The sequence below is a fragment of the Nerophis ophidion genome, linkage group LG17 (genome assembly GCF_033978795.1).
Source record: "Nerophis ophidion isolate RoL-2023_Sa linkage group LG17, RoL_Noph_v1.0, whole genome shotgun sequence".
Taxonomy (NCBI): Eukaryota; Metazoa; Chordata; class Actinopteri; order Syngnathiformes; family Syngnathidae; genus Nerophis; species Nerophis ophidion.
This window is the reverse complement of record NC_084627.1, coordinates 10,931,493-11,003,581: the sequence shown is the minus strand read 5'-3', so window position 1 is coordinate 11,003,581 and position 72,089 is coordinate 10,931,493. Positions and strand designations below refer to the sequence as shown.

The 72,089-nt window shown below is 36.7% G+C and overlaps 3 protein-coding genes and 3 non-coding genes across 6 annotated transcripts; all 6 read right to left on the bottom strand.

Moving 5' to 3' along the window:
* Window positions 1–40,159: 40,159 nt before the first annotated feature.
* nkx6.1 (NK6 homeobox 1) lies at window positions 40,160–42,265 on the bottom strand. Its single transcript, XM_061877214.1, has 3 exons — window positions 41,692–42,265; window positions 41,447–41,616; window positions 40,160–40,460 (listed from the first exon to the last, which is right to left on the bottom strand). Exons 1-3 carry the CDS (start codon window positions 42,191–42,193, stop codon window positions 40,233–40,235), a joined length of 900 nt encoding a protein of 299 aa, XP_061733198.1. The 5' UTR covers window positions 42,194–42,265; the 3' UTR covers window positions 40,160–40,232.
* Window positions 42,266–52,566: 10,301 nt separating this feature from the next.
* Window positions 52,567–58,501, bottom strand: rpl17 (ribosomal protein L17). Its single transcript, XM_061876238.1, has 7 exons — window positions 58,436–58,501; window positions 57,972–58,021; window positions 57,750–57,790; window positions 55,244–55,378; window positions 54,981–55,079; window positions 52,819–53,010; window positions 52,567–52,643 (listed from the first exon to the last, which is right to left on the bottom strand). The coding sequence occupies exons 2-7, from the start codon at window positions 58,009–58,011 to the stop codon at window positions 52,596–52,598; spliced, it is 555 nt and encodes a 184-aa protein (XP_061732222.1). The 5' UTR covers window positions 58,012–58,021; window positions 58,436–58,501; the 3' UTR covers window positions 52,567–52,595.
* LOC133536678 (small nucleolar RNA SNORD58) lies at window positions 52,708–52,776 on the bottom strand. Its single transcript, XR_009802529.1, has one exon. It is a non-coding gene; the product is annotated as a small nucleolar RNA SNORD58 (small nucleolar RNA).
* On the bottom strand, window positions 55,139–55,206 carry LOC133536676 (small nucleolar RNA SNORD58). Its single transcript, XR_009802527.1, has one exon. It is a non-coding gene; the product is annotated as a small nucleolar RNA SNORD58 (small nucleolar RNA).
* LOC133536680 (small nucleolar RNA SNORD58) lies at window positions 57,867–57,931 on the bottom strand. The gene has a single exon (XR_009802531.1). It is a non-coding gene; the product is annotated as a small nucleolar RNA SNORD58 (small nucleolar RNA).
* A 6,853-nt stretch (window positions 58,502–65,354) lies between the features above and the next one.
* Window positions 65,355–70,814, bottom strand: LOC133536052 (malignant fibrous histiocytoma-amplified sequence 1 homolog). Its single transcript, XM_061876237.1, has 2 exons — window positions 67,767–70,814; window positions 65,355–65,994 (listed from the first exon to the last, which is right to left on the bottom strand). Exons 1-2 carry the CDS (start codon window positions 70,594–70,596, stop codon window positions 65,864–65,866), a joined length of 2,961 nt encoding a protein of 986 aa, XP_061732221.1. The 5' UTR covers window positions 70,597–70,814; the 3' UTR covers window positions 65,355–65,863.
* Window positions 70,815–72,089: the final 1,275 nt, after the last annotated feature.

Sequence of the window (72,089 nt, the reverse complement as noted above, 5' to 3'; positions counted from 1 at the left end):
AGAGGCAATTGCATAATAGCGTATACCATGACACATACAGATAAATAAACATTCACTTTTGGGGGGGGGGCGTGAGAAGCAATTGCATAATAGCTTAAATCATGACACATATACTTGATAGTACTTTGAGTACATGACAGCACTTGATAGTACTTGTTGAGTACTAGACTGTACTTGGTAGTACTTGAGAGTACTGTTGGGTCTTTAGGTCCCAAGGAGAGGACGCTGTCAGGGCGCCATCAGAATAATCAGAACAGGCGCGTGCCGCCATTAAGCGCCTCCCCCGCCTGCGCTAACGGCCCCCCAAGCGCTGCAATGACATCATAAACATGCGACCCCGTGTCAGCAAAATATTCTCTAATTGCTCTTCTTAACGAGTGGTTGGCCTTAACGAGGAAGGCCGCCGTCCTTCAGTCCATTACCCGATGTGGCACATCCATCTCAGTTGTGCGTCCCCATGGGGACGACTTAAGAGGACGGACACACATTGACCTGAACACACCAGGTGGGGAGGGACCACCGGCTGTCACTCACGGCGGCTTTTAGCTGAGTCGCTCAGCATTGGACGAGGACGTGTCTTTCAAAATAAAAGTACCGCTGGCTGTTTTGTCTTTGATGTCGGCGGCGCGAGCGCGTGTGTTTGGAAGAATGTGAGCGGCTGTGAAGACACGCCTCATGGCCACTCAGGGCGGCGGGGGGGCGGGGGCGGGACCTCCCGCCGCCACGCTGAGAAAGGTCACATGACGCCGGCTCGCCGGGATGTTTGCAAGCGTCAGACAGGAAGTGACACGCCGTGACATGGGCCGATGTCACGCTCGGCGGGTCAGGAGGAGAGCGGCGAGAGTTCCCGGCGGGAAGCAACAAAGGGCGCCTTCACTGCCGCCGCCGCGTTCCCACGCTGCTGTAGGTCAAAGCGCCGGTGGGCCTCGGTGACCTCATGCCTCATTAACATATCGGTACAATACACGCCCGTCCTGCCAAAATAAGAGCGTGTTGCAGGAAGTAAGGCTGCAAGGGATTGTGGGAGTTCATTTCCTGTTCCCCGCTGTGACTGATGACTTTCCTGATTGGTGAGAAAAGCGGGAATCTCCTGCGCGTTTCCTTGAACCCCAGCGGGACCGCCGCGCACCCCAAAGCTTCCCGCCGGAATTGACCGCCTCTGATTTATGAGCCTGACGACCGCCTCTAATTAATTTTATGCATATGACTTCCTTTACAATTACTCTGCTCTTCTTCTTCTATCTGCTACATTCATCACGCACACACACACACACACACACACACACACACACACTACATATGTTCTACATACGGCGGTACCTCAGGTTACAAGTTAAATTGACAGTATTTTGTAACTCAAAATACTTGTATCTCTAACTACAAACCCCGTTGCCACATGAGTTGGGAAATTGTGTTAGATGTAAATATAAATGTAAATATAAACAGAATACAATGATTTGCAAATCCTTTTCAAGCCATATTCAGTTGAATATGCTACAAAGACAACATATTCTACATGCCCCTAAAGCTGACCAACACGCCGGATTGTAGTCAGCTGGAGGCGTGTCTTAATGAAATTAAACAATGGATGTCCGCTAACTTTTTGCAACTCAACGCCAAAAAAACGGAAATGCTGATTATCGGTCCTGCTAGACACCGAACTCTATTTAATAATACAACTCTAACATTTGACAACCAAACAATTATACAAGGCGACACGGAAAAGAATCTGGGTATTATCTTCGACCCAACTCTCTCCTTTGAGGCACACATTAAAAGAGTTACTAAAACGGCCTTCTTTCCTCCTCTCTAAGGTTCTCGTAGTCATCATTGTCACCGACGTCCCACTGGGTGTGAGTTTTCCTTGCCCTTATGTGGGCCTACCGAGGATGTCGTGGTGGTCTGTGCAGCCCTTTGAGACACTAGTGATTTAGGGCTATATAAGTAAACGATTGATTGATTGATTGATATTTGATGTTCAAACTGATAAACATTTTTTTTTCTGCAAAAAAGTCATTAACTTTAGAATTTGATGCCAGCAACACGTGACAAAGAAGTTGGGAAAGGTGGCAATAAATACGGATAAAGTTGAGGAATGCTCATCAAACACTTATTTGGTACATCCCACAGGTGTGCAGGCTAATTGGGAACAGGTGGGTGCCATGATTGGGTATAAAAACAGCTTCCCATAAATGCTCAATATTTCACAAGAAAGGATCGGGCGAGGGTCACCAATTTGTAAGCAGATTGTCGAACAGTTTTAGAACGACCTTTCTCAACGAGCGATAGCAAGGAATTTAAGGATTTTACCATCTACGGTCCGTAAAATCTTTAAAAGGTTCAGAAAATCTGGAGAAATCACTGCACGTAAGCGATGATATTACGGACCTTAGACCCCTCGGGCGGTACTGCATCAAAACCAGACATGGGTGTGTAAAGGATATCACCACATGGGCTGAGGAAAACTTCAGAAAACCACTGTCAGTAACTACAGTTTGTCGTTACATCTGTAAGTACCAGTTAAAACTCTAATATCCAAAGCGAACGCCGTTTATCAACAACACCCAGAAGCGCCGCCGGCTTCACTAAGATGGACTGATGCAAAGTGGAAAAGTGTTCTTTTGTCCGACGAGTCCACGTTTCAAATGGTTTTTGGAAACGGTGGACGTTTTGTCTTTCGGGCCAAAAAAGAAAAGAACCATCATGTTTTATAAACAAACATTTATTCACATTAATGCGGACCCGTCATTCATTTTGGGTCTTTTGAAGATAAATACATAAGTACACTGTACATTTGTACTTGTACCACACTAATACTACAAAAGTACAAACTGTGACTAATCTCAAACAACGCTGTGATTAATTTGATTGAAAACATTAATTATTTGACAGTTGTATACATGTATATGTATGCACTTTTATCACATACTGTAAATGCATAATAATAATTATACATGTATATTTAGCACTTTTATCATGTACTGTAAATGTATAATAATTATACATGTATATGTATGCACTTTTATCACATACTGTAAATGTATAATAATAATTATATATGTATATGTATGCACTTTTATCACATACTGTAAATGCATAGTAATAAATATACATGTAAATTTAGCACTTTTATGACATACTGTAAATGTATAATAATAAGTTATACATGTATATGTATGCACTTTTATCACATACCGTAAATCTATAATAATAATAATAATAATTATACATGTATATGTATGCACTTTTATCACATACCGTAAATGTATAAGAATAATAATAATATTATACATGTATATGTATGCACTTTTATCACATACCGTAAATGTATAATAATAATAATAATAATAATTATACATGTATATGTATGCACTTTTATCACATATTGTACATGTATAGTTGCAGCTGTGATTGACAGGTGATCAGCCCAAGTTGGCCCCGCCTCTCTCAGCTCCGCCCCTACTCCACGTCATGACCCCCGGACTGTGGAAGGTTCCAGAACAAACAGCTGACTTTTAGTCTTAGTTATTTATTTATTGTCATTATGGGATGGCGGTGCTCTCGCCCGACGCAGGTCAGAGGTCATGGCGTGTCATGAATAATTGAAGTTTCACTCAAGATGGAACACATATTTACACACGGCCACACACTAAATCATTTTGTTATTATAATCATTATTGTATTATTATTATTGTCATCATTATTAGGCCTTTTTATTATCTGAATATTTTATTCATTAGTATGATTAAATACGTTTCTATATAAATATAATCAATAATACACGTTTGATTAATTGTAGTGTGTTTTCATTTAAATGGTATTTATTATTTTGGTATTAGAAATTGAGATAGGCCCCAGCTAAACTGTAGAAAATGAATGATCAAATGGCTGGATAATGGATGAATGAATGAATCAATAAACAAACAAACAAAGTGAATGTATGAAGAAGTAAATAAGTGCATTAATATATTCATAATTAAACACATTTATTAATTAATCAATGATTTAATAAGTAAATGATGGATTAAATAAATAACTGCATGAATGAATGCACAGACAAGTAAATGAATGAACAAATAAATACCTACATTAATAAATGTAGAAGTAAATAATTATATTAATACATGAATGAAATAGTCATTTAATAAGGAATAAATAAATGAATACTTGAATTAATACGTAAAAAAGTCCATTAATGATTTAATAAATAATTGATTGAATGATGACATAAATATGTTTAATACGTATATTAATTGATAATTCAATAGGAAATTGAATAAAGGAATAATTAAATACCGACATTAATGAAAAACATCAGGTCATTAATAAGCTAATATATGAATCATTTAATAAGTATGTAAATAAACAAATAAATAAATAAATAAATTTGCATATATATGTGAAGGAATAAGTAAATATGTGCATCAATAAATGAAATAATGTGTGAATAAGTAAATAGGTACAAACATATAAATTAATAATTAAAATACAATATGAATACATGACTGAATCAATGCTTAAATTAGGGCATTAACAAATGAATTCATTACTAACTTAATAAATATACAAATGATTAAATAAGTATGTCGGGTGACGATTGAATAAGTGGATGAATAATCAAACAAATGAATAAGTCAATAATATATTAATTGATGATTTAATAAGTGAATGAATATAGAAATGAATGAATAAGTACCCACATCAATGAATGAATTTAAAAAATCATGGCAATAATTACTTAATAAACTAATAATTTAATAGTTAATGAAATAAATATCTAAATGAGTACATCAACGAATGAACAAGTGCATTAATAAATTAATTGATGAATCATTTAATGAATAAAAAAATATATGTAAATAAGTAAATTAACAAATAAATGAATTAATAATTTAATAAATAACTCACTAGATAAATGACTTAATAAATAAATACCTACATGAATGAATGAACAAACTAATTATTTGATAAGTAAATGAATGAATAAATACACAAATAAGTACATCAATAAATGAATGAATCAATAATTGAAAAAGTCAATTAATAAATACATGAGTAAATAGGTACATGAATGCATTTATAGATTAAATGATTAACTATTTTAAAAAACAAAAATGAATAATTTAAATAAGTTAAATAATTAATAATTTAATAAGTCAATAATGAATGAATACATGAATACTTACATGAATGAATGAACAAACTAATTATTAAGTAAATCAATGAATAAATAAATAAGTACATCAATAAATGAATGAATCAATAATTGAATAAGTCAATTAAGAAATACTTGAGTAAATAGGTACATGAATGAATGAATTAGCAAATGAGTGTATTAATAAATTGATTAATCATTTAATGAATAAAAATTAATATGTAATTAAGTATATTAATTAACAAACGAATTAATAATTTAATAAATAACTCAATACCTTCATGAATGAATGAATGTAAAAAAACAAATTATTTAATAAGTAAATGAATGAATGAATAAACAAAAAAGTACATCAACAAATGAATTAATCGATAATTGATTAGGTACATTATTGAATACATGAGTAAATAGGTACATGAATGATTTATAAATTAAATGATTAACCTTTTAATGAATCAAAAATGAATATGTAAATAAGATAAATAATTAATAATTTCATAAGTCAATAATTAATCAATAAATAAATACCTACATGAATGAATGAACAAACTAATTATTTAATAAGTAAATGGATGGAAAAAAACAAATAGGTACATCAATAAATGAATGAATCAATAATCTAAAAAGTAAATAAAATACATGAGTAAATGAGTACATGAATGAATGAATAAGTAAATATGTGCATTTATAAATTAAATGATTAATCATTTGATTAATACAAATGAATAGGAAAATAAGTAAATACATGAATTAATAATTTAATTAATAACTCACTAAATCGATGAATGAATTAATAAATACCTTCATGAATGAATGAATGAACAAACTAATTATTTAATAAGTAAAATAATTAATAAAAAAACAAATAAGTACATCAATAAATGAATGAATCAATAATTAAGTACATTAACAAATACATGAGTAAATTGGTACATGAATGAATAAGTAAATAAGTGCATTTATGAATGAAATGATTAATCATTTAATGACTCAAAAGTGAATATGTAAATTAGTTAAATAATTTGATAAATCAATAGATACATGAATGAATGATTAAATACATACATGCGTAAATAGGCACCTGAATGATTGAATGAATAAGTAATTAAGTAGGGAAATGAATAAATCAATGAATAAATACATGAGGAAGTATTTTTGCGATCCACGAATGACTGAATGAATGTTTCATGCAGCCAACAGATGGTTTCTTTGCCCACGTGCACGGCCCGCTGCGCTCATGCATGAGCACGTGAGGCGTGCACGCGGCGGCGTGAGGTCGCGGGCCGCAGGTGCCTCATTTGCATATTGATGAGCAGCTAGGCTAAGCTAGGCTAACTTTCTCCGGCCGCGGCCACGTGACCGGCGAGCTGGCCTCCATTCATCACGGGCCGACAGTGACGGATGGCGAGGCCTGCCTCCGCCGCGCGGTGTGGTCGTCACGGTGACAGGCGAGCGACACGACGACTCGCGGAGGAGTGCGGCCATTAATAACGCGGGTCACGTGACGGCGTGTCGCGACAGTCATGGCGGCTGATCTTTAATCAAGTGAGCGGCGTGCTCGCTAATGAAAAGATGGCTCCCAAATTGGAGGGCGTGCACCGCGGCAGACGTGCGACCATCTGTGGCGCCCTCGCCCCGGGGAGGGGTCGTCTCCTTGGCGACGCCACCGCCCTCAAACGCCCCTACCCATTGCTCTTTTAGTGACGTCTTTACTTTTATTTTTACTAAATGTACTCAGACACAACTTTCATGTATTCTTTTGACTTCATGTACTTTCTCGATGTAGTAGTACACAACATGTACTATCTAACACTTATTTATACTTGTATGTAACTTTAATAATGTAGTAGTACACAACATGTACTATCTAACACTTCTTTATACTTGTATGTGACTTTAATAATGTAGTAGTACACAACATGTACTATCTAACACTTCTTTATACTTGTATGTAACTTTAATAATGTACTAGTACACAACATGTACTATCTAACACTTCTTTATACTTGTATGTAACTTTAATAATGTACTAGTACACAAAATGTACTATCTAACACTTCTTTATACTTGTATGTAACTTTAATAATGTAGTAGTACACAACATGTACTATCTAACACTTCTTTAGACTTGTATGTAACTTTAATAATATACTAGTACACAACATGTACTATCTAACACTTCTTTAGACTTGTATTTAACTTTAATAATGTAGTAGTACACAACATGTACTATCTAACACTTCTTTATACTTGTATGTAACTTTAATAATGTACTAGTACACAACATGTACTATCTAACACTTCTTTAGACTTTATATACTTGTATGTAACTTTAATAATGTAGTAGTACACAACATGTACTATCTAACACTTCTTTAGAATTGTATGTAACTTTAATAATGTAGTAGTACACAACATGTACTATCTAACACTTCTTTAGACTTGTATGTAACTTTAATAATGTATTAGTACACAACATGTACTATCTAACACTTCTTTAGACTTTATATACTTGTATGTAACTTTAATAATGTAGTAGTACACAACATGTACTATCTAACACTTTATACTTGTATGTAACTCTAATAATGTAGTAGTACACAACATGTACTATCTAACACTTCTTTATACTTGTATGTAACTTTAATAATGTACTAGTACACAACATGTACTATCTAACACTTTATACTTATATGTAACTTTAATAATGTAGTAGTACACAACATGTACTATCTAACACTTCTTTATACTTGTATGTAACTTTAATAATGTAGTAGTACACAACATGTACTATCTAACACTTCTTTATACTTGTATGTAACTTTAATAATGTACTAGTACACAACATGTACTATCTAACACTTCTTTAGACTTGTATGTAACTTTAATAATGTAGTAGTACACAACATGTACTATCTAACACTTCTTTAGACTTTATATACTTGTATGTAACTTTAATAATGTACTAGTACACAACATGTACTATCTAACACTTCTTTAGACTTTATATACTTGTATGTAACTTTAATAATGTAGTAGTACACAACATGTACTATCTAACACTTCTTTATACTTGTATGTAACTTTAATAATGTACTAGTACACAACATGTACTATCTAACACTTCTTTATACTTGTATGTAACTTTAATAATGTACTAGTACACAACATGTACTATCTAACACTTCTTTATACTTGTATGTAACTTTAATAATGTAGTAATACACAACATGTACTATCTAACACTTCTTTAGACTTGTATGTAACTTTAATAATGTAGTAGTACACAACATGTACTATCAAACACTTCTTTATACTTGTATGTAACTTTAATAATGTAGTAGTACACAACATGTACTATCTAACACTTCTTTATACTTGTATGTAACTTTAATAATGTAGTAGTACACAACATGTACTATCTAACACTTCTTTATACTTTATATACTTGTATGTAACTTTAATAATGTAGTAGTACACAACATGTACTATCTAACACTTCTTTAGACTTGTATGTAACTTTAATAATGTACTAGTACACAACATGTACTATCCAACACTTCTTTAGACTTGTATGTAACTTTAATAATGTAGTAGTACACAACATGTACTATCTAACACTTCTTTAGACTTGTATGTAACTTTAATAATGTAGTAGTACACAACATGTACTATCTAACACTTCTTTAGACTTGTATGTAACTTTAATAATGTAGTAGTACACAACATGTACTATCTAACACTTCTTTATACTTATATGTAACTTTAATAATGTACTAGTACACAACATGTACTATCTAACACTTCTTTATACTTGTATGTAACTTTAATAATGTAGTAGTACACAACATGTACTATCTAACACTTCTTTATACACTTGTATGTAACTTTAATAATGTAGTAGTACACAACATGTACTATCTAACACTTCTTTATACACTTGTATGTAACTTTAATAATGTAGTAGTACACAACATGTACTATCTAACACTTCTTTATACTTTATATACTTGTATGTAACTTTAATAATGTAGTAGTACACAACATGTACTATCTAACACTTCTTTAGACTTGTATGTAACTTTAATAATGTACTAGTACACAACATGTACTATCCAACACTTCTTTAGACTTGTATGTAACTTTAATAATGTAGTAGTACACAACATGTACTATCTAACACTTCTTTAGACTTGTATGTAACTTTAATAATGTAGTAGTACACAACATGTACTATCTAACACTTCTTTAGACTTGTATGTAACTTTAATAATGTACTAGTACACAACATGTACTATCTAACACTTCTTTAGACTTGTATGTAACTTTAATAATGTAGTAATACACAACATGTACTATCTAACACTTCTTTAGACTTGTATGTAACTTTAATAATGTAGTAGTACACAACATGTACTATCTAACACTTCTTTATACTTGATATACTTGTATGTAACTTTAATAATGTATTAGTACACAACATGTACAAACCCCGTTTCCATATGAGTTGGGAAATTGTGTTAGATGTAAATATAAACAGAATACAATGATTTGCAAATCATTTTCAACCCATATTCAGTTGAATATGCTACAAAGACAACATATTTGATGTTCAAACTCATAAACATTTTTTTTTTACCCCCAAATAATCATTAACTTTAGAATTTGGTGCCAGCTACATGTGTGAAAAGAAGTTGGGAAAGGTGGCAATAAATACTGATAAATTTGAGGAATGCTCATCACACACTTATTTGGAACATCCCACAGGTGTGCAGGCTAATTGGGAACAGGTGGGTGCCATGATTGGGTATAAAAGCAGCTTCCCAAACAATGCTCAGTCTTTCACAAGAAAGGATGGGGCGAGGTACACCCCTTTGTCCACAACTGCGTGAGCAAATAGTCAAACAGTTTAAGAACAACATTTCTCAAAGTGCAATTGCAAGAAATTTAGGGATTTCAACATCTACGCTCCATAATATCATCAAAAGGTTCAGAGAATCTGGAGAAATCACTCCACGTAAGCGGCATGGCCGGAAACCAACATTGAATGACCGTGACCTTCGATCCCTCAGACGGCACTGTATCAAAAACCGACCTCAATCTCGAAAGGATATCACCACATGGGCTCAGGAACACTTCAGAAAACCACTGTCACTAAATACAGTTGGTCGCTACATCTGTAAGTGAAAGTTAAAACTCTACTATGCAAAGCGAAAGCCATTTATCAACAACATCCAGAAACGCCACTGGCTTCTCTGGGCCCGAGATCATCTATGACGGACTGATGCAAAGTGGAAAAGTGGTCTGACGAGTCCACATTTCAAATTATATTTGGAAACTGTGGACGTGGTGTCCTCCAGAACAAAGAGGAAAAGAACCATCCGGATCGTTATCGACGCAAAGTTCAAAAGCCAGCATGTGTGATGGTATGGGGGTGCATTAGTGCCCAAGGCATGGGTAACTTACACATCTGTGAAGGCACCATTAATGCTGAAAGGTACATACAGGTTTTGGAACAACATATGTTGTCATCCAAGCAATGTGATCATGGCCGCCCCTGCTTATTTCAGCAAGACAATGCCAAGCCATGTGTTACAACAGCATGGCTTGATAGTAAAAGAGTGCGGGTACTAGACTGGCCTGCCTGCAGTCCAGACATGTCTCCCATTGAAAATGTGTGGCGCATTAGGAAGCCTGAATAATGCCGTATAATAGACTTTATGTTATTCATGTGTGAATAATGCCGTATAATAGACTGTATATTTATTATTCACATGTGCATAATGCCGGATAATAGACTGTATTTATATTATTCACACGAGAATAATGCCATATAATACTGTATTTATATTATTCACACATTAATAATGCCGTATAATAGACTGTATTTATATTATTCATGTGGGAAAATGCCATATAATACTGTATTTATGTTATTCACATGTGAATAATGCTGTATAATACTGTATTTATGTTATTCACATGTGAATAATGCTGTATAATACTGTTTTTTATTATTCACATGTAAATAATGCTGTATAATACTGTATTTATGTTATTCACATATGAATAATGCTGTATAATAGACTGTATTTATGTTATTCACATGTGAATAATGCTGTATAATAGACTGTATTTATGTTATTCACATATGAATAATGCTGTATAATACTGTTTTTTATTATTCCCATGTAAATAATGCTGTATAATACTGTATTTATGTTATTCACATATGAATAATGCTGTATAATAGACTACTTATGTTATTCACATGTGAATAATGCTGTATAACACTGTTTTTTATTATTCAGATGTAAATAATGCTTTACAATACTGTATTTATGTTATTCAGATATGAATAATGCTGTATAATAGACTGTATTTATGTTATTCACATGTGAATAATGCTGTATAATAGACTATTTACGTTATTCACATATGAATAATGCTGTATAATAGACTGTATTTATGTTATTCACATGTGAATAATGCTGTATAATAGACTGTATTTATGTTATTCACATATGAATAATGCTGTATAATACTGTATTTATGTTATTCACATATGAATAATGCTGTATAATAGACTGTATTTATGTTATTCACATGTGAATAATGCTGTATAATACTGTATGTTATTCACATATGAATAATGCTGTATAATAGACTGTATTCATGTTATTCACATGTGAATAATGCTGTATAATAGACTGTATTTATGTTATTCACATGTGAATAATGCTGTATAATAGACTTTATTTATGTTATTCACATAGGAATAATGCTGTATAATACTGTATTTATGTTATTCACATATGAATAATGCTGTATAATAGACTGTATTTATGTTATTCACATGTGAATAATGCTGTATAATAGACTGTATTTATATTATTCACACGTGAATAATGCCATATAATACTGTATTTATATTATTCACACATTAATAATGCCGTATAATAGACTGTATTTATATTATTCATGTGGGAAAATGCCGTATAATACTGTATTTATGTTATTCACATGTGAATAATGCTGTATAATAGACTGTTATTCACATGTGAATAATGCTGTACAATAGACTATATGTATGTTATTCACATATGAATAATGCTGTATAATAGACTGTATTTATGTTATTCACATGTGAATAATGCTGTATAATAGACTGTATTCATGTTACTCACGTGAATAATGCCGTATAATACTGTTTATTATTCACATGTAAATAATGCTGTATAATAGACTGTATTTATGTTATTCACATGTGAATAATGCTGTATAATAGACTGTATTTATATTAAAGTGCTTTCTATTCTATTATACTATATAACAAATATCGTAAGAATATATAAGAAGAAAGTTTTTAGGCCGAAAACCTTGTTGACTTTCAGACGAGCGTGTCCATGACGTATGCAAATGAGGACGGGCCGGCGCTTATTTCCATTTCTCTAATCCGATTGCGCCGCTAATCAAAGATCCATGTGCGTCGTTAGCGGCGGCACAATCGCATTCCGCCGGGCTAATTGACTTAAAAGGGTTGATCCATTTCAAATGTGATTGGACGCTCGTTAGCGTAAGTGTCCGCCGACGCTAAGGCTAGCCGCCTGACAGGAGAAGGACGCCAAGGAGCTAACAGTGAAAAAGTAGCTAGGCCGCCGTCATGTGACCTGATTGGAGGCTGATTGATGATCAATAAAGCGTGACTAAATGGCAATTAGCCGTAATTAGCCTTAAATTAGCCGCCTCACTTTATCTTCATCGCGGGCCCCGCCCCCTCCAAGGCCACCTGTCAGAAGCCGCGGCGTGCCGCTTAACTTGTTTCCTTTAACTCCGCCGCCATCTGTGCGTTCTCCTTTGTGCGCCCAGCTGGCAGCTCCGCCCCCCTACAGCCTGCCACACCCCCTCCCGCCGCTATTCAAACACGCCATGATTTATTCATTGGCCTCGCACGCGCACACACACGCCGCGACCTCTGACCCCGCCCTTTTTACTCGCTTCACCAGGCCCCCGCCCCTCCGACACCCGCGAGACCTCAGACCGCCTCCGTGCTGGACCTCGCTGTTGTGCTCTTTTTGTTACCGCGGCGACGCCGTCGTCGTTTCCCAGTCACAGAGGCCACGCCCCCAGGTTAGCTGAGGCTGGCGACGGACAGGAAGTTGAGTGAATCGTTACGTGTGCGAGGGAGTGTACCCCCACCCCACTGACTCCTCTTAGCCCCGCCCCCTTGTAATCATCTTGCTAACACGTAGTCGGCGTTGCCAACTTAGCGACTATGTTGTTATATTTAGCAATTATTTGTCATAAAAGTGACTAACGACAACTTTGGTCATTTTTTGGTGATACTTTAGTCATACTATAGTCTACTTAGTCCCACTTTCATCATACTTAGTCCTACTTTGGTCATTTTTAGTCATGTTTAATTCATCCTTTGATCGTAGATTAGTATTTTTTTGGGTGATTCTTTAGTCATACTTAGTCCTACTGTAGTCCTACTTTAGTCTGACTTTCATCATACTTTTGTCGTACTTAATTCATCTTTTTATTGTATCTTAGACATTTTTTGGTGATACTTTAGTTATACTTAGTCCTACTTTAGTCATACTTTCATCATACTTTAGTCATAATTCATCTTTTGATCATACATTTTTGTGGTAATACACTAGTCATACTTAGTCCTACTGTAGTCATTCTTTAGTTATACTTAATTATTTGATCATACTTTAGTCATTTTTGATGATACTTTAGTCATACTTAGTCCTACCGTAGTAATTATTTAGTTATACTTGATTATTTATTTGATCATACTTTAGTCATTTTTTTGTTGATACTTTAGTCATACTTTGTCCTACCGTAGTCTTTAGTCTGACTTTCATCATACTTAGTCCTATTTAATTAATCTTTTGATATATTTTAGTAATTTTTTGGTGATACTTTAGTCATACTTTGTACTACTGTAGTCCTACTTTAGTCAGACTTCAATCATACTTAGTCCTACTTTAGTTATACCTATTTGATCATACTTTAGTCATTTTTTGATGATACTTTAGTCATACTTAGTCCTACTGTAGTCCGACTATAGTCATACTTTCATCATACATTAGTCATATTTAATTAATCTTTTGATATATTTTAGTCATTTTTTGGTGATACTTTAGTCATACTTTGTACTACTGTAGTCCTACTTTAGTCAGACTTCAATCATACTTAGTCCTACTGTAGTCCTACTTTAGTTATACCTATTTGATCATACTTTAGTCAATTTTTGATGATACTTTAGTCATACTTAGTCCTACTGTAGTCTGACTATAGTCATACTTTCATCATACTTTAGTCATATTTAATTCATCTTTTGATTATAATTTAGTCATTTTTTTGGCGATACTTTAGTCATACTTTGTCCTACTGTAGTCTTACTTTAGTCCGGCTTTCATCAAAATTAGTCCTACTTTAGTCATTCTTTAGTCATACATAATTCATTCTTTGATCATACTTTAGTCGTTTTTTGGATGAAACTTTAGTCATACTTAGTCCTACTGTAGTCCGACTATAGTCATACTTTCATCATAATTTAGTCATATTTAATTCATCTTTTGATTATAATTTAGTCATTTTTTGGCGATACTTTAGTCATACTTTGTCCTACTGTAGTCTTACTTTGGTCCGGCTTTCATCATACTTAGTCCTACAATAGTCATTCTTTAGTCATACATAATTAATTCTTTGATCATACATTAATTATTTTTGGGTGATACACTAGTCATACTTAGTCCTGCTGTAGTCATTCTTTAGTTATACTTAATTATTTGATCATACTTTAGTCATTTTTGATGATACTTTAGTCATACTTAGTCCTACTGTAGTCCGACTATAGTCATACTTTCATCATACTTTAGTCATATTTAATTCATCTTTTGATTATAATTTAGTCATTTTTTTGGCGATACTTTAGTCATACTTTGTCCTACTGTAGTCCTACTTTAGTCCGGCTTTCATCAAAATTAGTCCTACTTTAGTCATTCTTTAGTCATACATAATTCATTCTTTGATCATACTTTAGTCGTTTTTGGGATGAAACTTTAGTCATACTTAGTCCTACTGTAGTCCGACTATAGTTATACTTTCATCATACTTTAGTCATATTTAATTCATCTTTTGATTATAATTTAGTCATTTTTTTGGCGATACTTTAGTCATACTTTGTCCTACTGTAGTCCTACTTTAGTCCGGCTTTAATCATACTTAGTCCTACTTTAGTCATTCTTTAGTCATACATAATTCATTCTTTGATCATACATTACTCATTTTTTGGTGATACACTAGTCATACTTAATCCTGCTGTAGTCATTCTTTAGGTATACTTACCTATTTGATCATACTTTAGTCATTTTTGATGATACTTTAGTCATACTTTAATCATTCTTTAGTCATACTTAATACATCCTTTGATCATACTTAAGTATTTTTTGGTGATACTTTGGTTATACTTAGTCCTACTGTAGTCCGACTATAGTCATACTTTCATCATACTTTAGTCATATTTAATTCATCTTTTGATTATAATTTAGTCATTTTTTGGGCGATGCTTTAGTCATACTTTGTCCTACTGTAGTCTTACTTTAGTCCAGCTTTCATCATACTTAGTCCTACTATAGTCATTCTTTTGTCATACATACTTCATTCTTTAGTCATACATAATTAATTCTTTGATCATACATTACTCATTTTTTGGTGATACACTAGTCATACTTAATCCTGCTGTAGTCATTCTTTAGTTATACTTAATTATTTGATCATACTTTAGTCATTTTTGATGATACTTTAGTCATACTTAGTCCTACTTTAATCATTCTTTAGTCATACTTAATACATCCTTTGATCATACTTAAGTATTTTTTGGTGATACTTTAGTCATACTTTGTCCTACTGTAGTCCATTAGTCCGGCTTTCATCATACTTAGTCCTACTTTAGTCATTCTTTAGCCATACATTATTCATTCTTTGATCATACATTAGTCATTTTTTGGTGATACACTAGTCATACTTAGTCCTGCTGTAGTCATTCTTTAGTTATACTTATTTGATCCTACTTAAGTCATTTTTGATGATACTTTAGTCATACTTTGTCCTACTGTAGTCCGGCTTTCATCATACTTAGTCCTACTTTAGTCATTCTTTAGTCATACATAATTCATTCTTTGATCATACTTTAGTCGTTTTTTTGGGTGAAACTTTAGTCATACTTAGTCCTACTGTAGTCCGACTATAGTCATACTTTCATCATACTTTAGTCATATTCAATTCATCTTTTGATTATAATTTAGTCATTTTTTTGGCGATAATTTAGTCATACTTTGTCCTACTTTAGTCCGGCTTTCATCAAAATTAGTCCTACTATAGTCATTCTTTAGCCATACATCATTCATTCTTTGATCATACATTACTCATTTTCTGGTGATATACTAGTCATACTTAATCCTGCTGTAGTCATTCTTTAGTTATATTTAATTATTTGATCATACTTTAGTCATTTTTGATGATACTTTAGTCATGTTAGTCCTACTGTAGTCCTACTTTAGGTATACTTAATTATTTTATCATACTTTTGTCATTTTTGATGATACTTTAGTCATACTTAGTCCTACTTTAATCATTTTTTAGTCATACTTAATACATCCTTTGATCATACCTAAGTCATTTTTTGATGATACTTTAGTCATACTTAGTCCTACTGTAGTCCGACTATAGTCATACCTTCATCATACATTAGTCATATTTAATTCATCTTTTGATATATTTTAGTCATTTTTTGGTGATACTTTAGTCATACTTTGTACTACTGTAGTCCTACTTTAGTCAGACTTCAATCATACTTAGTCCTACTGTAGTCCTACTTTAGTTATACCTATTTGATCATACTTTAGTCATTTTTTGATGATACTTTAGTCATACTTAGTCCTACTGTAGTCCGACTATAGTCATACTTTCATCATACTTTAGTCATATTTAATTCATCTTTTGATTATAATTTAGTCATTTTTTTGGCGATACTTTAGTCATACTTTGTCCTACTGTAGTCTTACTTTAGTCCGGCTTTCATCATACTTAGTCCTACTATAGTCATTCTTTAGTCATACATAATTAATTCTTTGATCATACATTACTCATTTTTTGGTGATACACTAGTCCTACTTAGTCCTGCTGTAGTTATTCTTTAGTTATACTTAATTATTTGATCATACTTTAGTCATTTTTGATGATACTTTAGTCATACTTTGTCCTACTGTAGTCCTTTAGTCCGGCTTTCATCACACTTAGTCCTACTTTAGTCATTCTTTAGCCATACATTATTCATTCTTTGATCATACATTAGTCATTTTTGGTGATACTCTAGTCATACTTAGTCCTGCTGTAGTCATTCTTTAGTTATACTTAATTATTTGATCATACTTTAGTCATTTTTGATGATACTTTAGTCATACTTAGTCCTACTGTAGTCCGACTATAGTCATACTTTCATCATACTTTAGTCATCTTTTGATTATAATTTAGTCATTTTTTTGGCAATACTTTAGTCATACTTTGTCCTACTGTAGTCCGGCTTTCATCATACTTAGTCCTACTTTAGTCATTCTTTAGTCATACATAATTCATTCTTTGATCATACTTTAGTCGTTTTTTTGGGTGAAACTTTAGTCATACTTAGTCCTACTGTAGTCCGACTATAGTCATACTTTCATCATACTTTAGTTATATTTAATTCATCTTTTGATTATAATTTAGTCATTTTTTTGGCGATACTATAGTCATACTTTGTCCTACTGTAGTCCTACTGTAGTCCTACTTTAGTCCGGCTTTCATCATACTTAGTCCTACTTTAGTCATTCTTTAGTCATACATAATTCATTCTTTGATCATATTTTAGTCGTTTTTTGGGTGAAACTTTAGTCATACTTAGTCCTACTGTAGTCCGACTATAGTCATACTTTCACCATACTTTAGTCATATTTAATTCATCTTTTGATTATAATTTAGTCATTTTTTTGGCGATACTTTAGTCATACTTTGTCCTACTGTAGTCCGACTATAGTTATACTTTCATCATACTTATCAATCAATCAATCAATCATCAATCAATGTTTATTTATATAGCCCCAAATCACAAATGTCTCAAAGGACTGCACAAATCATTACGACTACAACATCCTCGGAAGAACCCACAAAAGGGCAAGGAAAACTCACACCCAGTGGGCAGGGAGAATTCACATCCAGTGGGACGCCAGTGACAATGCTGACCATGAGAAACCTTGGAGAGGACCTCAGATGTGGGCAACCCCCCCCCTCTAGGGGACCGAAAGCAATGGATGTCGAGCGGGTCTAACATGATACTGTGAAAGTTCAATCCATAGTGGCTCCAAGACAGCAGCGAGAGTCCCGTCCACAGGAAACCATCACAAGCGGATCAGCAGCGTAGAGATGTCCTACTGTAGTACTTAGTCCTACTTTAGTTATTCTTTAGTCATACGTAAATCATTCTTTGATCATACTTTAGTCGTTTTTTGGGTGAAACTTTAGTCATACTTTGTACTACTGTAGTCCGACTATAGTCATACTTTCATCATACTTTAGTCATATTTAATTCATTTAGTAATTTTTTGGGCGATACTTTAGTCCTACTTTAACCATTTTTTAGTCATACTTAATTCTTTGACCATACTTTAGTATTTTTTGGGTGATACTTTTGTTATACTTAGTCCTTCTGTAGTCCTAATACAGTCAAATTGTTACTAATGATTTTATTCAATGTGGAATAACTGTTGAAGTTCCGACTATATGATTGATACTTTTCAATTGACATGTTTTGCATGCAACATGTTCCCATCTGACCAGGATTATAACTTATATTCTTTAATAATGGCTGCAGTTTGGTATCATTATTATGAATGTGATACATCTCCTATCCATCAAGAACTCTTCATCTGTTTACAGTATCGTCCTTCTCTCGGCACTCTAGTCGTCCTCGATGACATCCACCATTTGTCCCTTCCATCTCCCCCTAGTCACTAATCTCAAGATGACTTATCTACCGCCAAAAGACTGAAGTTGAGTTCAGCCTTGACAGGCGCCGCCAAAACTCAGGCTTCTGATTGGTTGATGTGGCGTGCTTCGTTAGGACTGATTAGGCCCAGTTTATATCCACCCAAAGACTAAGTCCAGATGAGTAAACACCTGTGTCAGGTGTGGCGTGAGGAAGAGAGGGTCACGCTCAGCAGATTGTATAATAGTTAATACAGCGAAAGTTAGAGGATCCAAAGAAGTGCCGTTGTTGTGTCGGGAGGCAGTTGCCATGGAAACGTGGAGTCAGCCACATGTAAATGTGAGCTTTAATAGCCGAGCGCAGCAATTAGCATGCTAATGTTTGATGTGTCTGACATGAAGATGGAGGGATCAATGGCTGCTCATGACTTTCATCCGCTAAATGGAGCGTTTCAAGCTTTTAGCGGCCGCCTTAACCTCGTTAGCCGCCAACACGTCACCTTTGACCCCTGGGACCAGACTACATCTCCGCGGAGCCGCGCAGGACGCTCAGTCCTCCCAGGCGCGTGAGGAGCGATGACATCATCGGTTTGACCACGCCCTCCACTTTCTACACGGGCTTTGTCGATCAAACGTTAAATCGTGGTGATGGAAGAAGATATTTCATGAAAGAAGAGGCGCATGCAGGACTCCAAGTCCTGGTATCATATCACCCATAGCTCTTTTTCATCTCAAATACCGATACTGCAACTATGTATATCTGCTAATGCTGGTATCAATGCACACTAGCAGGCGAATGAGGACTAGATGATACAAAGTACAGAGGTGACATTCACAATATTGTTCATGGATAAATGTCATCTTTTTTTTTTTTACTTCACACTTTTTCATCAGGTCCTTTACTAAAATGTATTTGTTACTTTAGTCCGACTTTGTCAACCTTAAGTCATTCTTTAATTCTACTTTAGTCATAGTTAAGTAATTTTTTGGTCAATATTTAGTCATAGTTTAGTCATACTTTAGTCATATTTAAATCATTCTTTGCTCTCTATTTAGTCATACTTTAGTCATATTTAGTCATACTTTAATCATACTCAAATCATTGTTTGGTCAATATTTAGTCATACTTTAGTCGTATTTAAATCATTGTTTGGTCATTATTTAGTCATACTTAAATAATTTAACTCATTCTTTGTTCATTAGTTAGTCATACTTTAAAAATATTTAAGTCATTCTTTGATCATTATTTAGTCATATTTTAGTCATATATAAGTCATTCTTTAGTCACTATTTAGTCGAACCTTAGTTATACTTTAGTCATATTTAAATAATTCTTTGGTCAGTATTTAGTCATACTTTAGTCATATTTAAGTCATTCTTTGGACATCATTTAGTCATATTTTAGTCATTATTTTGACATCATTTAGTCATATTTTAGTCATTCTTTGGTGATTACTTAGTCATATTAAAGTCACTCTTTGGTCATCATTCAGTCATACTTAAGTCATATTTAAGTCGTTGTTTGGTCATTATTTAGTCATACTTTAGTCATATTTAAGTCATTCTTTGGTCATTACTTAATCATACTTTAGTCATATTTAAAAAATTATTTGGTCAATATTTAGTCATATTTTAATCATACTTTAGTCATATTTAAGTCATTATTTGGCCATTGTTTAGTCATATTTAAATCATTCTTTGGTCATACTATAGTCATACTTTAGTCATATTTATGTCATTCTTTGCTCATTATCTAGTCATACTTTTGTCATATTTAAGTCATTCTTTTAGTCATATTTAAATAATCCTTTGGTTATTATTTAGTCATACTTTTGTCATATTCGAATCATTCTTTGGTCAATATTTAGTCATATTTTAGTCATACTTTAATCATATTTAAATCATTATTTGGTCACTATTTGGTCATTCTTTAGTCATATTTAAATCATTTTTTAGTCTTAATCATATTTAAATCATTCATTTGTCATTACTTAGCCATGCTGAAGTCATATTTAAATCATTCTTTGGTCAATATTTGATCATATTTTAGTCATACTTTAATCATATTGAAATCATTCTTTGGCCATTATTTAGTCATATTTTAGTCATATTTAAGTCATTCTTTGGTCATTATTTAGTCATACTTTAGTCATACTTTAGTCATACTTTAGTCATACTTTAGTCATACTTTAGTCATACTTTAGTCATTACTTAGTCATACTTTAGTCATATTTTAAAAATTATTTGGTCAATATTTAGTCATATCTTAATCATACTTTAGTCATATTTAAGTCATTATTTGGTCATTGTTCAGTCATATTTAAATCATTCTTTGGTCATACTATAGTCATACTTTAGTCATATTTATGTCATTCTTTGCTCAATATTTAGTCATACTTTGTCATATTTAAGTCATTCTTTTAGTCATATCTAAATAATCATTTGGTTATTATTTAGTCATACTTTAGTCATATTCAAATCATTCTTTGGTCAATATTTAGTCATTTTAGTCATACTTTAATCATATTTAAATCATTATTTGGTCACTATTTAGTCATTCTTTAGTCATATTTAAATCACTTTTTAGTCTTAGTCATATTTAAATCATTCATTTGTCATTACTTAGTCATGCTGAAGTCATATTTAAATCATTCTTTGGTCAATATTTTGTCATATTTTAGTCATACTTTAATCATATTTAAATAATTGTTTGGTCAATATTTATTCATACTTTAGTCATATTTAAATCATGGTTTGATCATTATTTAGTCATACTTAAATCATATTTACCTCATTTAAATCATTCTTTGGTCATTAATTAGTCATACTTTAATAATATTTAAGTCATTCTTTGGTCATTAGTCATATTTTAGTCACTTTAATCATATTTAAATCATTCTTTGGTCACTATTTAGTCATTCTATAGTCATATTTAAATCATTTTTTAGTCATACTTTAGTCATATTTAAATCATTCTTTCGTCATTACTTAGTCATGCTGAAGTCATATTTAAATCATTCTTTGGTCAATATTTTGTCATATTTTGGTCATACTTTAATCATATTTAAATCATTTGGTCATTATTTTGTCATTCTTTAGTCATATTTAAATCATTCTTTGGTCACTATTTAGTCATACTTTAGTCATATTTAAATAATTTTTTGGTCATAGTTTAGTCATACTTTAATCATATTTAAATCATTCTTTCGTCATTAGTTAGTCATGCTGAAGTCATATTTAAGTCATTCTTTGGTCATTATTTATAATAATAGCTCGGTTCGTAGAGCGGCCGTGCCAGCAACTTGAGGGTTGCAGGTTCGATTCTCGCTTACGCCATCCTAGTCACTGCCGTTGTGTCCTTGAGCAAGACACTTTACCCACCTGCTCCCAGTGCCACCCACACTGGTTTGACTGTAACTTAGATATTGGGTTTCACTATGTAAAGCGCTTTGAGTCACTAGAGAAAAGCGCTATATAAATATAATTCACTTCACAATTCACATTATTTAGTCATACTTTTCTCATATTTAAATCATTCTTTGGTCAATATTTCTTCATATTTTAGTCATACTTTAATCATATTTAAATCATTCTTCGGTCACTATTTAGTCATACTTTAGACATATTTAAATAACTTTTTGGTCGTTGTTTAGTCATTTTTTAGTCATATTTAAGTCATTCTTTGGTCATTATTTAGTCATATTTTAGTCATTTTTGGGTCATTATTTAGACATAGTTTAGTCACTTTAATCATATTTAAATCATTTGTTCGTCATTAGTTAGTCATGCTGAAGTCATATTTAAGTCATTCTTTGGTCATTATATAGTCATACTTCAGTCATTTTTTGTCATTTAGTCATAGTTTAGTCACTTTAATCATATTCAAATCATTCTTCGGTCACTATTTAGTCATACTTTAGTCATTTTTTGGTCATTTAGTCATAGTTTAGTCACTTTAATCATATTCAAATCATTCTTTGGTCATTATTTAGTCATATTTTAGTCATTTTTTGGTCATTCTTTAGTCATATTTTAGACACTTTAATCATATTTAAATCATTTGTTTGTCATTAGTTAGTCATGCTGAAGTCATATATAAGTCATTCTTTGGTCATTATTTAGTCATACTTTAATCATATTTAAATCATTCTTTGGTCAATATTTAGTCATACTTTAGTCATATTTAAATAACCTTTTGGTCGTTGTTTAGTCATTTTTTAGTCATATTTAAGTCATTCTTTGGTCATTATTTAGTCATATTTTTGATATATTTTGGTCATTATTTAGTCATTATTTAGTCATATTTTAGTCGCTTCAATCCTATTTAAATCATTCTTTGGTCATTATTTAGTCATATGTTTGTCATTTTTGGGTCATTATTTAGTCATATTTTAGTAATTTTTGGGTCATTATCTAGTCATATTGTAGTCACTTTAATCATATTTAAATCATTTTTTCGTCATTAGTTAGTCATGCTGAAGTCATATTTAAGTCATTCTTTGGTCATTATTTACTCATACTTTAATCATATTTAAATCATTCTTTCGTCATTAGTTAGTCATGCTGAAGTCATATTTAAGTCATTTTTGGGTCATTATATAGTCATACTTTAATCATATTTAAATAATTTTTTGGTCATTGTTTAGTCATATTTAAGTCATTCTTTGGTCATTATTTAGTCATATTTGTAATATTTTGGTCATTATTTAGTCATATTTTAGACACTTTAATCATATTTAAATCATTCTTTCGTCATTAGTTAGTCATGCTGAAGTCATATTTAAGTCATTCTTTGGTCATTATTTAGTCATACTTTAGTCATTTTTTGGTCATTCTTTGGTCATATTTTAGACACTTTAATCATATTTAAGTCATTCGTTCGTCATTAGTTAGTCATGCTGTGCTCAGATTTAAGTCATTCTTTGGTCATTATTTAGTCATTTTTTGGTCATTCTTTAGTCATATTTTACACACTTTAATCATATTTAAATCATTCGTTCGTCATTAGTTAGTCATGCTGAAGTCATATATAAGTCATTCTTTGGTCATTATTTAGTCATATTTTAGTCATTTTTGGGTCATTATTTAGTCGGTTTAGACACTTTAATCATATTTAAATAACCATTTGGTCTTTGTTTAGTCATATTTAAGTCATTCTTTGGTCATTATTTAGTCATATTTTAGTCATTTTTTGGTCATTATTTAGTCATAGTTTAGTCACTTTAATCATATTCAAATCATTCTTTGGTCATTATTTAGTCATATTTTAGTAATTTTTTGCTCGTTCTTTAGTCATATTTTAGACACTTTAATCATATTCGAATCATTCGTTCGTCATTAGTTAGTCAAGCTGAAGTCATATTTAAGTCATTCTTTGGTCATTATTTAGTCATACTTTAATCATATTTAAATCATTCTTTGGTCAATATTTCATCATATTTTAGTCATACTTTAATCATATTAAATCATTCTTTGGTCATTATTTAGTGTCAAGTTCTTCAGGTTTTTTCACAGCCGTGCCCAAACTTAAAAGTGCCAGTTGGACTCAGGAAGGAGACAAAGGGACAACTCAATCCTCTTTCCTTGTGATTTATTGATCTTTGATTTGAAGCAATCAAATAAACTGGGTTATCGGTGCAAATGAATGGATGAACAGAATGAATAGTCGAATAGTTGGTAGTTAAATAGTAGAATAGTCGATTAGGTTGATAACCTTAACCAAACAGAAAAAAGAACAGTGTTTTATAAAAATACATCAAAATACATGCTTTGCTTTCCATTAAATCAATCTAACCAAAATTAACTCCCACTGATAGGGACTAAGTTGAAGAATAAACTTCAACATTTCCAATAATATGAATGAAATTAAATGTAAACAATCCATCCTAATTATAAGAATAAACTTAAACATAACTGATATTTTTTTAAATTTACTTTCAGTCAACTTAAACAATTTTGTAAACATCAGTGAAATCATCTCCTTTAACATTTTCTGCAGTGAAATTATTTTCTTGAAACATTCTCCTCAGTCCAAACAAACTTTTCCTTTGCTTTTCTCACCTGTTGCGTCTTCTGAGTCCACACAGGAGTTGTCTTCCTTCCTCCTAGCAGCATGTCAACAAGGTGACTAACTGAAGCTCTAACATTGTCAGCATGTGATCTGAGCAGGTGAGCAGGTGAACAGGTGAACAGGTGAGCAGGTGAGCAGGTGAACTGAATCAAGCCAATCTGGGGGAAGCAGGTGGAGATGTTGAGCCCTCAGCTCTCACTGTTGCCCCTTCAGGCCTGGAGTGTGCTCTACAAGTCAGTGCTGTTTGTGCTGCTCCGTACTTTGACTTGACATTTAGTCATACTTTAGTCATACTTAAGTCTTTTTTATGGTCATTATTTAGTCATACTTTAGTCATATTTAAGTCTTTTTTTGGTCCCTGTAATGTTTGATCCTGTTCTGTCTCCCTGTAATGTTTGATCCTGTTCTGTCTCCCTGTAATGTTTGATCTTGTTCTGTCTCCCTGTAATGTTTTATCCTGTTCTGTCTCCCTGTAATGTTTGATCCTGTTCTGTCCCCCTGTAATGTTTGATCTTTCTCTGTCTCCCTGTAATGTTTGATCCTGTTCTGTCTCCCTGTAATGTTTGATCTTTCTCTGTCTCCCTGTAATGTTTGATCCTGTTCTGTCTCCCTGTAATGTTTGATCCTGTTCTGTCTCCCTGTAATGTTTGATCCTGTTCTGTCTCCCTGTAATGTTTGATCCTGTTCTGTCACCCTGTAATGTTTGATCCTGTTCTGTCTCCCTGTAATGTTTGATCATGTTCTGTCACCCTGTAATGTTTGATCCTGTTCTGTCTCCCTGTAATGTTTGATCCTGTTCTGTCTCCCTGTAATGTTTGGTCCTGTTCTGTCACCCTGTAATGTTTGATCCTGTTCTGTCACCCTGTAATGTTTGATCCTGTTCTGTCTCCCTGTAATGTTTGATCCTGTTCTGTCACCCTGTAATGTTTGATCCTGTTCTGTCTCCCTGTAATGTTTGATCCTGTTCTGTCCCCCTGTAATGTTTGATCTTTCTCTGTCTCCCTGTAATGTTTGATCCTGTTCTGTCTCCCTGTAATGTTTGATCTTTCTCTGTCTCCCTGTAATGTTTGATCCTGTTCTGTCTCCCTGTAATGTTTGATCCTGTTCTGTCTCCCTGTAATGTTTGATCCTGTTTTGTCTCCCTGTAATGATTGATCCTGTTCTGTCTCCCTGTAATGTTTGATCCTGTTCTGTTACCCTGTAATGTTTGATCCTGTTCTGTCACCCTGTAATGTTTGATCCTGTTCTGTCTCCCTGTAATGTTTGATCATGTTCTGTCACCCTGTAATGTTTGATCCTGTTCTGTCTCCCTGTAATGTTTGATCCTGTTCTGTTTCCCTGTAATGTTTGATCTTTCTCTGTCTCCCTGTAATGTTTGATCTTGTTCTGTCTCCCTGTGATGTTTGATCCTGTTCTGTCACCCTGTAATGTTTGATCCTGTTCTGTCTCCCTGTAATGTTTGATCATGTTGTCTTAATGTTTGATCCTGTTCTGTCTCCCTGTAATGTTTGATCCTGTTCTGTCTCCCTGTAATGTTTGATCCTGTTCTGTCTCCCTGTAATGTTTGATCCTGTTCTGTCTCCCTGTAATGTTTGATCCCGTTCTGTCTCCCTGTAATGTTTGATCCTGTTCTGTCTCCCTGTAATGTTTGATCCTGTTCTGTCTCCCTGTAATGTTTGATCCTGTTCTGTCACCCTGTAATGTTTGATCCTGTTCTGTCACCCTGTAATGTTTGATCCTGTTCTGTCACCCTGTAATGTTTGATCCTGTTCTGTCTCCCTGTAACGTTTGATCCTGTTCTGTCTCCCTGTAATGTTTGATCCTGTTCTGTCTCCCTGTAATGTTTGATCCTGTTCTGTCACCCTGTAATGTTTGATCCTGTTCTGTCTCCCTGTAATGTTTGATCCTGTTCTGTCTCCCTGTAATGTTTGGTCCTGTTCTGTCTCCCTGTAATGTTTGATCCTGTTCTGTCTCCCTGTAATGTTTGATCTTTCTCCGTCTCCCTGTAATGTTTGATCCTGTTCTGTCACCCTGTAATGTTTGATCCTGTTCTGTCACCCTGTAATGTTTTATCCTGTTCTGTCACCCTGTAATGTTTGATCCTGTTCTGTCTCCCTGTAATGTTTGATCCTGTTCTGTCTCCCTGTAATGTTTGATCCTGTTCTGTCACCCTGTAATTTTGTATCCTGTTCTGTCTCCTTGTAATGTTTGATCCTGTTCTGTCACCCTGTAATTTTTGATCCTGTTATGTCTCCCTGTAATGTTTGTCTGATCTTCAATTGGATTGTGCTGAAAACTGTAGTTTCCCCTCAGGGGTTGATAAAGTATTTCCGATTCTGATTCTGAAACTGTACTGAAACGTACTATGAGTTGAAAAATGACAAATGTACGTTATGATAGTTGGAATAATAGCTGCTAAATTAGCCGAGGAATTGTTCATCCCAGAATTAATTTACTAAATAATCTCTTGTGGGTGAGTCACTTTTTTGCTTTGGCCCAAAAAAAATATATGGATAAGCAATTAGCCTCATTTCACGTATAAATCTTTCTTTTGTCTTCACAATAAAAAAAAATATTTATATAACCAGGACTAAATATTTGCTTTATGCTCCCTTCTAGGGGTATGAATCCACCTCGGATGAGAAGCATGTGTGTTGTCCACTCAGCCAAACTGCCTGACTATAACTGTGTTGCCCAACTTTGTTTGTTGAAGGGAGCAATTTAGTGGAAAATGACATCTCATTACCCAGAATGATTTGCTGCACAACGTTTTCAGCTATTTTTTTGTGATGAATAAAATATTTTTTCCAACAAAATAAAATCTGATTATATGAAACATTTACTTTCAAATGTAGCTTACCACCACCAGGTGTGAATGAATGATGGGTTCCCACTTCTCTGTGAGCGCTTTGAGTATCTAAAAATAGAAAAGTGCTATATAAAATCTAATCCATTATTGTTAGGGACCGAATGTCCCTTTGGGACAGAGAACCCTATTGAATTTCTAGCGTTTTATTCTTTCTTTATTGTTTTTATTCCGCAGCTTTGAGCTGTCATTTGACCCCCTTAACATGCTTCAAAACTCACAAAATTTTACACACATCAGGACTGGCAAAAATTGCGATTTAATCAAAAAACCAAAACCCAAAACTGCGCTCTAGCGCCCCCTAGGAAAAAACACAGACAAAACTGTTTGTAACTTCCGTTAGGAATGTCGCAGAGACGTGAAACAAAAACCTCTATGTAGGTCTGACTTAGACCTAGATTTCATACTCTGACCTCCTTCAGCAAAAACCAACAGGAAGTTGGCAAACACCCCTTCAAAACAAAAGTTTCCTAAAAAATGTCCTTTTTGCCTCTTTGAGCTGTAATTTGACCCCCTTAAAATGCTTCAAAACTCACCAAACTGGACATACATCAGGACTGGCAAAAATTGCGATCTAATAAAAAAAAAAAATCCCCAAAACTTAAAATTGCGCTCTAGTGCCCCCTAGGAATAAAACTCAGACAAAACTTCTCCTAGGAAGAAAACACAGACAAAACTGCTTGTAACTTCCAGTAGAAATGTTGTAGAGACATGAAACAAAAACCTCTATGTAGGTCTCACTTAGACCTACAATTCATTAATTTACATCCTTCAGCAAAAATCAACAGGAAGTTGGCAATTACCCCTTCAAAACAAACGTTTTGTAAAAACCCGTCATCTTTTTACAGACATTATCTCCTCTGAGCGCGTTGGTTGTGTCGGCTTCAAACTCGCACAGGAAAGAGATTGAACCCTTCCGATTAAAAGTTGCGCAAAGTTGCTCCGGTTTTGATTTTACGAGCTGCGCTGATGCTGCTGCGCTGCCGCCGTCTCAATATGGCCGCTTAAAAGCAGGAAGCACCAGCGTGACCACACAATGCAGAGAAGGTAGGTACTGTGCGGGTAAAGAAGGAGGCACCAGATTGACTCCAGGATACAGAGAAGGTAGGTAATGTGCAGGTAAAGATATGTTGAATGGGTGATGGCAGGAAACACCAGCAAAAGTCGGTGCCGTCCAACGCTGCTTGCAGCTTTAATTATTATTATTACTTGCAAACAAGCAAGCATTTAGAGAAAACAAAGAAAGCATGACTTACATTGAAGGGGAAGATAAAGAGGTCGGAGACTAAATGACATCAATTAGTGTAAAATGACATGTTGCACCTCACTCACTCATGTTGTTACTGAGATCTTGTCTTAGCCAGAGAAGCACTTTAATGTGAGGACTGACATGAAGTGTGTGCCACTATTCATTTAAATGCTTCATTAAACTAACATTACACACACCAGCCCTTCAGGGGACTATTTATTAATATACAAAAGATGCTGCCTATGTTTGTACATCAAAATGCCATTGTTACCCAGAATGCATTTCTCTGAAAGTACAGATGTTTTGGGTTTTTTTAAATAATTTTAGACGAAATAAATGTGGGTTTTTTTTACTACAACAAATACATGTTCCCACAGTGTTGAACATTCACTTGCATTCAAGGTTATTTTCAGGGAGGAAAAAAAAAAAAAAAAAAGGCAACCGTGAGTGAGAAAGGTGGGCAGAGTAGCAATTGTATTATCTGATACAATTGGAAACACATTGTTTAAACACACATTGTTTTATTGTCCCAATCAAGACAAATGATTTAATGATGGAATGGTTTAAGTTAAGCATTGAAAGATTATCTTTTTTTTTTTTTAAATGGATCTAATGTTGGAGAAGGTTTGTTGAATGAGCCAACATGTCCTGAAAGCACTTAACATTTTGACGCTTGACCGGGATCAATCAGATGAACGGTGTGGGAGTAAAAGGCGGACAGACAACGCTGCCGAGGAATAAGAAAATAGATGAATTATGGTGTCGGCTAATATGGTGTGAACGCCTTTAAACACACACACACACACACACACACACACACACACACACACACACACACACACACACACACACACACGCGTATATATATATATATTTTTTTGTATATATATATATATATACACATATATATAGACATATAGAAGTAACACACTGCTACTGCTGGTGAATAACCAATGTCGTACATTTTTCCAGTATCAGACCGATACCAATCCTAAATATCTAATTTAGTACGTTTGCTAAGTATCACACTGATATCGATCCTGAATATCAACTCTATATTCTTTGTTCAGTAACACACTGAAACTGCTGGTGAATATCCAATGAAGTGCATGTGTCCAGTATCAGACCGATACCAATCCTAAATATCTAATTTAGTACGTTTGCTAAGTATCACACCGATATCGATCCTGAATATCGACTCTATATCCTTTGTTCAGTAACACACTGAAACTGCTGGTGAATATCCAATGTAGTGCATTTGTCCAGTATCAGACTGATACCAATCCTAAATATCCAATTTAGTACATTTGCCAAGTATCAAACCGATATTGATCCTGAATATCCAATCTAAATCCTTTGTTCAGTAACATAGTGATACTGCTGGTAAATATCCAATGTAGTACATTTGTCCAGTATCAAACCGATACCAATCGTAAATATACAATTTAGTACGTTTGCTAAGTATCACACCGATATCGATCCTGAATATCAACTCTAAATCCTTTGTTCAGTAACACAGTGATACTGCTAGTGAATAACCAATGTCGTACATTTTTCCAGTATCAGACCGATACCAATCCTAAATATCTAATTTAGTACGTTTGCCAAGTATCACACCGATATCGATCCTTAATATCAACTCTGAATCCTTTGTTCAGTAACACACTGAAACTGCTGGTGAATATCCAATGAAGTGCATGTGTCCAGTATCAGACCGATACCAATCCTAAATATCTAATTTAGTACGTTTGCTAAGTATCACACTGATATCGATCCTGAATATCAACTCTAAATCCTTTGTTCAGTAACACACTGAAATTGCTGGTGAACATCCAATGTCGTACATTTTTCCAGTATCAGACCGATACCAATCCTAAATATCTAATTTAGAACATTTGCCAAGTATCAAACCGATATTGATCCTGAATATCAACTCTAAATCCTTTGTTCGGTAACACACTGAAACTGCTGGTGAATATCCAATGAAGTGCATGTGTCCAGTATCAGACCGATACCAATCCTAAATATCTAATTTAGTACGTTTGCTAAGTATCACACCGATATCGATCCTGAATATCAACTCTGAATCCTTTGTTCAGTAACACACTGAAACTGCTGGTGAATATCCAATGAAGTGCATTTGTCCAGTATTAGACTGATACCAATCCTAAATATCCAATTTAGTACATTTGCCAAGTATCAAACCGATATTGATCCTGAATATCCAATCTAAATCCTTTGTTCAGTAACACAGTGGTACTGCTGGTAAATATCCAATGTGGTACATTTGTCCAGTATCAGACTGATACCAATCCAAAATATCCAATTCTGTATATTTGCCAACCATCAAACCGATATTGATCCTGACTATCCAATCTAAATCATTTGTCCAGTAACACACTGAAACTGCTGGTGAATATCTAATGTAGTAGATTTGTCCAGTATCAGACCGATACCAACCCTAAATATCCAATTTAGTACATTTATCAAGTATCAAAATCGATATTGGTCCTGAATAGCCAATCTAAATCATTTGTCCAGTAACACACTGAAACTGCTGGTGAATATCTAATGTAGTAGATTTGTCCAGTATCAGACCGATACCAATCCTAAATATCCAATTTAGTACATTTATCATGTATCAAAATCGATATTGGTCCTGAATAGCCAATCTAAATCATTTGTTCAGTAACACACTGATACTGATGGTGGACATCCAGTGTAGTACATTTGTCCAGTATTAAACCGATGCCAATCCTAAATATCCAATTTAGTACATCTGCCAAGTATCAACCCGATATTGATCCGGAATACCCAATCTAAGTCACTTGTTCAGTAACACACTGATACTGATGGTGAATATCCAATGTAGTAAATGTGTCCAGTATCAGACCGATACCATTCCTAAATATCCTAAATAATACATTTGTAAAGTATCAAACCAATATTGATCCCGAAGAATCTGACGGTGGATCTCCAGTGTAGTACATTTGTCCGGTATCAGGCTGATACCAATCCTAAATATCAATTTTAGTACATCAAAGTATCAAAATCTATATTGATCCTGAATATCCAGTCTAAATCTTTTTTTGCAGTATCAGACTGATACCGATGGTGATATCAATCCTGAATATCCAGTCTAATACCTTTGTCCAGTACTGGACCGATATCCGTCCTGAAAACACAGTCGAATGCCTTCGTCCAGTATCAGACCGATATCAGTCCTGAATATCCAAGCTCCATGCTGGTCTATTGAGACCGATACAGAAGGCGGCCAAATTGAGTCTGTAAGCAGAAATCCTGGTAATGCTGTGGGAGTCTCCCGCCACATTAAAGCGGCGCATAAAGGAAAGGATCATTTTATGACGCTCATAAAGAAAATGCTGGCATCCACAAGTCACATTTGGTATCAGCGTGACACAATCTCAGTGTTGGTATCCTCCAGGATGATCCACTCGCCGTCTGGCAGGAAAGATTTTAGGAGCAAAGTCGTCAAAACAAAATGAGAGCATTTTGACATTTTGGCGGACAGAATTCTTGTGTCACCAAAGACAAAAAAGGGGAGAAAAGTGCTGCAGTGCATTGTGGGAGTAAGTGCTCCCCAGCATACGTATATGTCCTTTAATCCTCGCTGTAAAATTAAAAACTATAAAACTCTTTGTTTTTTTGTTGACAGGTGACCCAAGAAATAATCAACTAAACTAATCTTGTCAAGCTACTCGTCTCTTTTTTGTCTCGCCTTTTGGAATATTTGACAATATTTTTTTGATTTGTGCGTGTCGATACTGAGCCTAAATATCGAGATCATCCCTGCCAGTGCTCAACATCTTTCTCGGAGGGATCGGCCTTTTTGGGCCTTCCCTTTCCATCCCACGCCTGGACATTTTTTATGAAGACAAATAAATGTTATTTTATGAAGCTTATTTCCTAACAAGTATTGTGAAATAAAACTCTTACAAGGAATTTAATATTTGAAAAAACAAATGTCATCAAGTATCCACATGGTGTGATTGTAAAAGACGATACAGCCTCACCTGCACCATGATGCAAATAAGTCAACTTCTTTTTTTTTTTTGCTTTTTTGACATTTTCCCTTGTAGTTTTTGCTTCGTTTCATGTTTGGTCCTCAGATGTCGTATTCATTTCTTGGTCTCGAATGCATCTCTAGTGGTATCATTGCTATTTTCAGTATCAATATCAAGGCTGGGAATCATGGCCAATGTCTAAAATGAAATAGATTTCATGTCCCAGGCAAAATTGGGGCCTTAAGCAGAATTTTATTTTGTCCGGTATCAGACTGATATCCATCCAATATCCGATGTAGTAAATGTGTCCAGTATCAGACTGACACCAATCCTAAATATCCTAAATAGTACATTTGTGTACTATTTAGGATATTCATCCTGAATATCCAATCTAAATCCTTAGTCCAGTATCGGACTGATACTGATGGTGAATATTCAATGAAGTGCATGTGTCCAGTGTCAAACCGATACCAATCGTTTATATCCAATTTAGTACATTTGTCAAGTATCAAACTGATATTGATCCTGAATATCCAATGTAAATCCTTAGTCAAGTATCAGACTGATATCAATGGTGAATTTCCAAAGTAGTGCATTTGTCCAGTATCAAACTGATATTGATCCTGAGTAACCAATCCAAATCCTTAGTCCAGTATCAGACTGATATCCATCCTAAATATAAATGTAGTAAATGTGTCCAGTATCAGACCGATACCAATCCAAAATATCCAATTTAGTACATTTGTCAAGTATCAAACTGATATTCATCCTGAATATCCAATCTAAATCCTTAGTCCAGTATCTGACTGATACCAATCTTACATATCCAATTTAGTACATTTGTCAAATATCAAATTGATATTGATCCTGAACATTCAATCTAAATCCTTAGTTCAGTATCAAACTGATATTGATCCTTAATATCCAATTCAAATCCTTAGTCCAATATCGCACTGATATTCATCCCAAATATCCAATGTGGTGCATTTGTCTAGTATCAAAAGGATACCGATCCTAAATATCCAATTTAGTACATTTGTCAAGTATCAAACTGATATTGATCCTGAATATCCAATGTAAATCCTTAGTCAAGTATCAGACTGATATCAATGGTGAATTTTCAATGTAGTGCATTTGGCCAGTATCAAACTGATATCGATCTTGAGTAACCAATCTAAATCCTTAGTCCAGTATCAGACTGATATCCATCTTAAATATCCAATGTAGAAATTGTGTCCAGTATCAGACCGTTACCAATCTAAAATATCCAATTTAGTACATTTGTCAAGTATCAAACTGATATTCATCCTGAATATCCAATCTAAATCCTTAGTCCCGTATCTGACTGATACTGATGGTGGATATCCAATGTGGTGCATTTGTCCAGTATCAAAAGGATACCGATCCTAAATATCCAATTTAGTACATTTGTCAAGTATCAAACTGATATTGATCCTGAATATCCAATGTAAATCCTTAGTCAAGTATCAGACTGATATCAATGGTGAATTTTCAATCTGGTGCATTTGTCCAGTATCAAACTGATATTGATCCTGAATACCCGATCTAAATCGTTAGTCCATTATCAGACTGATATCCATCCTAAATATAAATTGTAGTACATTTGTCCAGTATCAGACCGATACCAATCCTAAATATCCAATTTAGTACATTTGTCAAGTATCGAACTGATATTGAACATGAATATCCAATCTAAGTCATTAGTCCAGTATCAGACTGATATCCATTCTAAATATCCAATCTAGTGCATTTGTCCAGTATCAGACCGATACCAAACCTAAATATCCAATTTAGTACATTTGTCAAGTGTCAAACTAATATTGAACCTGAATAGCCAATCTCAATCATTAGTCCAGTATCAGACTGATACTGATGGTGAATATCTAGTGTAGTGCATTTGTCCAGTATCAGACCGATACCAATCCTAAATATCCAATTTAGTACATTTGTCAAGTGTCAAACTAATATTAAACCTGAATATCCAATCTCAATCCTTCGTCCTGTATCAGATCGATACCCCTACTAAATGATTTGTATACTTTTTAATCAAACTTAAGACAGTATGTTTTTGCCAGGGTTTGTTTGTACAGAACTAAAACAGTTATGGACAGATTTTGATGCAATTTTCAGGAAATGTCCGGGAAAAAAATAATCAAATTTCCTGCTAACACACATTTAGTTTGAAAAAAATAAAGTTTTCATTTGATACCGACACACATCTCTTTATTTATACTTTATTATTACTGTGAGGATTTTGGAGTCGGAACAGTTTGAGTCAGATCAAAAATGTGGGAATTGTTGAACTTTAAAAAATGTCTCATTCTTTTCGATGTGAGTTTCACGAAAATTTTGGACTTCCGGGAAAAGGGGGATTTTTTTTTTTTTTTTGTGAAAATGGTAAATAACTTAAATGTTCTGAATGTGTTGAAATGGATGCATTTTTCTCAACGGTCAAGAAATGTTGGAATAGTAACATTTTCAATTAAAAAATGGTATTACGGAATTACTGGAATTTTTAGTAACTTGGAAAAAAAATGGTAATTTGAATTCACAGGATGAGTGGAATATGTTGAAAGTGGAATGTTTGGAATCGGTTGAAAAATGTGGGAATGGTGGAAGTTTGAAGAAATGGATACTTCACCAGTTCTCTTGGACAAGCTAACCTCCTCCAACCTCCGAGGACAAAGCTACGAACAACGGAATGCTCTCCCTGACCACCTGAGGGTACCACAGACTGTGGATGCTTTTTTTTTTAAATATATAAAAACCCTTCTTAAAAAAAAAAAAAGTCTTTTTTTAGATGTATGCATATTGGCTTTTATGTTTATTTATTTTTATTATCTTTTTTTTTTTAATACACTGTAGCACTATGAGGTTGTTTGCTCCATGAAAAGTGCTTTTTTTTTTTTTTTACAAATAAAATCTATTATTATTATTATTATTAAAACTTTTGAATGGGGAAAATTCCCCGGAAAACCTGGAATTCTGGGAATTTTGGGGAATTTGTCAAGGGGGTAGCCCGAGATTCCCGAATAGGCTGAACAGTTGGAAGTAGAAGACGAAGAAGAAGAAGAAGGAGGAGGAGGAGAAAGAGAAAGAGGAGAAGAAGAAGAAGAAGAAGAAGGAGGAGGAGAAAGAGAAAGAGGAGAAGAAGAAGAAGAAGAAGAAGAAGAAGGAGGAGAAGGATGAGAAAGAGAAAGAGGAGAAGAAGAAGAAGACGAAGAAGAAGAAGAAGAAAAAACATGTGTGAATGCTCCAATCCATTCACACAATAATGACAACAATGGCAGTATAATATTACTACTATTCATAATAATAATAATATAATAATAGTACTACTATTAATACTAATAATAATATGATGATGATGATATTAGTACTACTATTAATAATAAAAAATAATATGATATAGTACTACTATTATTAATAATAATATAATATCATAATATTACTACTATTAATAATAATAATAATATGATAATAGTACTACCAATAATAATGATAATATGATAATAGTACTACTATTAGTAATAATAATAATAATATGATATTGGTACTACTATTAATAATAAAAAATAATATGATATAGTACTACTATTATTAATAATAATATAATATCATAATATTACTACTATTAATAATAATAATAATAATAATATGATAATAGTACTACTATTAGTAATACTAATAATATGATATTGGTACTACTATTAATAATAAAAAATAATATGATATAGTACTACTATTATTAATAATAATATAATATCATAATATTACTACTATTAATAATAATAATAATAATAATAATATGATAATAGTACTACCAATAATAATGATAATATGATAATAGTACTACTACTAGTAATAATAATAATATGATATTGGTACTACTATTAATAATAATATGATGATAATGATAGTACTACTATTAATAAAAATAATATGATAGTAGTACTACTATTAATAATAATAATAATATGATAGTAGTACTACTATTAATAATAATAATAATATGATAGTAGTACTACTATTAATAATAATAATAATATGATAGTAGTACTACTATAAATAATGATAATAATATGATAGTAGTACTACTATTAATAATAATAATAATATGATAGTAGTACTACTATTAATAATAATAATAATATGATAGTAGTACTACTATTAATAATAATAATAATATGATAGTAGTACTACTATTAATAATAATAATAATAATATGATAGTAGTACTATTATTAATAATAATAATAATATAATAGTAGTACTACTATTAATAATAAAAATAATATAATAGTAGTACTACTATTAATAATAAAAATAATATGATAGTAGTACTGCTATTAATAATAATAATAATATGATAGTAGTACTACTATTAATAATAATAATAATATGATAGTAGTACTACTATTAATAATAATAATAATATAATAGTATTACTACTATTAATAATAAAAATAATATGATAGTAGTACTACTATTAATAATAATAATAATATGATAGTAGTACTACTATTAATAATAATAATAATAATATGATAGTAGTACTACTATTAATAATAATAATAATATGATAGTAGTACTACTATTAATAATAAAAATAATATGATAGTAGTACTACTATTAATAATAATAATAATATGATAGTAGTACTACTATTAATAATAATAATAATATGATAGTAGTACTACTATTAATAATGATAATAATATGATAGTAGTACTACTATTAATAATAATAATAATATGATAGTAGTACTACTATTAATAATAATAATAATATGATATAGTACTACTATTATTAATAATAATATAATATCATAATATTACTACTATTAATAATAATAATATGATAATAGTACTACCAATAATAATGATAATATGATAATAGTACTACTACTAGTAATAATAATAATAATATGATATTGGTACTACTATTAATAATAATATGATGATAATGCTAGTACTACTATTAATAATAAAATAATATGATAGTAGTACTACTATTAATAATAATAATAATATGATAGTAGTACTACTATTAATAATAATAATAATATGATAGTAGTACTACTATTAATAATAATAATAATATGATAGTAGTACTACTATTAATAATAAAAATAATATGATAGTAGTACTACTATTAATAATAATAATAATAATATGATAGTAGTACTACTATTAATAATAATAATAATATGATAATAGTACTACTATTAGTAATAATAATAATATGATATTGGTACTACTATTAATAATAATATGATGATAATGATAGTACTACTATTAATAAAAATAATATGATAGTAGTACTACTATTAATAATAAAAATAATATGATAGTAGTACTACTATTAATAATAATAATAATATGATAGTAGTACTACTATTAATAATAATAATAATATGATAGTAGTACTACTATTAATAATAATAATAATATGATAGTAGTACTACTATTAATAATAATAATAATATGATAGTAGTACTACTATTAATAATAATAATAATATGATAATACTACTACAATGAATAATAATGAGTGGGTCCAGCTGGGATCGAGTGGCGGACACGGTCGCACGTTAACCAGGTTGTTCGGCCGCGTTAAGACAAGGTTCCCGTGGCGCCGGGTCACGCTGAGACGGCGGCGATAACGGCGGTCACAAGACACGAAGGTCAGGCGGCCCACGGCGAGCGTGGTCACGGTCAGGTGTCGCAGGTGTGGGCGGAGCACTTAGGAGCGGCCCGCTATTGATCGGCCTGAGTGCAGCCTCCCTTGACCCCCCGGTGACCACGCTCCAGAGGCCGCGGGTCACCTCTCGCGCCCCCCAAAAAAAACGCCGGCGGCCAATCGCAGGAAGCGAGCGTGCTCGGCGTAATCGATACGACGAGACGGGCCGATCGATGGCGTGACGTCGCCGCCCCAGCAAACATTAGCTTTAGCTTAGCATCAGGTCATTTCCCGCACCCCCGTAATTTATGACCGGCCATTAAAGGCTTTTAATAAAACCATCATTTAATCATGCAAAATAATCAATTATTGGCGTCCGGAGAAAGCTTTTAATAAAAGCTAATGGCCGCCGGCGTATTTGCATAGAGATGAAGTACGGCGCCGCCTTGACGTGACTTTTACCGTATGATTGAGGAGGTTATTACACGCGCACTTTGCTACGCTAACAGCTCCTTGTAGCCGCGCTAGCGCTAATAACGCACAAAAGACTGCGCTGACCTTTCCCGCCTGGCCGTCATTACTTAGCCCCGCCTCCACGGCGTCCATCCGTCAGGGAGGCCGCGACCTTTGCCGACCCCGCCATTCATCACCCGGTTGTCACGCGCTCGCTCTTCGCCGCCGCCGCACTTTTGGGGCGCCAACAGGTGCTAACGTGACATGCTGACAACAAACAGGAAGTCGTATTTATAGAATATTTATTGATTTTTGTCTCTTATCATTTTTGGACATGGAGGGAAATAACATGGATACAAATGTTTCTGTGGACAAAATGTCAATATAATAATAATAATAATAATAATAGTTTATTGAGTCAAAGTGCTGAGGTTACAAGATCATTTAAATCATCAATGACGTGTTGCGTTCACGTGCTCGTCGAGTCCTTCCTTCGCCGTGAACGTTTTCTTTTTTTTTTTATTATCTAAAAACAAAACAAAAAACTAAAAAAAAAAAAATGGAAATACATTTTTTCTTCTATTTACAGCAAACAATCCCGCCGAAAGGTGCACGAAGGTAAAAAAAAAAAAAAAAAAATAGAAATAAAATTAAAAAAAAGAAGAAGAAGCACCTTTTACGAGCTGTCGTGCTCGGGCGTGTGCGCGAGCGCGAGCGCGTGCTTGTGGAGCAGGTCGTGGTCGTGGTCGTGGTCCGGGTCCAAGGGCTTGTCGTAGTCCTCGTCCTCGTCCGGGTCCGAGCTCACCTTTAACCTCTGCGTCTCACAGTCCTGCTTCTTCTTGGCGGAGGCCATTTCCGCCGCGTGCTTCTTGCGCCACTTGGTCCGACGGTTCTGGAACCACACCTGCGCGCGCACGCAGGAGAAAACAGGTATAAAAACAAATATCGATTTCAAAAATATATATATATATACAAATATATTTGAGTGTAACAGCCTGGAAATGTTTTATGTGAGCAGCTGAAAGAAAATAAATAGTTTCCGTTTTTTTTTTATTATTATTGTTATCATTATTATTATTATCACCATGATTATCACTATTTAAATTATAAAATGTTTTGGAAAGAAAGCAAAACAATATTTAAATGAAATTATTTAAATCAGTTCAGAGACACTTAATGGCTCTAAAAGGCCTCAAAGGAGAGAAAAAAAATATTGTTATCGAATAGCATCCATCCATCCATCCCTTTTCTACCGCTTATTCCCTTTGGGGTCGCGGGGGCCGCTGGTGCCTATCTCAGCTACGATCGGGCGGAAGGCGGGGTACACCCTGGACAAGTCGCCATCTCATCGCAGGTTATCGAATAACATTCTCGTAAAAATACGAGACTGATTAAATTAAACATGTAAAAATTTATTGTGGGTATAAATTAAAACAAAATACATCCATAAAAGTAATGCCGTTAAAATAGATGACTGATAAAAACCGAAAATGATAGTAATGTCAAGTTATTTTAAATGATAATTAATCATTTTAAGTGTGTGTTTAGTGTTAAAAAATCAATCGACATTTTAAAAAGCACAGCTGCTTTAAAATGACAAAGTTAAAATTCAGCATTTGATTAAATAACTTAATTAGGTTTTAGTAAAATAGGTAAAAAGCTGGATTTCAATTTCAATAAACGCGATTATTGTGAATAATAATAATAATGATAACAATTAAAAAAAGGCCTATAGTGAAAGTGAAAGCTGTTTAAAATAACCAAGTGGAAATGATGATTATTATTAAATCATTTGGTGTAATGAGGAATTGTTATTGTGTGTGTGTGTGTGTGTGTGTGTGTGTGTGTGTGTGCGTGTGTGTGTGTGTGTGTGCGCGTGCGCGCGCGTACCTTGACCTGGCTCTCGGTCATGCCGAGGGAGAAGGCCAGTCTCGCCCTCTCCGGTCCCGCCAAATATTTGGTTTGTTCAAAAGTTTTTTCCAGAGCAAAAATTTGTTGTCCAGAGAAAGTTGGCCGCGTGTGTTTTCTTTTGCCGTCCTTGTCCAACACGCAACTCTGCTCTGCAACACAACAACACATCATCGTTACTGATAACACGCGCGCACGCACGCTCACACGCACACGCACACACTCACGGGGCGAGCACGCAAAGCGCGCGTCCCTCCAGTGTGGACTCTGCATGACCCCCGGCCAGAAAATGGGGGTCCGGCCCGGTAGTTCGGTGAGGGGCTTGGGGTAGCGGGACGCCGCGGGGGTGAAGAAGAGTCCGGGCGGCGGTGGCGGCGGCGGCGGCGGGCTGAGGCTGCTGAAGCGCGGGTGCAGGGCGCCTAAGACCCCCGCCGAGGCCGAGGCGGCGGAGGGCCGGTTGAGGATGTCGTTGATGCCGTGAGGGGTCGCGGACGAGCACATGTGCTGCGGGGAGCCGAGACCCGACGACTTGAGGCCCGGGGAGGACGCCGCCATCCCGCCCGGGTTGGGCGAGCTGGTGGCCGGGGAGGTGGACGAGGTGTGTCCGGCGGAGGAGAGCGGGTAGGCGGGGTACTGGGGGGTCTTCATGTCGGCCATGCTGTGCAGAGCCGCCAGAGGTGGGGAGCTCAGGAGGAAGCTGCTCTGGTCCATCGGACCCAGCGCTAACATCACCCTGCAGGTCCGGACTCGGACGGACGGTCCGCTTCTAGCAGTCCATGTCCGCGCGGAGCCGCAGCAGGGCGCCGAGGTGCAAGGGGGGGGTCTGGGGGGGGAAAGGGAGGGATGGATCAGTCCCGCTCGGTCCGTTTCAACAAGTTGTCGGAGTCTGCAAGTGGATCTTCTGGTTCCGACGTCCCGCAGCCCGGGGGGCCAAGTTTGAGAGCTGTGCGCTGATTGGAGCGCCGGGGATGTGACGTCACACAGGCCCGGGTGGAGGCGCGCCTCCTGATTGGATAAAAAGGGATGCTTTTTTTTTTTTTTTTAATAAGCATAATAATAACAATAGTAATAAAGAAGAAAAGAATGACGGAGAAGAAATAAACACCGGACGGAAAGACACAAACTTCCAGCATCTTCACGGTTGCAACAACTTTTATCACCTCCGTTTCATCTTCATCGTCAACATGCGGCGTGTGGCGCTATCTGGTGGGCAGACTGCGTTAATGGCTTCCCCCCCGCTGATGGACAATAACGCAATAAATCAGGTTAAAATATTTGTGACGTTGACTGAATAATTAAGCTCAATAGTAGGAAAAATATGTTCACGTGATTTGAGATTGAAAAGGTCTTGGTGGTCTATATCGGCCTCCAAAGTGTCTGATTGGGTCCAGCATGATGGCGCTACGTGACAAGTGGTCACGTGATTGATCAGTCTGACAGGTCGTGTCAAGGTTGGTGCAGGGAGCTCGGAGTGGATCTTCCAAAGTGGGGATAGCAGTTTTAAAGATGTCCGCAACATCACAACTTCACTAAGTACACTGTGTACTTAGTTACACAGTGTGTGTGTACTTATATAGTTTGTGTACTTAGTTACATAGTGTGTGTGTACTTAGTTATATAGTGTGTTTACTTAGTTACATAGTGTGTGTAGTTAGTTATATAGTGTTTGTGTATTTAACTAGTGTGTATACTTAGTTACATAGTGTGTGTGTACTTGGTTATTTAGTGTGTGTGTGTACTTAGTTGCATAGTGTGTGTAGTTAGTTATATAGTGTGTGTGTATTTATTTAGTGTGTATACTTTGTTACATAGTGTGTGTGTACTTAATTATATTGTGAGTGTGTGTACTTAGTTGCATAGTGTGTTTACTTTGTTATATAGTGTGTGTACTTAGTTACATAGGGTGTGTGTGTACTTAATTATATACTGTGTGTACTTAATTACATAGTGTGTGTAGTTAGTTATATAGTGTGTGTGTGTACTTAGTTGCATTGTGTGTGTACTTAGTTACACATTGTGTGTGTACTTAGTTATATAGTGTGTGTGTACTTAGTTACATAGTGTGTGTGTACTTAGTTATATAGTGTGTGTACTTAGTTACATAGTGTGTGTACTTAGTTACATAGTGTATGTGTACTTAGTTACATAGTGTGTGTAGTTAGTTATATAGTGTTTGTGTATTTAACTAGTGTGTATACTTAGTTACATAGTGTGTGTGTACTTGGTTATTTAGTGTGTGTGTGTACTTAGTTATATAGTGTGTGTGTGTGTGTGTGTGTACTTAGTTGCATAGTGTGTGCACTTAGTTACATAGGGTGTGTGTGTACTTAATTATATACTGTGTGTACTTAATTACATAGTGTGTGTAGTTAGTTATATAGTGTGTGTGTGTACTTAGTTACACATTGTGTGTGTACTTAGTTATATAGTGTATTGTTTAGTTGCATAGTGTGTGTATTTAGTTATATAGTGTGTGTACTTAGTTACATAGTGTGTGTACTTAGTTATATAGTGTGTATTTAGTTACATAGTGTGTGTGTATTTAGTTATATAGTGTGCGTACTTATTTACTTAGTTACATAGTGTGTGTACTAAGTTACATTGTGTGTGTGTGAGTACTTAGTTGCATAGTGTGTGTACTTGGTTATATAGTGTGTTTGTACTTAGTTATAGTGTGTGTGTGTGTACTAATATAGTGTGTGTGTGTGTGTGTGTGTGTGTGTGTGTGTGTACTTAGTTATATAGTGTGTGTGTGAGTACTTAGTTGCATAGTGTGTGTACTTGGTTATATAGTGGGTTTGTATTTAGTTATAGTGTGTGTGTGTACTAATATAGTGTGTGTGTGTGTGTGTGTGTGTGTGTGTACTTAGTTATATAGTGTGTGTGTGAGTACTTAGTTGCATAGTGTGTGTACTTGGTTATATAGTGTGTGTGTGTGTGTATAGTGTGTGTGTACTTAGTTATATAGTGTGTGTGTGTACTTAGCTATATAGTGTGTGTGCTTAGTTACATAGTGTGTGTGTGTGCTTAGTTATATAGTGTGTGTACACTAGTTGTATACTGGGTGTGCACTTAGTTATGTAGTATGTGTACTTAGATATAGTGTGTGTGAACTTCGTAAAATTGTGTGTGTGTGTGTGTGTGTGTGTGTACTAGTTATATAATGTGTTCTGTTTTTGTTTACTTTGTAGCCAGTTCAGTTTTAGTTTCATTCTGCATAGCCTTCCCTAAGCTTCAATGCCTTTTCTCAGGGCACTCAACTTTTGTTTATTTTGGGTTTAAGCATTAGATACCTTTTTACCTGCACCCTGCCTCCCGCTGTTCCCGACATCTACAAAGCAATTAGCTACCTGCTGCCACCTACTGATATGGAGGAGAATTACACAGTTACTCTGTCAAGCTCTAGACAGCACGACACTCAACAACAACACATCATTTGCAGACTATAATTACTGGTTTGCCAAAAATCTATTATCTATTTAAGTAGTCTAGAGGGTGCAAGCAATGATTTAAGGATATCACTGCATTAAAACCCACTTAAATGTACAAGCACACTCAGAAATGTCAATTATTGTCAGTCATTTGTATGGACACCAGGTGCTGTTTCACCCTGGGTCATCATTTGCAAACAACCTACAACCTTTTTCTACTGCTTGTCCCTTTAAATCCTTGCTTTTAAATCTTGATTTGCGCAGATCTCCATTTACCATGAATTGATTAACGTGGACAAGTAGAAAAACTTATTGGGGTGTTACCATTTAGTGGTCAATTGTAGGGAATATGTACTGATCTGTGCAATCTACTAATAAAAGTTTCTTTCAATCCAGATTCCCAAACATATTATTTTCAGACGACTGATTAGTCAGAGGGCTCTGATCTCTCATTAGTCAGTGGTCGGTACAGTTATTGGTCTGACGTATCCTCAAACCTCACCAGTTCCAGAGTGCGAGTTATCATGCACCCTGAAAAATGCTGAGTTATTTTGATAACCCAATTTATGAGTTGCGAGAGTTTGGTCTTTATAAAAATAACTCCAAAAAACAACCCATCCATTTTTGGGGGTTTAAGGGTACTATAGTAACTAAATTTCTGGGTTTTAAAAATTATGAACCATTATTGAGTTGTTTTTCAATAAGTAACGCATTTGAGTAAAATTATTATTTTTTTCTTGAAGGGAATTTTACTAAGGATTAATCTCATTAAAGTTATTTACAATCACACATCTTATGTACATGAACATATTTATTAAGCATGCTGTATAGAACTACTATGACCATACATGGCAATTTTTGTACAAAAATAAATTAAAAAAATGACTCGTATGAGTATATTTTCAAAATAATTTTGATCCGTAGTTGCGAAAGAGTAGGACAAACCAGCAGTAAAATGTATCATTTTTAACCAACTATTGGGTCAAGGAGCGCTAAATTGCACAACCCAATAGTTGGGTTGGGAATAAGCCAACATTGTAGTTCACATAACTCAACGTTTGTTAAATACATTCAACCCAATAGTTGGGTTGGGAATAAGCCAACATTGTAGTTCACATAACTCGACGTTTGTTAAATACATTCGACCCAATTGTTGGGTTACGAATCAACCAACATTTAGTTCACATAACTCAACTTTTGGGTTAAATAATTCAACGCAAAAGTTGGGTTGAGAAAATTAACCCAAAATGTTGAGTTAAGATAACTCAAGTAAGGGGCTCATCCTCTTTTGAACCAGCAGTAGGGTAAAAATTGGGTTATTTTTTAGTGTGTGGCGAGGTACACGTTAAATAGCTTTTATAGTACTGCACATCTGGGCTTAATTCTTAAACATTTCCTGGCAAAGCAGTGTAGAACAATTACTTGTAGAACGGTGTTGGATGTATTTTCAGGGTATACTTTTGCAATACTTAAATCACATAGCTTATGATTTCGTCATTGCATTAATGAGGCTAATCTTAGGGCTTCTTGAGACTGAGTTTTAAAACATTAAACATTGATTATACTGTGGAAGAGAAGATATTGGATCTTTTAAAACAGTAAATCCTGCTGCTTCTGTCACTAAGGTATTATATGTCCTAACCCTACTGGACATAAATCGGCTGTTGCGGATGAAATGGTTTCCTGTATGTTATTTATGACTTCACACATTGCGGTAATAGACTTGCAGGGAAATGCATGTTGACAAGCTCATGCAGACCGACTACGTGTAGTGTGTACATTATCTGAAGTAGAAACACTTTCAAGGAAAGATTTTGATGGAAGTGCACAATAAAAACCTACACAAGCATGGTTAGCAGAGCTTTGACGAGCACAAACCAGTGGATTGTTCGAATGTGTGAGGCATAAAAATGTTTACTAATTAGTAGCAGCAGAGATCATTGTGAATGCTATAAACAAGTTGTCCACGAGCTCATCTTGATTTTCTCGTACAATGTTTAGAAATTCAGTATAATAAAATTGTATTTGTTTTCAGTTTTACATTTTTGTCACAGAGGCATGTTCAACTGGTTGTATTGTTTAAAAAAGTTTCAGCTTGCATCTTAATAAAGAGGTCTGCAACATGGATAATAATAATAACAAAGATGTAGTGCAAGTGACATTTAAGGCTGCATCAAGGGTTGGAATTGCTCCCCTCACCTCGCAGGGTGATGGGTCAAATGCAGAGAATAATTTCGCCATACCTAGTTAGGTGTGTGTGACAATCATTGGTACTTAAACTTAGTTTTATATTCAACTGTATTTGGGTTTTATCAATAGGAAAATGTTATCACGTATGGTTGAATATGCTCAAAAAGTACTTGTACACACACAGAAATGTTTTGACCTAGTAATCTTTTTCTTCCAGTAACTAAAATAGTCAGAAAAAAAAGACTACTTTGCATGGTTTCACCGATAGTGTTTTAGTCTTCGTATCAGTCAGTGAGTTCATGAAATTGCACGGTCTTTCTATAATTTTAATATAAAACAGTAATACTAACCGACTCGTGAACAAGACTCCTAGGTACTTGAACTCCTCCACTTGGGGCAGGGTCTCCTCCCCAACCCGGAGATGGCATTCCACCCTTTTCCGGGCGAGAACCATGGACTCGGACTTGGAGGTGCTGATTCTCATTCCGGTCGCTTCACACTCGGCTGCGAACCGATCCAGTGAGAGCTGAAGATCCCGGCCAGATGAAGCCAACAGGACCACATCATCTGCAAAAAGCAGAGACCTAATCCTGCGGTCACCAAACCGGAACCCCTCAACGCCTTGACTGCGCCTAGAAACTCAGTCCATAAAAGTTATGAACAGAATCGGTGACAAAGGACAGCCTTGGCGGAGTCCAACCCTCACTGGAAATGTGTTCGACTTACTGCCGGCAATAAGGACCAAGCTCTGGCACTGATCATACAGGGAGCGGACCGCCACAATAAGACAGTCCGATACCCCATACTCTCTGAGCACTCCCCACAGGACTTCCCGAGGGACACGGTCGAATGCCTTCTCCAAGTCCACAAAGCACATGTAGACTGGTTGGGCAAACTCCCATGCACCCTCAAGAATAAGTCGGACACGTTTCCAGTGAGGGTTGGACTCCGCCAAGGCTGTCCTTTGTCACCGATTCTGTTCATAACTTTTATGGACAGAATTTCTAGGCGCAGTCAAGGCATTGAGGGGTTCCGGTTTGGTGGCCGCGGGATTAGGTCTCTGCTTTTTACAGACGATGTGGTCCTGTTGGCTTCATCTTGCCGGGATCTTCAGATCTCACTGGATCGGTTCGCAGCCGAGTGTGAAGCGGCCGGAATGAGAATCAGCACCTCCAAAACAGAGTCCATGGTTCTCTCCCGGAAAAGGGTGGAGTGCCATCTCCAGGTTGGGGAGGAGACCCTGCCCCAAGTGGAGGAGTTCAAGTACCTAGGAGTCTTGTTCACGAGTGAGGGAAGAGTAGATCGTGAGATCGACAGGCGGATTGGTGCGGCGTCTTCAGTAATGCGGACGTTGTATTGATCCGTTGTGGTGAAGAAGGAGCTGAGCCGGAAGGCAAAGCTCTCAATTTACCGGTCGATCTACGTTCCCATCCTCACCTATGGTCATGAGCTTTGGGTCATGACCGAAAGGATAAGATCACGGGTACAAGCGGCCCAAATGAGTTTCCTCCGCCGTGTGGCGGGTCTCTCCCTTAGAGATAGGGTGAGAAGTTCTGCCATCCGGGAGGAACTCAAAAGTAAAGCCGCTGCTCCTCCACATGGAGAGGAGCCAGATGAGGTGGTTCGGGCATCTGGTCAGGATGCCACCCGAACGCCTCCCTAGGGAGGTGTTTAGGGCACGTCCAACCTGTAGGAGGCCACGGGGAAGACCCAGGACACGTTGGGAAGACTATGTCTCCCGGCTGGCCTGGGAACGCCTCGGGATCCCCCGGGAAGAGCTAGACGAAGTGGCTGGGGAGAGGGAAGTCTGGGTTTCCCTGCTTAGGCTTTTGCCCCCGCGACCCGACCTCGGATAAGCGGAAGAAGATGGATGGATGGATAATACTAACCGTTTTACCATGGTTATCATTAGTACCGCTACATTCCTGATGATTTTTTATGACTAATTTGAAAGTCTTTAAATACATAAACACTAGAGTGAACAGATAAATGAGCTGCTAACAAAAGATGACTCCATAACTATTTGCATCATGCACAGAAGAGGCAATGTCTGCTTAGTGCTTCAAGCTAGATAACTGAGTTTTACATCTTATACTGGGGTTACACAATTTAGTTACCGTACCCTTACAGGCTTAATTATATGTCCCTGCATGCAGAATGAAAATGATCATGAAAAGCTCCAAGAGGTCTTAACGGCCACAAATATAAGCCTTAAATGTGCACCCCATTTCTTGAGATGAAGATCCACCGTCATTAAAGTGTATAAATGTCCATGAAAGCTACAAAGGTCATTGTGTCCATTTTGTTGCAAAATCTGGGAGGAGAAAGTTATCCTTCCATAGTAGCCTGGGACAGTAGTTTGAATAAAAGCTGAATGACATTACGGGTTAAAAAGAATGTACATATGACTGTAAATCCACCAGAGAGAAACGCAACCGACTGACCTAATTTAATGATGTAGATCAGTGGTCCCCAACCTTTTTGTAGCTGCGGACCAGTCAACGCTTGAAAATTTGTCCCACGGACCGGGGGTGTTCATAAAGAAATACAATCATGTGTGCTTACAGACTACATCCCTGCAGACTGTATTGATCTATATTGATATACAATGTATATATTGTGTTTTTTATGTTGATTTAATAAAAAAATTAATGTTTTATTTCTTCCGCGGCCCGGTGGTTGGGATACCACTGATACATATATTTATACATATAATTACCAGGGATCCCAGTGAGGTAACACAAGAATTGCCAGGGGTGAAGGGGCCCTTTTGAAGAGATTTTGCCATTTTTACAATGCTTTGGAAGGCATTTCCCATAAAGAAATCCTGTAATAATGCAAGAGAACTTACCTAAGGTTTATATCTATTAGAAGTAAACAACTGAAAGCCACACCTATTTTTCATGACTGTACCACAGCATCAGCAGTGAATAGTTTTTGTTAAGGTATCTTTTCCGTCCCCATATTAGCCATTCCAATAATATTTGACTGCATTCGGTCCATTTTTTTTTAAAGGAACTCTCTCTTTACTACATCGCTGTAAGGCATTTCATGGACACGAGATATTATAATTGTAAAAAATATTTAGTTGAACGAGGGAGTCACTCAGTCAGGTCATGGATGTAAGATTGCGTCGAGGGTATCTACTACCAGTGTATTCAACTATAACAAGCTTTTTACTACATGTAGTCTTAATAAATTAATGTTTATACTTTTTCTAGGCAACTTTGGCCATGCAGCACTAGATACACGAGTTATTAGTGGGTTTAGTATTTTAAATCATGACATTATTTCTACTGGTCAACAGCAATATATTCATGAAACAAGATGTAACAGCACTTGTGTTGCCATTAAGGACATTTCCTCCTTTTCCCAATCTGCTGAAGTTCATCTTCTTTACCGCCTCACTAGTTAACCTATACCAGGGGTCGGCTACCCAAAATGTTGTAAGAGCCATATCGGACCAAAAACCAAAAAGCCATATTACATACAGATAGTGCGTCATGAGATATAAATTGAATTATGAGGACTTAAAGGAAACTATTGAGCTCAAATATAGCTACAAATGAGGCATAATGATGCAATATGTACATACAGCTTGGCTAAAGAGCATGCTAGCATTGATTAGCTTGCAGTCATGCAGGGACCAAATATGTCTGATTAGCACTCCACACAAGTCAATAACATCAACAAAACTCATCTTTGTGCATTCATGCACATTATAAGTTTGGTGGACAAAATGAGACGGAAAAAGAAGTGGCATAAAACACGTCTTGGAAAGTCGGAGAAAGTTATACATGTAAACAAACTAGGGTGAGTTCAAGGACCGCCAAAATTAAACGGCGCTCGCCAAATACTCGAATCAGTGAAGCATGTTTAATATAAACTGTGTGCTTTATAGCAATTAGGGAGGTTTGTGTCGTTTGTCCTACAGAAACAAAAAATATGTTTTTTCTCCTCATCATTTCCATTTTTCATATATTTTTGGAAAAGCTCCAGAGAGCCACTAGGGCGGATGCGGCTCCAGAGCCGCAGGTTGCCGACCCCTGACCTCTACTGTAACACGGTCCAAACTGGACATTTGTTTAATCATTCACTCTGATTTTTAATGCTTCACACGCAAAATAGCCTAGCTCCTAACACACATCTCCAAAGCCAGCATGAGTGCAAGTATGGCATTATGCAACAGCTGCCCAGGTTGTCCCTGTTAGAGGGACCTGTCCACCTGAAGTACAAGTATGGCATTATGCAACAGCTGCACAGGTTGTCCCTGTTAGAGGGACCTGTCCACCTGAAGTACAAGTATGGCATTATGCAACAGATGCACAGGTTGTCCCTGTTAGAGGGACCTGTCCACCTGAAGTACAAGTATGGCATTATACAACAGCTGCACAGGTTGTCCCTGTTAGAGGGACCTGTCCACCTGAAGTACAAGTATGGCATTATGCAACAGATGCACAGGTTGTCCCTGTTAGAGGGACCTGTCCACCTGAAGTACAAGTATGGCATTATACAACAGCTGCACAGGTTGTCCCTGTTAGAGGGACCTGTCCACCTGAAGTACAAGTATGGCATTATACAACAGCTGCACAGGTTGTCCCTGTTAGAGGGACCTGTCCACCTGAAGTACAAGTATGGCATTATACAACAGCTGCACAGGTTGTCCCTGTTAGAGGGACCTGTCCACCTGAAGTACAAGTATGGCATTATGCAACAGCTGCACAGGTTGTCCCTGTTAGAGGGACCTGTCCACCTGAAGTGCAAGTATGGCATTATGCAACAGCTGCACAGGTTGTCCCTGTTAGAGGGACCTGTCCACCTGAAGAAGCGCAGGCTGCACTCAGCTCACTAGCATGGTTAGTTCTAAGAAGCTAGCTAACCACGGTACACTGGAGAGTGGACAAGTTAGCGGGTCTATACCGAAATCTAAAAAATACAGAAACACCACTTTGGCTTGAAAATTAGCTTAGGTCTGGCATTCCATTATTACCAAGTTCAAAGCAGGGTGTTTTATTTTTGAAGGCTGGTTGGTTTTGAGACACTTGATGAATGCAATGTGGCTGTAGGACAAAGTTAGATGCAAACAGGTCTCAGAAAATGGCTGGCAAAAGGGCTTATCTTTTTCATGTCATTTAATCATTGTGTATCGTTAATGTTCCTCATGTGTTCTGTGTGACAAGAGCTAACTATTACAAAAATAAGTATAGGATTGAACTTTACTATCAAACTCTGCTTACATCACTATCTAAGAATAGGTTAGTACCCTAACTCCAACCTTTGGGAGAGACAAGTGAATATTTCACAACAAAGTTATTTTAGGTTGCTCTCTCTCTACTTTAGTTTGGCGGTCCTTGGTCAGACAAACATTGAGGACCCCGTCTTGAACCTTCAAGTGTTTGAAGTGTCAAATGCTTTAATGCAAACCTGCATACACCAACCTCAGTGTTATGAAGAGCACGTGTGAATAAAGAGCAGAGAGTGTCCTGATGACAAGTTGATTTTATTTTAAGTTACTCGCGTGCCATCAACTTCTGCTTCTTGAGCTTCTTCTGGGAAACCTGCACACACAAACACACAAGTAAGCAAGGGAATGTGCGTGGGCAGCTCCTGTCATCAGAGGGTGCAGCTCAGAATCTTGTTAAGTTATTTTCATGGGTTTTCCAAAGGTGTCCTAAGTAGTCATCACAGCAGCATTTCCAAAGCACAAGAGCCACCTTCCCACCAAACTCTTACCTTCTTCTTCTGCGCCACTTCCTCCTCTGGTTTGGGAACAATCTGCTCCTTCTCTGTGAGGATCATCTCGATGTGGCAGGGAGAGCTCATGTATGGGTTGATGCGGCCGTGCGCGCGATATGTACGTCGCCTCATCTTGGGCGCCTTGTTGACTTGAATGTGCTCGATGACCAGAGAGTCCACGTCAAGACCCTGAAAGCAACGTGCATTCATTGTCACATCACAACACTGCACCGGCCTGCTATTGGAGGCTCAGCTCCATCAACGGCCAAGCTAGAGTAGCTCAAGACTGAATGTCAGTACCATCAGTTACACAAACATACGTGCGCCTGTCGTTAAAATATCACACTCAAGGTGCACGCATGCATTTTGTCTAAGCTTGGCTAAAAGATTAGACGTAAACGTATGTGGAGCCAACTTCTCAACATTAAGGTGTGCTTCTATCAACTTCCCTGACAGGATTAATAAAGCATCTCAGATGTGTGCCAATACATGGATTAACACTTGTTCAAAATCTGTTTTCCATGATTGCGAGCAATCTTTTAAATACTTTAGCAATTAATTTGTATTAGCTAGCACAAATATCTGTGAAAAACAGCACATAATTTTGGTGTAAAGAAGTGGTGTTTCATCAGATAATTACAGAGCTGGAAGAACAGCTGTATTGTAAGGCATGTTGGGAGCGTTTGGATTGATTGAAGTAAAATGTAATAGGTATATCCATCCATTTTCTACCGGGGGCCACAGGAGCCTAGATATATATATACACACACGCGTGCATATACACTTTAATTGATGCTGATAAACACCATATTTAAAGGCCTACTGAAACCCATTACTACCGACCACGCAGTCTGATAGTTTATATATCAATGATGAAATCTTAAAATTGCAACACATGCAAATACGGCCGGTTTAGTTTACTAAATTAAAATGTTGAATTTCCCGTGCGAGTTTCTTGTTGAAAACGTTGCGGAATGATGACGCGTATGACGTGTGTTTGTGACGTTATTGGTTGGAGGGGACATATTAGCTCAGCACCACTTACGGCTAAAAGTCGTGTCTTTTCATCGCATAATTACACAGTAATTTAGACATCTGTGTTGCTGAATCCTTGGCAATTTGTTCAATTAATAATGGAGACTATAAAAAACAATGCTGTTGGTGAAAAGCGGTGGATTGCAGCTGTCTTTAGCACCGAGACACAGCCGGTGTTTGTTTGTAGTGAAGCTTTAACACAGAGCGGTCAAGCGAACATGTTTCTCTACGTCAACCAGCATGTTTTTGGATGGGAAAATTGTGATATATGTCTTACCGGAGACATCAGTGGATTATGCATCCTGCAATAGCTGTCAAAAAAGGCAGCTGTGAGCTTGGTTTCTCTCTGAGACACTGGCGTGTTCACCATAGCCATCCGACTTTGAGGTATATGTTTACAATCTCACTAAAACAATAAGCAGGTAAGGGATCTTCCAGAATTATCCTAGTAAATGTGTCTAATCACATCTGAAACGCTCACACTGCTGCCGCCCAGGGCCGTAGCTTTTTATTTTATTATTTTTTCTTCTAGTCCTTCACTATCAATATCCTCATCCACAAATCTTTCATCCTCGCTCAAATTAATGGGGAAATTGTCGCTTTCTCGGTCCGAATTGCTCTTACTGTTGGTGGCTCACATTATAAACAATGAGGATGTGAGGAGCCCTCACACCGGTGACGTCACGCCCACATACTCACGGTAAAGGCAAAGCTTTTTTATTAGCGACCAAAAGTTGCGAACTCTATCATCGATATTCTCTACTAAATCCTTTCAGCAAAAAAATGGCAATATCGCGAAATGATCAAGTATGACACATAGAATGGACCTGCTATCCATGTTTAAATAAGAAAATCTCATTTCAGTAGGCCTTTAAAAACAAAACCTATGATCTCAGACTTTTCTTCAAGTACCACCTCCAAACTCTTGGCTCTCCAACATCCAAACACAGTAGCCTAATAGGCCTAAATAGACAGGTTTGATTTAACGTGTATATTTACTACTTATGGCTACTGAACCATTAGTTTGAACAATAACTACATATTTAAGTTATTCCTGGCATACCAATAGATGGAGCCTGCGTACCTACTCACACCAAACTAAGAATCACCAACTTAGTGCTTACCTTAAGTTCTGCGTTGCTCTCTGCATTCTTGAGCATGTGCAGCAGGAACTCTGCACTCTTTTTTGGCCAACGACCCTGTGTCCAGCCAAATTGTTTGGCCTGAAAGAGAAAAGCGTCATTTCGGGCCCAAAAGTACACACTTCCTGTCAGAGCAAGCGGCCACTCAGAAAGATTTTTTTTTTTTCATCATAATTCCAAAGGTGTCCTAAGATTGTCATCACCGTAGCCACTCCTCTTTGGTGCTGCGCACACGATAGACTCACCTGAGCGCACCTGCCTACGCCGCCGTTGTAGCGGCGGAAGGGGACGCACTGGTGCTTGACGATGACGTCTCTCAGGTACTTGTTGGCTTTGCGGATGTGCATGCCTTTGATGGCCTGGGCCGTCTCACGGGTGTTCTGAAAACAAGGCATCACTTTAAGTAGCCTGCCTCTGCACTGACTGATGGATACCACACAGTTAAAGGGGAACTGGTCTTTTTTTTGCCCATCGTTCACAATACTTAAGAGAAACAAACATTTTTACATGCATTCTAAATCTTAAACATCAGCCAACAATGGAGCCAGCAAGAGCTCCCCTACTCCGCCCACAAAACTGTAAACCATCTAAAAACCACCAATAATACTCCATTTACATTTCCTGACCCGATTAACCAAGTATTAGTATCGTCATCCTTATTATAATAATAATCGTCATCAATAAATTACCTATTTTTGGCAGTGCATTGATCACAGAGAGGCTTGTGCTGCTATATTGACATCATGAGCTAGCTTGTGCTGCTATATTGACCTCATGAGCTGGGGAACGGCTCTCTTGCCTCCTGAGTAGGTAAGTTAACCAATAATTATAAATCATGCCTCACCTGGATAGTAGAAGGTTGCGGCCATAAACCGAAAAGTTGGGTCAAATTTGACACTTCTGACTCAGAGATTGCAAGAAAGACGCTTGTCTGCACCCCCACTTTTTTATAACCCTTTGCAAGGATAATGAATAACTTAATCTACATGGGAAGATATGAACATCCCATCAGTCGTCATCTTAGTGAAGGCAACATTAACATATGTTTTATTATGTTTGTCTCCATGATTAGTAGTAGTAGAGCGAAAAGACGACCCTTGTGAGGACTATTACAACAATACGCCACCGTAAGTAAAAATACATTAAAATTACTTTTAGAATGAGCCTGTTACTGCAATACACATATACGTAAAACAATGAGTGAATTTATTTTGAACATGCATACAACATGATACATTACAATTTCCAGTTTCTCTATTCAACATGTTCAAAAAGGATTAGGAAGAAGCATAGCTTATTTAATAACCCTACACCTTTTCCGTTACAAAATACTCCATATCGTAAAATACTAAAGAAAAAAGCATTGAAGTTAAATTTCATATGGTGAGATAAATGTCTAGAAAATGAATTTATGAATGAAATTAATTCAGAATGTTTATTATGGTCCTTTTTTGTAAACAAAGTTTGAAAAGTTTCTTGAAGTGCATCATATTAGTACGATTTCTTTGCTTAATCCATTCCATAATTTAATTCCACATACTGCTATACTGAAGGTCTTAAGTGTTGTACATACAAATGTTTTAAATTGCATTTGATAATTTATATTATTCCTCTTTTTTTTAGAATAATAGATGTATATTCTAGGGTAGCAGATTATAGATGGTTTGCTTTGTGTATAATACTAGCCGTTTGCAAATTCAACATGTCTACGAATTTCAGTATTTTCAATTCAATGATTAAATAAATAAATGATAAATGGGTTTTACTTGTATAGCGCTTTTCTACCTTCAAGGTACTCAAAGCGCTTTGACACTACTTCCACATTTACCCATTCACACACACATTCACACACTGATGGAGGGAGCTGCCATGCAAGGCGCCAACCAGCACCCATCAGGAGCAAGGGTGAAGTGTCTTGCTCAGGACACAACGGACATGACGAGGTTGGTTCTAGGTGGGATTTGAACCAGTGACCCTCGGGTTGTGCACGGCCACTCTCCCACTGCGCCACGCCGTCCCTTAAGAGCCTTGAATGTTCTCAATAGCCAACATTATATATTGTTCTAACTGATATTTTTCGTAACAGTGTTGATGAATGAAGTGCACGAGGCGGCATAGCTCGGTTGGTAGAGTGGCCGTGCCAGCAACTTGAGGGTTGCAGGTTCGATTCCCGCTTGTGCCATCCTAGTTACTGTCGTCGTGTCCTTGGGCAAGACACTTTGCCCACCTGCTCCCAGTGCCACCCACACTGGTTTAAATGTAACTTAGATATTGGGTGTCACTATGTAAAGCGCTTTGAGTCACTTGAGAAAAGCGCTATATAAATATAATTCACTTCACTTCACTTTTGTAGTCATTTCAACATAATCCAATGCTGTTTGAATATTTGAACATTGTTTGGAATATTTTTAGAGGGCATTATAGACAAAGTAGAACGCCTTAATTTGACTCCATTGTAAGCTGACTTACTAATGAATATTTAGGAGATAGAATGCATATAAACATACTTGCTTGTATTACACAGGGGTTGGAAATGATGCAAAAGTCCAATGAATGAGCAGTTATTTAATTTAGCAAAAGACTGGCCATGTTATTACACATAATGCATCACTTGGATCATTTAACTAGAAAATGTTTATTAGATGTATTATGCAACAAACGTAAAATGTTTGCGGCTTAAACTTCTGCAAAATAGTAAGTCATGTGACCTCACTTGTGCAAATGAAAGCAACATTAGAGGATCAGTCTCACCTTAAAGTGAACACGTAGGTTGGAGCCCCTCGACTTGCATGCTAGAAGACAAAATGTCAAGTCAGAAACAGGTTTATTTGCCTTGATGTCATTCAAGTATGGGCTCTTATTTTGAAATGCGCTCAGCAACATGGTTGTTTTCATGGGGTATCCAAAGGTGTCCTAAGTTGTAATCATAGCGACTCAAAATGAAACAACTTTATCTCATTTCTTTATACTCACACTTTGTCGGGTTCTCGGGGTCGAGAGAGTAGCGGACCATTTTCAGAGAGCTGAAACAAAACGTAAAACAATTCAAAATAAATATTCTGTTTCAGCTAGCATGCTAGCGAGCGTTTAGCTTTAGCGAACTTCCGATACTAAGTCTTATTTTAGCTTGGCAAAATACTTATACAATTAACATTCTAAAAAAAAAGAAGCGCCGCACGCCGAAGTTTATTTGCTTACTTTTAATTCGGCGGCGTTTAAAACCGCAGTTTAACATGAAGGCAGCCAACATGGCGGACAGACGCCAACCCGGCACCCTAAAAAAATATACCTTCATGTGAAAAATATATAATCTCCGCCGTAATTCTAACATTTACTTAACATTACGTTTGTATCAAGCGCTTTATAACAAAGGATGGCAAATATTTAGTGAAGATTGAAGCCGATTACGTGGCCGGTTTAGAAAAGACTGCTCCTACCTCTGAGGCCGCCGAAGGAAGAGGAAGCGGAAGAGCGAAGCTGGCAATTGTCCGCCTCCTGAGTGTCAGCGCACCCTGGTGGACAGGAGGGTATCCGCCTCCTAAATGTCAGCGCACCCTGGTGGACAGGAGGATAGATGCGCCACTTTTTTTTTCTATTGCTAACAGTATAATACAAACATTTAGGAATTTCGAACGTGTTTTCATATAATAACAATAAACAACATATAAACATAAAGTAGTGGAAATATAACACAAAATCACACAAAAGTATAATACAATACAAATGAAGAAAGAAATAAATACAAATAAAACAAGGAACATGACATGTGCAACACTAGTTTCTAGGGGTGTGGGAAAAAATCGATTTGAATCGAATCTCGATTCTCACGTTATGCGATTCCGAATCGATTCAATCCCCACCTAGTACCATCCATCCATCCATTTTCTACCGCTTATTCGCTTTGGGGTCGCGGGGGGCGCTGGTGCCTATCTCAGCTACGATCGGGCGGAATGTGGTGTACAGCCTGGACAAGTCGCCACCTCATCGCAGGGCCTCAGAATAAGAAAATTAATTAAATAAAAAATAAATACAAAAATAATCATTTGTATTATAACACTCTGGATTTATGAATGTTAAATGTACCTAAAATACATAACAGTCGTGCATTCTCCAACCCTTGTTTAAAATTACAATGTAAAAACAAAACTATTTATCTATTTTTTTACATAAAAAAATGTTATGTACTAAACAGAATACATGAAACTTCAGTCCCAAAAAATTAGGATAAGAGACAATCCAAAAAAACAATGGGTGAAAAAAAAAAGTTTTTTAATTTAGTTATATATCCGTCCATCCATCTTCTTCCGCTTATCCGAGGTCGTGTCGCGGGGGCAGCAGCCTAAGCAGGGAAGCCCAGACTTCCCTCTCCCCACCCATTTTATATTGTATTTGTTTTATTGATTTCCATCCATCCATCCATCCATTTTCTACCGCTTATTCCCTTTGGGGTGGCGGGGGGCGCTGGTGCCTATCTCAGCTAGAATCGGGCGGAAGGCAGTGTACACCCTGGACAATTTGCCACCTCATCGCAGAGCCTCAGAATAAAACGATTAATTAAATAAAAATTAAATGGATGAATGGTTGGATAAATAATAATTAGCATGATAACACTCTGGATTTATGAATGTTGAATGTACTTAAAATACATAACAGTTTTGCATTCTCCAACCCTTGATTAAAATTACAATCTAAAAACAAAACCATTTCTTTTCTTAACATTAAAAAATTGTATGTACTAAACAGAATACATGAAACTTCGGTCCAAAACAATTAGGATAAGGGACAATCGAAAAAAACAACAACAACATTTTTATTTAGTTTTATATCCATCCATCCATCTTCTTCCGCTTATCCGAGGTCGTGTCGCGGGGGCAGCAGCCTAAGCAGGGAGGCCCAGACTTCCCACTCCCCACCCATTTTATATTTTATTCATTTTATTGATTTATTTATTTTGTATTTTTTACTTTTATTTGTATTTTTCTTTTTTCAGGGGGTGGGGCCTGTCAGTTTTCTCAGTAGCTGTATTATGATTTCCCTACAAATGAAGGAATCAATATTTAAAATAAAAAAAAAAGGTAATTGACTATTTGACAAAATGTGCATTCTGGAGGAAAACCTTGTATGAATTTGGCTAAATATGAGTTACATGGGTAAAATATATGAATTATTTCAAAGAGATGAAAAAAAAAATCATAATTGTGAGACACAATAAAAATCGAAATTATGAGATGAAAAGTTATAAATTTGAAATAAAATGACGAAACTATGAGATGAGAAGTCGAATTTATGAGATAAAAAGTCATGACGATGAGATAAAATGTCTCGTCTCATAATTTTGACTCGTTATCTCATCATCACGACTTTACATTTCATATTTTTTTACCTTTTTTCCCCTCATAATTTCGACTTTTTATCTTATAATTATGACTTTTCCTTTCATAATTTCTTTACTTTTTTCCTCATTAACATGACTTTGTAATCGAGAAAATTTTGACTTTTAATTTCATAATTTTTGGCCTTTTTCCCCTCATAAGCATGACTTTTTATTGCATCATTTTGACTTTTTATCTCATAGTTATTACTTTTCATTTAATAATTTCTTTACTTTTTTCCTCATTAACATGACTTTGTAATCGAGAAAATTTTGACTTTTAATTACATAATTTTTTGCCTTTTTTCCCTCATAAGCATGACTTTTTATCGCATCATTTTGACTTTTTATCTCATAATTATGACTTTTTATTTCATAATTTTTTTAACTTTTTTTTCCTAACAAGTATGACTTTTTATACCATAATTTTGACTTTTTATCTCATCATTATGACTTTTCGTGTCATAATTTTTTGACTGTTTCCCTCATTAGCATGACTTTTTATCTCATAATAACTTCATTATTTTTTCACTTTTTTTCCCTCATAAGTATGACTTTTTATTTCATAATTTCGACTTTTTATCTCACAATTATGACTTTTCATTTCATAATTTTTTCACTTTTTTCCTTCATAAGTATGACTTTTTATTTCATAATTTCGACTTTTTGTCTCATAAATATGACTTTTAATGACATAACTTGTTGACCTTTTCCCCTCATAAATATGACTCATTATCACATTATTATGACTTTTCATTTCATAATGTTTTTACTTTTTTTCCCTAACAAGTATGACTTTTTATACCATAATTTCAACTTTTTATCTCATCATTATGACTTTTCGTGTCATAATTTTTTGACTGTTTCCCTCATTAGCATGACTTTTTATTGCATCATTTTGACTTTTTATCTCATAATTATGACTTTTTATTTCATAATTTTTTTTACTTTTTTTTCCTAACAAGTATGACTTTTTATACCATAATTTCGAGTTTTTATCTCATCATTATGACTTTTTGTGTCATAATTTTTGGACTGTTTCCCTCATTGGCATGACTTTTTATCGCATAAATTTGACTTTTTATCTCATAATTATGACTTTTTATTTCATAATTTCGACTTTTTGTCTCATAAATATGACTTTTAATTACATAATTTGTTGACCTTTTCCCCTCATAAATAAATATGACTCATTATCACATTATTATGACTTTTCATTTCATAATTTTTTTACTTTTTTTTTCCTAACAAGTATGACTTTTTATACCATAATTTCGACTTTTTATCTCATCATTACAACTTTTCGTGTCATAATTTTTTCACTTTTTTCCTTCATAAGTATGACTTTTTATTTCATAATTTCGTCATTTTATCTCGTAATTATGACTTTTAATTGCATAATTTGTTGACCTTTTCCCCTTATAAATATGACTCATTATCACATTATTTTGACTTTTCATTTCATAATTTTTTTTCCCTCATTAGCATGACTTTTTATCTCATACTAACTTCATTATTTTTTCACTTTTTTTCCCTTATAAGTATGACTTTTTATTTCATAATTTCGACTTTTTATCTCACAATTATGACTTTTCATTTCATAATTTTTTCACTTTTTTCCTTCATAAGTATGACTTTTTATTTCATAAATTCGTCTTTTTATCTTGTAATTATGACTTTTAATTGCATAATTTGTTGTAATTTGTTCATAATTTTTTTCACTTTTTTCCTTCATAAGTATGACTTTTTATTTCATAGTTTTGTCTTTTTATCTCGTAATTATGACTTTTAATTGCATAATTTGTTGACCTTTTCCCCTTATAAATATGACTCATTATCACATTATTTTGACTTTTCATTTCATAATTTTTTTTCCCTCATTAGCATGACTTTTTATCTCATACTAACTTCATTATTTTTTCACTTTTTTTCCCTTATAAGTATGACTTTTTATTTCATAATTTCGACTTTTTATCTCACAATTATGACTTTTCATTTCATAATTTTTTCACTTTTTTCCTTCATAAGTATGACTTTTTATTTCATAATTTCATCTTTTTATCTCGTAATTATGACTTTTAATTGCGTAATTTGTCGACCTTTTCCCCTTATAAATATGACTCATTATCACATTATTTTGACTTTTCATTTCATAATTTTTTTTACTTTTTCCCTCATAAGTATGAATTTTTATCCCATAATTTCGACTTTTTATCTCATAATTCTGACTTTTCATTTCATATTTTTTTTACTTTTTCCCCTCATAAGTATGAGTTTTTATCTAATAATTATGACGTCTTATTTCATTTTTTTTTTACTTTTTCCCCTCATAAGTATGACTTTTTATCGCATAATTATGACTTACCATTGGGATATATATATATATTTTTTTGGGGCGGAAACGGGCTTCCATACATTAATGACATGAATAATCCAATATATTGTTTATGTAGCGTTTATTGACAATGTTGAGTGTTTTTTATTGCTTTATTTCTTCCTGATATTGTTTATAGTGCTTTGCACTATAAAATATCAATCAAATATTTACCAAGCAGGAGGCTAATATTTACTGTATTTTTCATGGCAATGGATACAATTAGGAAAATAAAGCAATAGATATAAGTAATCATAATAATTGTGTTTTTTTAATTGTATTTTTTGGTTTGCTATGGTTTTGTTCATATATTAAGCCAAAATACAATCACAGGTAGACAGTAAACAATAGATGGATTATTGATTCAGGTTGTAGATTACAAAACGTTATTATTAACTATTTATTAGTTTGATATATGTTGTGCATTTTTAATACAGTATTCCATTTTACAGCATTGACAAAGACTGAGGATTTTAGCCTGGCATGTTTTCCAGATGACTCTACTTGTCTAATAGATTCATACACATTTATTGAGGTCTATATTTCGGTTGTGATGCTCTTGATTGTTATTACCGCAATGGGACGGAATTAAAAAATCTCAAGTAAATATTTTTAAGAAAATAAAATGTTACATTTTTGCACAAAGTCAGAAGAACTGTAAAAATTGTATTTTCATTGGACAGGATCAGCCATGACTTTAAAGGTGCACATAATTGGCTGAGAGACAAGATTGTGGATGTTGTGAATGTCCCGATTCACTATAGAAGAGAGCAAAGGTGGCGTATTTGATGCTAACATAGAAATGCTGGTTTATTCATTTAATCAAATAACGGTTTCAAATTGTCAATTACGTCTTTGAAAATGGTTAAAAATACAAAAGCCCTTAATTTGTTATGTTTATTGAAAAAAAAAGAGTGATTTAAATTAGCCTTTTTGAATTTTGTATTTTATCATATTGTTTATTATAATTCTTATTAATAAAAACTTAAAGCGATTTCAACTAGCCCTTTTTTTTGTCTTTTTGAATTTTGTATTTTCTCATATTGTTTGTTACAATTTTTAATAATACATTTTTTTAAGTGATTTAAATTAGCCCTTTTTTTTTGTCTTTTTGAATTTTGTATTTTATCATATTGTTTATATTTCTTAATATTGAAAACATTTAGAGTGATTTAAATCAGTTCTTTTCTGTCCTTTAAAATGTTGTATTTTATCATATTGTTTATTTTTAATATAATTTTTTTTAAAGTGAAACAAAGTTGCCCTTTTTTGTCTTTTTGAATTTTACCATATTGTTTATTATTTTTAATATTGAAATAAATTAAAGTGATTTAAATTAGCCCTTTTCTTTTGTCTTTTTAAATTTTATGACATTTTTTAATATTAATATTACAAATTTAAAGTGCTGTAAATGAGCACTTTTTTGTCTTTTTGACTTTCATCATATTGTTTATTATTTTTAATGTTGAAAACATTTAAAGTGATTTATATTAGCCCTTTTTTTGTCTTTTTGAATTTTGTATTTTTTAACATTGAAAACCTTTAAAGTAATTTGAATTAGCCCTGTTTTGTCTTTTAGAATTTTGTATTTTATCATATTGTTTATTTTTAATTTTAATCACTTTAAAAGTCTTTAATAGCCCTATTTTTTGTCTTATTCAATTTTGTATTTTATCATATTGTCATTCCAAAGACTAAAAAAATGGGAGCCATTACCTCCCTGCTTGGCACTCAGCATCAAGGGTTGGAATTGGGGGTTAAATCAGCATAAATGATTCCCGGGCGCGGCACCACTGCTGCTCACTGCTCCCCTCACCTCCCAGGGGGTGATCAAGGGTGATGGGTCAAATGCAGAGAATAAGTTCACCACACCTAGTGTGTGTGTGACAATCATTGCTACTTTAACTTTATTGTTTATTTTTAATTTTTTTTTTTTTTTTTAAGTGAAATAAATTTGCCCTTTTTTGTATTTTTGAATTTTACCATATTGTTTATTTTTAATATTAAAACAAATTAAAGTGATTTAAATTAGCCCTTTTATTTTTTTTATTTTTGAACTTTATTAAATTGTTTATTTTTTAAATTTAAAGTGATTTAAATCACCCCTTTTTTGTCTTTTTGAATTTTATCATATTATTTAATATTATTTTTAATATTGAACACATTTAAAGTTCTTTATATTAGCCCTTTTTTGCCTTTTTGAATTTGATCTGATTGTTTGTTATTGTTTTGAATACTCTATTTGTATTTGCTTTTATTTTCTTTCTTTGACATGGTTTGTTAAAGTCGTAATTTGCTCAACCTGTTGTATGTTTAAAATTGTTGAATATGTTGAAAGTGCCTTGACTTTTCATGTACATTGTGGATATGTTTGTTGTTCAATAAAAAATTAAATAAAATTAACTTTAAAGCACACCAGCCCCTACTGTACAGAAGTTTGTAATCCAGGTTATAGACCTGCATCTGGTGCACAAAACAACGCAAACACACAAATTCCTTCGTCAAAAATGTTTTTCCTAAATTTTTTAGCTCAGCTTTTACTTCATTTCATTAGCACTGAGTGTGTTCTACAGGAGAATCCCGTCAATTATGTAAAAAAATGATCAAAGTGTTTGAGAGGAAGAAGCGATAAATGCTGATCAAGTTTATTATTTTGGTGTACAACGTGCAGCCTCCTCGTGCACTTTGAGTGCCTCCAAGGTAGAAAAATAAAATGCATTATTTGCGTCATAAAACCACATCATCATCATTGCTCTTTGCGGCAGTCCTGTCATGTGTTGCCACGGTAATGGAATAATTACGCCATTAATGGCGCCTCAGCTGACAGGACGACAAGGTATTGCAACTTTGCCCTTTTGTGAGCTTCAGGACACAAATGGGATGACGAATGCAACGTTCTATTTTAGATCGGCTGGAGAATAAATTAAAAGCTCGCTTGGCATTGCATGCTGGGACGTGACCGAACCCCCGCCCCCCACCACCCCTCAAACAGTCATGAGTCGAGTCCTGAGACCAGTCGCGTTCTGACGGCATGAGCAAGCCATCATGTGACTAGAAAAAAGTTCATGGAATGGAAGAGTCTTAAAGAAAAGTGCAGGCAGTACTGTGGGAGGGGCATCTTCACTCGGGGGAGGTGCTGAGCACAGTGGGTGTGGGCGGGTAGACCAGAGCCACGTTGACCTTCTCTGAACCGTTCTTTGGGCAGACCAGCTCAGTCAGTCCGTCAGGCCGCCGCTGACCCAGCAACTCACCTGCGCCACAACAAAGACAAACTGTTAGTCAGATACTGTGCATTATTAATAACCCAATAAACAAATAAACACAGCTTAGAGGCAGGAAGGACTGTCATTCACACATCCCTCCAGCAGGGGGGGGGGGGCTGAGCACTTTTTTTTTGAGCATGTCAGTGAGAGCTCTGTGAGAGTGTGGTAGAAAGCAAATATGCACTCTGAACACATGACCCAGTCTTGGCCCCGCCCCCCATCCCGAGGAATGCCTGTCCTACTTCCAGCACACCAAGAAGAATCCCAAAATAACTCGGCTTGTCTGCATGCCTCAACACACCGCCGGCCAGCGACCTGTGTGTGTGTGTGTGTGTGTGTCAGAGATAGAAACTCCTAATGCCGGAGACCTTTGATCCCTCGGGAAGAACATTCTCATGCAGTGTTTGACCGGATCACATGACCCACACCGTGTGAGCGCACGTGTACGGGGGATAACCGCTAACTCAGCGTTTCTCAAAGTGTGGGGCGGGCCCCACCTGTGGGGAATAGAGACATGACAGGTGGGGCGCGAGGAACGGGAGGGAATTTCACTTCAAAAAAAAAATGTATTGTTCTATTCTTGCGGCAGCAATGACCAAGAAGAACGCGGAGTTGGAATATAATTACAACACTTTATGTACATATTTATATCATATTTACATATTTATATCAATCAATCAATGTTTACTTATATAGCCCTACATCACTAGTGTCTCAAAGGGCTGCACAAACCACTACGACATCCCACATAAGGGCAAGGAAAACTCACACCCAGTGGGACGTCGGTGACAATGATGACTATGAGAACCTTGGAGAGGAGGAAAGCAATGGATGTCGAGCGGGTCTAACATGATACTGTGAAAAGTTCAATCCATAATGGAGCCAACACAGTCGCGAGAGTCCAGTCCAAAGCGGATCCGACACAGCAGCGAGAGTCCCGTTCACAGCGGAGCCAGCAGGAAACCATCCCAAGCGGAGGCGGATCATATAATATGTAACTACAAGCTCCATTCACAGACAGAGTCCCATTGCTTTTACGAGTGGTCAAGCGAGTCCATCTACCGCTTATTCCCCTTCGGCGCCTATCTCAGCTACAATCGGGCGGAAGGCGGGGTACACCCTGGACAAGTCGCCACCTCATCGCAGGGCCAACACAGATAGACAGACAACATTCACACTCAAACCAATTTAGTGTTGCCAATCAACCTATCCCCAGGTGCATGTCTTTGGAAGTGGGAGGAAGCCGGAGTACCCGGAGGGAACCCACGCGTTCACGGGGAGAACATGCAAACTCCACACAGAAAGATCCAGAGCCTGGACTTGAACCCAGGACTGCAGGACCTTCGTATTGTGAGGCAGACGCACTAACCCCTCCGCCACCGTGAAGCCCGTCAAGCGAGTCAAAAGCCGAAATTTCTTTTTATTTTCTATTTGTGGCGGCCGTAATTCTTTCGTGGCGAGCCGCCACAAATAAATGAATGTGTGGGAAACGCTGACTTGAATGTTACTTGATGTTCAATAAACTTGAAAATGTTAAGCTTGGCATTAGCGTTCTGTTGTGGCGACGAGGGCAGGCGGGGCTTGAAAACTCCCCCTTGTCCAAAGTGGGGGATGACAAAAAAATTTTGAGAACCGCCGCGCTAACTCGTGCAACAGGATGAGAGCCTGCGATGAGGTCATGAATCATAAATACACAATCAACATGAAAATGTGTCACACAAGAAGTAGTGATGTCACCTGGCGGACGGGGCGGGGTTTACCTGGGAAGGCGTGTGGGTTGCTGGACCCCCTGCGGAGGCACTTGGAGCACAGGATGTGGACGGCGTAGTGAAGGCCGGGCCATTCCCGCAGCAGCGCGTTGAGCTCGTGGAGCAGCGGCGTGACGGCCTGCCACGCCGTCCAGATGTTTGGCAGTGATGCGTGGCTGGCGATGGACAAAGTGTCCACCTGGAGCTTCCCCGCAGAGGGACGGTGGCTGATCACAACCGGCACCTTGCCTCGGTATGCCAGAATGCGGTCGGGGCCGTCCGACCTCTGGGCCACGTGGCTGTCGATGCGCACGCTGAAGCGAGCGAAGAGTCCGGGCGGGAACAGGAAGGGGAAGCTGTATTGGATTTGCAGCTGCTCCACCGACAGCGGCTGGAAGGGAGGATGGGAGCTTTGGTCCGCTTGGGTCTCCTCGCTGGCTATGAAGACAGGGAACTTGTACAACAGCACGGCGGCGCCATTCGGGGAGTTGCCGCGGGGCTTGTTGACGCAGTAGCAGATGCCCATCTTCTCCAGAAGCTCCATGGAGAGCATCAAGTCCTGCTGGGTCTGGACGGGGGGGCAGAACAGCAGGTGGATGGCGGTGGAGGGTAAAAGGCCGCATCGGAGGAAACTCTCCAAATGATTCTGCCGCCGCGCCGGCTCAAAGTTCTCTTCCTCCTCGACCTCTGCTAAGAGGCGGCCCAGCACGTCACTTTGAAAGAAAACGTTAAGGACGCCTATAAGGCGTGAAATGTTGTGAAAGACATAATCTTTCAGGGCAGGGTTGCCCTCAAAGTAGAGCAGCTGGCCGCATTCATGCAGGTAGGACAAGGCGCTGTGCAGGTTCTTCTCCGTCAACCCCGCCTGATGCCCGAGGCGAGCCGCGTCCCACCAGGTGAGCCACATGTCGTTGGACTTGAGGTGCAGCTCCTCCAGCGTCTGCCAGGACCTGGGCAGCACTCGGTGAAGGTTGGGGAAGATGTCAAGGTGCTCAGCAACAAATGTTAGTTTCTCCCTCAGGTGCTGGATGTTAGTCCGGGTCTCCGTGCTGACGCTCAGCACCGGAGACAAGATCTGAAGGCGGTTGCTCAACAGGAACTGTAACCTGGACTTTTTCTGCAGCAGATTACAGTCTGAGACGCCATAGAAGGCGTTATAAGGGTTGGAGGTGCGTGCAGCGTAGCCCTGTTGAAGAGCCTGGTCCACGTTAAACGCCAGACTAATCAGGACTTGGACGTCCCGCCTCCACTGCAGGCCGACCTGGCGGTGGATGTCAAGCCTCTTCTCCTCCAGCTCCGCCTCCCCACACCGGTCGATGTGCGTGCCCACCAATAACACAACAGCCCCGGGCACCTTGGCACTCAGCAAGTGAAGGAAGTAGCCAACGTGGGCATAAAAGTGACAAGACGAGTACGCTTTGAGGTTCACCACCAGGATGTAGAGCGCACCGTGGGAGAGGAAAAAAGCTTTAATGAGGTCTAGGTCCTGGTTTCCCGAAAGGTCATAGACCAGGAATGTGAGACCGCCCTCCGCCACCCAGCTGGCGACATGGATTCCATCGCTTTCCTTGACCGCTTCGGTTTCGTGCGACCCGGTCAGCATGTGCCGCAACTGTGTCTTCCCAGCCCCTGCGAGTCCCATCAGAACCAGTTTGAGTCTAGGCTTCACGGCGAGCTGCGAGTGTGCCAGCTCCTTTTGATACATGGCAATGTGCGGGATGCCTTTCATGCAGACCTCATACGGAGGCTGGACGAGCGGGTTGTCTTTCACCTTCCAAATGTTGACCTTGGACAGGTTTCCGAAATCATCAGGAAGGACGGCGATTTGGTTCCCTTGGAGAACCAGCTCCTCCAGCTTTGCCAGGTCCACCAGCGAGTTGGGCAGGTACGTGATGGCGTTGTTGTCCAGCCAAAGATTGGCCAGATTCTGCAGCTGCCCGATTTCCAGCGGTACTTGCGTGAGTTTATTCCTGCTCAAGTAGATCTCTTCCAAGCCCAAAATGTTAAGAAGAACCGAAGGGAATTCAGTCAGCTCGTTGGAGGACAAGTTGACCATTTTGAGTCTTTTCAGGTCGCCGAAGGCGGCGGGCAGCACGGTCAGGTGGTTCCCGTCCAGCATCAGGCTCTCCAGGTGCTGCAGGCCGCAGAAGGTCTCAGGTAACGACTTTAAGCGAAGGCTGCTCAGCCACAAAATTTTCACGCTCCTCAGCTCTGCCACGTCTTCCGGCACCACCTCAAAAGTGTTGCCGGAGCAATCCAGTTCCTCCAAGTCGCCAAGTGCCAGGATCTCAGGTGGGAAGCGTCCCAGCTTGTTGTGGTCCACGTCCAGCGTGCGCAGCCTGGCCAGGCGGGAGAACGAGGCGGGGACGGCGTGAAGCTGGTTGAAACTGATGTCCAGTTCCTCCAGGAGCTTCAGTGCGGAGATGTGCTCGGGAAGCTGCTGGATGTTGTTGTGGCTCACGCTCAACTTCTTGAGCACGCTCAGGCGGACCACACCTTCCGCCACGCCGCTCAGTTGGTTGTAGCTCAAGTCCAGTTCCTCCAGCTGCAGGAGCTCGAACACGGCCTGCGGGACGGAGGTGAAGTGGTTCCTGCGGAGCACCAGCACGCGCAGGTTGTTGAGGCTGGACGATAGACCTTCAGGCAGCTCGTGGAGGAAGTTGTTGCCCAGGTTGAGGGCCTCGATGTGGGACAGGTCCTGGTCTTTGGAGCACAGGGTCAGCTGGCGGAGGTCGCTCCGCAGCTTCCTGGAGCGGAGGGCGGCGTCCCGCCACAGCTGCCCCGCTTTCACATTGTTCTCCTCCCCCGCGCACCCCTCCTTGTTTTCATTCAGCGTCCTCATGCTGGAGCGGATCAGCCGTGCTGGCGGGAAACCTTGTTGACGCCATTCCGGTGGAGGGGGGGGGGCCGCATGGCGTCTGCTGGCTGCCGATCGGCGGTTTAAGGAGGGGCGGCGTCGTCATGGCCTCAATCCCGCTTCGGGACGCTCGTCGTCGGCGGCGCACAGCTCGCTTCTCCTCCTCTTCTTATTCCTGCAGACACTCGGAGAAAGCCCGGAAATCGACGTCATCATCCCGCCCCCTCCAGGCGGGGCCTTAGTGAAAGTCCATTTCAATCCTAACTCTTACTTCCTTACTTTTATTTCATTCCATGTCCAGTCTTCTGTGCCAAATATCTTTGTTTGCATTTACATTCTGTTTTTTTTAATCCAGGGTAACAAAAAAACACACACGGTTATACTTTATTACGGATATTTCTACCCTAGTCGAATAAAATATCCTGCTCTCTATGAGTCATTTCCTCATGATGCCCTGCTGCCTTTATGTACTGTCGCCATCTAGTGGCCAAAGAGTGTCATTGCACAGGGTGGAACACAAAAAGAGGAGTAAAGTGTTGCATTCAGCAGCATTTTAAAAGCCTACCAAAAGCCACTACTACCGACCACGCAGTCTGATAGTTTATATATCCATCCATCCATTTTTTACCGCTTATTCCCTTTCGGGGTCGCGGGGGGCGCTGGCGCCTATCTCAGCTAAAATAAATGGGTTGTACTTGTAGATAGATTAGATTAGATAGTACTTTATTTATTCCGTCAGGAAAATTACAATTTTCAGCACAATCCCATTCAAGATCAGACAAACATTACAGGGAGACAGAACAGGATCGCTGACGGGTCTGCCGGCTTCCAGCGCCCCTTACAAAAAAAGATGAGATACAGGTAAACAAGGGGGGGAGAAAAAAAATAGAAGATTAAAATAAAATTAAAAAAAAATCAGTCTTAGCCTGGGCCCTGGAGAGGGGGTGCAGACTGAGGCCAAGGGGAAAAAACAACAACTCATAGCCATAGTACACATCAGGGAAACATCAAACATCAAAGAACACATAGGACATGAAAGAAATTAAAGCAGCAGATACAACCAGACACTTCAATCAATCAATCAATCAATGTTTACTTATATAGCCCTAAATCACTAGTGTCTCAAAGGGCTGCACAAACCACTACGACATCCTCGGTAGGCCCACATAAGGGCAAGGAAAACTCACACCCAGTGGGACATCGGTGACAATAATGACCCAGTGGGACGTCGGTGACAATGATGACTATGAGAACATGATACTGTGAAAGATCAATCCATAATGGATCCAACACAGTCGCGAGAGTCCAGTCCAGAGCGGATCCAACACAGCAGCGAGAGTCCCGTTCACAGCGGAGCCAGCAGGAAACCATCCCAAGAGAAGGCTGATCAGCAGCGCAGAGATGTCCCCAGCCGATACACAGGCGAGCAGTACATGGCCACCGGATCGGACCGGACTCCCTCCACAAAGGAGAGTGGG

Excerpts from the sequence above, each read along its gene's own strand:
- nkx6.1 (XM_061877214.1), bottom strand. The coding sequence starts at position 42,193 with ATGTTAGCGCTGGGTCCGATGGACCAGAGCAGCTTCCTCCTGAGCTCC. Across the intron at positions 41,617-41,691 it reads GCGCTTTGCGTGCTCGCCCC|AGCAGAGTTGCGTGTTGGAC; the intron begins GTGAGTGTGTGC and ends GTTGTGTTGCAG. Across the intron at positions 40,461-41,446 it reads TGACCGAGAGCCAGGTCAAG|GTGTGGTTCCAGAACCGTCG; the intron begins GTACGCGCGCGC and ends GTGCGCGCGCAG.
- rpl17 (XM_061876238.1), bottom strand. The coding sequence starts at position 58,011 with ATGGTCCGCTACTCTCTCGACCCCGAGAACCCGACAAAGT. Across the intron at positions 57,791-57,971 it reads CCCCGAGAACCCGACAAAGT|CATGCAAGTCGAGGGGCTCC; the intron begins GTGAGTATAAAG and ends TTTGTCTTCTAG. Across the intron at positions 52,644-52,818 it reads AAGTGGCGCAGAAGAAGAAG|GTTTCCCAGAAGAAGCTCAA; the intron begins GTAAGAGTTTGG and ends TTGTGTGTGCAG.
- LOC133536052 (XM_061876237.1), bottom strand. The coding sequence starts at position 70,596 with ATGAGGACGCTGAATGAAAACAAGGAGGGGTGCGCGGGGGAGGAGAAC. Across the intron at positions 65,995-67,766 it reads CAACCCACACGCCTTCCCAG|GTGAGTTGCTGGGTCAGCGG; the intron begins GTAAACCCCGCC and ends GTTGTGGCGCAG.